The 60,948-nt window shown below is 48.4% G+C and overlaps 1 protein-coding gene and 2 long non-coding RNA genes across 4 annotated transcripts in view; 2 read left to right on the top strand and 1 right to left on the bottom strand.

Moving 5' to 3' along the window:
• Positions 1-2,731: 2,731 nt before the first annotated feature.
• LOC133342670 (17-beta-hydroxysteroid dehydrogenase 14-like) lies at positions 2,732-26,004 on the top strand. Of its 2 annotated transcripts, none has more exons than XM_061551989.1 (10): positions 2,732-2,834; positions 4,652-4,772; positions 7,834-7,872; positions 9,637-9,734; positions 13,036-13,102; positions 15,066-15,157; positions 16,273-16,377; positions 21,984-22,051; positions 23,870-23,966; positions 24,639-26,004. In XM_061551989.1, the coding sequence occupies exons 2-10, from the start codon at positions 4,673-4,675 to the stop codon at positions 24,801-24,803; spliced, it is 831 nt and encodes a 276-aa protein (XP_061407973.1). In that variant the 5' UTR covers positions 2,732-2,834; positions 4,652-4,672; the 3' UTR covers positions 24,804-26,004. The 2 variants fall into 2 exon arrangements, with proteins under 2 accessions (XP_061407973.1, XP_061407981.1); XM_061551997.1 differs by having other exon boundaries at positions 2,739-2,842.
• Positions 26,005-51,772: 25,768 nt separating this feature from the next.
• The window catches only part of LOC133342994 (uncharacterized), a 28,512-nt gene continuing 19,336 nt past the window's right edge, over positions 51,773-60,948 (bottom strand). The window contains exon 3 of the long non-coding RNA XR_009755211.1: positions 51,773-53,874. This is a non-coding gene — a long non-coding RNA (uncharacterized LOC133342994). The remainder of the gene's footprint in view (positions 53,875-60,948) is intronic.
• The window catches only part of LOC133342967 (uncharacterized), a 23,180-nt gene continuing 22,942 nt past the window's right edge, over positions 60,711-60,948 (top strand). Inside the window, exon 1 of the long non-coding RNA XR_009755204.1 lies at positions 60,711-60,948. This exon is cut by the window's right edge and continues 53 nt beyond it. This is a non-coding gene — a long non-coding RNA (uncharacterized LOC133342967).

The raw sequence follows: 60,948 nt of genomic DNA, 5'->3' as shown, positions 1-60,948 counted from the left end.
ATGTCCTGTACGCTGAACTTCTTTCGCACCGTACGTAGCCGACCGTGGTAATTGGAGGTGCGATGCTGCCAGTGGGCTAGTGGCACCTCGCCTGGCACATTCAACTGTAGATGCAGAGCAGCGACTACAATTTCACGTTAAAGTGGTCAAGCACAGATAACGGTGTGAGGAGCAGCGGAGTAGTAGTGTATCATCATCGCTGTGATGTCTCCTTCGTATGTGTGGATCAGGAAATATTGCGTCGTTATTCGTTGTATGGCCAGTGGTGAGTCTATTAGCGGTGCTGAGTCTATGGGCAGTGCTGAGTCTAAGGGCAGTGCTGAGTCTAAGGGCAGTGCTGAGTCTATGGGCAGTGCTGAGTCTAAGGGCAGTGCTGAGTCTAAGGGCAGTGCTGAGTCTATGGGCAGTGCTGAGTCTATGGGTAGTGTTGAGTCTATGGGAAGTGTTGAGTCTATGGGCAGTGCTGAGTCTATGGGTAGTGTTGAGTCTATGGGAAGTGGTGAGTCTATGGGCAGTGTTGAGTCTATGGACTTCAGTGCTGAGTCTATGGGCAGTGTTGAGTCTATGGACTTCAGTGCTGAGTCTATGGGCGGTGCTGAGTCTATGGGCAGTGTTGAGTCTATGGGCAGTGCTGAGTCTATGGGCAGTGTTTAGTCTATTGGCAGTGCTGAGTCTATGGGTAGTGTTGAGTCTATGGACTTCAGTGCTGAGTCTATGGGCAGTGTTGAGTCTATGGACTTCAGTGCTGAGTCTATGGGCGGTGCTGAGTCTATGGGCAGTGTTGAGTCTATGGGAAGTGTTGAGTCTATGGGCGGTGTTGAGTCTATGGGAAGTGTTGAGTCTATGGGCAGTGTTGAGTCTATGGACTTCAGTGCTGAGTCTATGGGCAGTGTTGAGTCTATGGACTTCAGTGCTGAGTCTATGGGCGGTGCTGAGTCTATGGGCAGTGTTGAGTCTATGGGCAGTGTTGAGTCTATGGGCAGTGTTGAGTCTATGATGCAGTGCTGAGTCTATGGGCGGTGCTGAGTCTATGGGCGGTGCTGAGTCTATGGGCAGTGCTGAGTCTATGATGCAGTGCTGAGTCTATGATGCAGTGCTGAGTCTATGGGCAGTGCTGAGTCTATGGGCAGTGTTGAGTCTATGATACAGTGCTGAGTCTATGGGCGGTGCTGAGTCTATGGGCGGTGCTGAGTCTATGGGCAGTGCTGAGTCTATGGGCAGTGCTGAGTCTATGGGCAGTGTTGAGTCTATGGGCGGTGCTGAGTCTATGGGCGGTGCTGAGTCTATGGGCAGTGTTGAGTCTATGGGCAGTGCTGAGTCTATGGGCAGTGCTGAGTCTATGGACTTCAGTGCTGAGTCTATGGGCAGTGCTGAGTCTATGGACTTCAGTGCTGAGTCATGGGCAGTGTTGAGTCTATGGGCGGGGCGGTGCTGAGTCATGGGCGGTGCTGAGTCTATGGGCAGTGTTGAGTCTATGATGCAGTGCTGAGTCTATGGGCAGTGTTGAGTCTATGATGCAGTGCTGAGTCTATGGGCAGTGTTGAGTCTATGGGCGGTGCTGAGTCTATGGGCGGTGCTGAGTCTATGAGCAGTGCTGAGTCTATGGGCAGTGCTGCGTCTATGGGCTTCAGTGCTGAGTCTATGGTGCAGTGCCGAGTCCATGTTCTTCTTCCATGCGGCTGATGTAGATGCAGAGCAGCAACTACAATTTCACATTCAGGTGGACAAGCCCAGATAACCAGCGGAGTGCATCGTCATCATCATCGCTGTGATGTTTCCTTCATATTTGTGGATCGGGGCATTATAGCGTCGTTAAACGTTGCACTGTCACGGTCTGTTCTGGATGACCACAGTCGCACCACCACTACGACTGGAGAGTTGTTTTAGTGTTCCATTCGTGCAGCATGAGGTTACCCGCATCTACTGCCATGGTCAGGGGTCGGAAACTGCTTCGTGACGGTTATTTATTGAAGACAATCACCGTCTCGTATTCGCATTGCATGTGTTGGGCTATGGAGACCGGGCGGATTTATTTTCTCTGTGATGATTTTTTTTCTTGTTAGGCGTAATTTTTTTTCTATCTCTCATAATTTTTTTTTTATATTTAAATCCTTTATTAAATCCTTTATATTAAGTTCGCTTGCTTGCTTGCTTGCGTGCTTGCTTGCTTGCTTACGACCGTGCAAATCTTTCGGTCGTTTTTTAACCCACTTCCCGTGATCCAATCGAGCTGACATTTTGCACACAGACTCGTTGTGCGTGACAATAAATTTTCGTGAAATTTTTTTCCCAAAATTTTACACTGTTTAGGGAAAATTTTAATATTTAATTACCAATTGCTTAATGCTGGCAGACAATCATCTGACCCATAGATTGCAGCCATCTCAAGCCAGAGGACGAGAGGACTATAGCCGCCACGCATAAGGGACTGGCTTCTTGATGGGCAGCGTTGTGGGATGCAGTTTCACGAACGAAGCTCTATAAAATGAAATAATCATTATTGGTCGGCTCTTGAATTTTTTTTAAATATCCGAAAAGGAAAAAAAAAGTGACTCTTTCTTGTAATCTTTGTTTGTCGAGCCGTGGCCATCACCATCGTCCCGTACGAATGATGGAGAAGAAGAAGAAAGAGAGAAGGAGGGAGGAAGCCTATTAAATGCCAAAAAATAAAACACGAAATATTTTATTGAACGAGTTCGAGGAAGAAGGGGGAGGAGCCAGCGAGCGAGTCGGGCGCGGACCAATCAGCGGCCACGAGGAAGCGCGGCCCAACGGACGCGGCTCGGCGCACCGCGACAGCGCGCGCGGGGGTCGTGAAGAGGCGGTGTGAAGAGGTGGGGGGGTGAGGAGGGAGAGGGGGGGAGTGAGGGAGGGTGAGGGGGGAGTGAGGGAGGGTGAGGGGGGGGTGAGGGGGGTGAGGGGGGGTGAGGGGGTGAGGGGGGGTGAGGGGGGAGTGGGGGGGGTGAGGGGGGGGGAGGGGGGGTGGTGAGGGGGGGGTGAGGGGGGTGTGAGGGGGGGGTGAGGAGTGTGAGGGGGAGTGTGAGGGGGGGTGTGAGGGAGGGGTGTGAGGGGGGGGGGTGTGAGGGGGGGGGTGTGAGGGGGTTGTGAGGGGGGGGGTGTGGGGGGGGGTGTGGGGGGGGGTGTGAGGGGGGGGTGTGAGGGGGGAGTTGTGAGGGGGGGGGGCGTGAGGGGGGGGGTGAGGAGGGGGGGTGCGTGAGGGGGGGTGAGTGAGGGGGGGTGGGTGGTGAGGGGGGTGCGTGAGGGGGGGTGCGTGAGGGGGGGCGCTGAGGGGGGGCGCGTGAGGGGGGGGGCGTGAGGGGGGGGGGCGTGAGGGGGGGGGCGTGAGGGGGGGGGCGTGAGGGGGGGGTGGTGAGGGGGCGTGTGAGGGGGGGTGTGAGGGGGGGTGTGAGGGGGGGGTGTGTGAGGGGGGTGTTGATGGGGGGGGGGATCAGGGGGGGTGTGAGTGGGGGGGCGTGAGGGGGGGGGCGTGAGGAGGGGGGTGTGAGGGGGGCGGTAGAGGGGGGGCAGTGGTGAGGGGGGTGCGTGAGGGTGGGGGGCGGTTGAGGGGGGGCTGGATGGGGGGGGGCGTCAGGGTGGGGGCGTGATGGGGGTGCGTGAGGGGGGGGGCGTTGAGGGGGGAGGTGCTGTGAGAGGGGTTGGTGAGGGGGGGGCTGTGAGGGGCGTTTGAGGGGGGGGCGTGAGGGGGGTGCGTGAGGGGGGGCGTTGCGGGGATTTGCGTGAGGGTGGGTGCCGTGAGGGGGTGGTGGCGTGAGGGGGGGTGCGTGAGGGGGGGGCTGTGAGGGGGTGACGTGTGAGGGGGCGTGCGTGAGGGGGGGTGCGTGAGGGGGGGGCCGTGAGGGGGGTGCGTGAGGGGGGAGGTGGTCGCTGAGGGTGGGGGTCCGTGAAGGGGGAGGGGAGCTGTGAGGGGGGTCGGTTAGAGGGTGGGATGTGAGGGGGGAGCTGTGAGGGGAGTGCGTTGATGGGGGGGGGCCGTGAGGGGGGGGCGTGAGGGGGGGTGCGTGAGGGGGGGTGCGTGAGGGGGGGTGCGTGAGGGGGGGTGTGTGAGGGGGGGTGCGTGAGGGGGGGGGGGAGTGTGAGGGAGGGGGGGAGTGGGGGGGGGGTCTGGGAGCGGTGAGCGCACTGCACTACGAACCCGACTACCCGAGTTCGATTCCCGCCCACGACCACAGGACACCAGTGACAGCGATAAATACCTCAACCGGTCCGGGACCTCCCTCGGTCTGCTCAGCCTCAAATGAGTACTGCACCTAGTGGTGTATTGGGGAGACAAAGGCGGCCGGGAATGGTGTTGGCCACCGACCCACTCCGTGCGTCGTGACATCTTTAAATAGATCACTTTGATTGTAACGAACATCTGTACCGTATAACATCTGTTCCGTCGCCAGATGCCCATAAAAATAGAGCAGAACAGCTCATTCGGAGGCCCCTTGCTGCTGAAGTAATATAATAAATTGGCCCCAACAGTCTGTCTAAGGCTCGTTTACCTCTGATGAGCACGGCACGAAAGAAGTTCCACGTCCACACAACGGCGGCGAGGCGTGGGCTAAAGTCAGAGGCGCGGGCTCAAAGCGTGAAGTCAACGCAATGATTTTAGTAGCCCCCCTGAAACTAACATTTGTGTGCCCCTCAGACATTTCGACGCCCAGTTGCCATGGAGCCCGGTGCTCAGAGCTCGCTGCGGTACCGAGACAAGGTGGCGATCATCACAGGAGGCACCACTGGCATCGGTCAGGGTACGGTCCGCGTGTTTGGTAAGTCCGGTTCCCTCCGTGCCCATCGAGGGTGGAACACTATACAGCCCTTTGCTTCTTGGTTTTTTAAAGGATGGATTTTATTTTTTTTGCCCTAAATGCCACGGCATATCAAGCTTGCGTTAAAAATTAGTAATTTATATTTTTTTACAAAATACAGGGACTCCTCTACTTATGAACATTCGACCTACAAACTTTCAGAGATACGAACAAACCTGTCCCATATGTCCAGTTGCCCGTTCGGACCGAGAGTCGTAAGTTCAACCGCCACGCAATAGATGGCGGTGGTGGCATCTACATCTGCAGAACGGGAAGAACCAGTGGCATCCACATCTGCAGATTGTGAAGAACCAGTGGCATCTACATCTGCAGAACGGGAAGAACCAGTGGCATCCACATCTGCAGATTGTGAAGAACCAGTGCCATCTACATCTGCCGAACGTGAAGAACCAGTGGCATCTACAGAACGTGAAGAACCAGTGGCATCCACATCTGCAGATTGTGAAGAACCAGTGGCATCTACATCTGCAGAACGGGAAGAACCAGTGGCATCCACATCTGCAGATTGTGAAGAACCAGTGCCATCTACATCTGCCGAACGTGAAGAACCAGTGGCATCTACAGAACGTGAAGAACCAGTGGCATCAACATCTCCAGAATGTGAAGAACCAGTGGCATCTACATCTGCAGAACGTGAAGAACCAGTGGCATCTACATCTGCAGAACGCGAAGAACCAGTGGCATCAACATCTGCAGAACGTGAAGAACCAGTGGCATCTATATCTGCAGAACGTGAAGAACCAGTGGCATCTATATCTGCAGAACGTGAAGAACCAGTGGCATCTACATCTGCAGAACGCGAAGAACCAGTGGTATCAATATCTGCAGAACGTGAAAAACCAGTGGCATCTATATCTGCAGAACGTGAAGAACGAGTGGCATCTACATCTCCAGGAGATTATACAACTTTTAAAGCCATTCCCCGTGTTTACTGTACACGCCGTACAACGTGTTTGGAAACGACGGGAGTAAAGTTGGACTTACGAACAAATCGACTTACGAACAGACCTCTGGAACCTAACTCGTTCGTTAACAGAGGAGAGACCCTGTAGAGTTCTTCACTGGGCCCGTCCTCCCCAACGCTGCCGAGAGTTGGCAGTTGCAAAATACTCTGCGATTGCGTGGAACGAGGATCTGGGAGGCCAGCTACAGGGGAAATGAACAACAACGTGAAATCCATACTCTTTGGTTCTTTCGGTAAAGTCACGTTGGTATAAAATCAAATCAAATAAATCACGACGTTTCGATCGCAACACAAGCGGTCGTCCTCAGGCGGAAAAAATATAATCCAGCAGTTCCACTGCAGTTGCACTGCTGGATTGTACAATAATCAGAAAATGCTATTTAAATAATAATAATAATCATGAGAAAGTAATGGAGGATGTCTGGGGTATTTTGAGGTTCGGCAACGGCGCAGCATTCACAGGTCGGCTGCCTTGCACCTCTGCGTCTGTCTCACCATCGTGTCCCCAATGTTCTTCTGCCAAGCGGTTACCACGGTGAGTTCCATTTTCCGGCACGGTTTAACATCTGGTCCGGGGTGCCCCATTCGCCACCCATCACTGACCAGCGTGGTGAGGTATAGGCAAACTACCCCCCACGAATGATACCGTGTAAAGAGGCTCTGCGTGCAGCAGTAGATTGGTTAAGAGCTGTCAATTATTGCCATTTTCATCATTTTAGAATCATCTGCATCTGAACTCTACAGGATTTTGACATTTCTGCACACCCGTCAATTGCTTCTATCTCTTGTCACAACCAAACTGCAGTCGCCGCACGCACAGAAGATAACATTTTCACCGTTCTCTTTCTCGTGCATTTGTAATTCAGAGTACTGGCGTTGCACATTAACTTGTTTCCGTGACATGGATTCAAAGTTAGCCTAAAGGCAAGGTAAAACTTCAAGCGTTGACCTTTGAACATGTTTGAAAAAATAACGAATTTTCCAACAATGGTTAAACAACCACGGCTATATTACCTTTTATGTCTGCGTTGGAGCCCACATACCCTTGTCCTGATCATGTGACTGATTTTGTTTCGAATTTTCCCATTTTCACATACGTCGGGTTGCAAAGTCTACCTGGATGAGGTGTTTTCTGGTCTCAATTAATTTTGTCTGCTCTTTTAGTTGAAATATAGTTGGGCAAATGTTGAACTGTCACAATTACTCCAGAGCGTGTGGAATGGCCTTCATTACATGTAGGGCGCCACGGTCGTGAGATGTTAATGATCTCGCCGGTATACAGGAGGTCGTGGGTTCAATCCCGACCCTGACGCCTGCTGTATATTTAGAGTTTGCATGTTCTTTCCGTTGTCCCATGGATTTTTTCTCGGGTCCTCCGGTTTTTCCCTCCACATTTAGAATCGACATCACGTGTTTCAGAGTATTTGGCTGCTATCAATTTTCACATGATAAACCAATTAGTTGAGTTATCATTTGTGGCCAGGTCGCTTCTGAAAAAGAGTTATATATACTCCAAATAGCTCAGTGGGCCTTACCCTGGTAAAATAAATAATAGTAGTGGTTAAATTTCGATTTAAAGCTTTCGTGACTGCAGGGATTCATCTTTTTGGTTCTTTCGGTAAAGTCACGTAGAATGGAAATAATAAAAATAGAACATAATAAAATAATTCTCACGACGTTTCGGCCACAACGCAAGCAGCCGTCCTCAGGTGGAGACCAGGTCTGTCGGGGAGACAGCGCGTTGTAGCAATGATCGGCAACGGCGTCTCCCCGACAGACCTGGTCTTCACCTGAGGACGGCTGCTTGCGTTGTGGCCGAAACGTCGTGAGAATTATTTTATTATGTTTTATTTTTATTATTTTATTATTTCCATTCTACGTGACTTTACCGAAAGAACCAAGAAGATAAATAATAGTAGTTATGTAGACATTCTCGCATCGACAAAAACCTCTTTCACAAGTATGGCTATTTTAAAAGTATTTGAATAATAACGGTCTCATTTTGTTGTTAATTATTTTCTTTTTTCTTTTTTACAGTTTCGCAAGGTGCCAAGGTTGTATTCTGTGCAAAGGACGGTCAGTACATCATCACCATCACACTACTCCTACCACGACGGTAATATAGGGCTAATGGTTAGCACACTGGCCTTGCAATCCAGAGATCACCGATTCAATTCATGAAAACTATTTTTCTACTATAATGAGCCAAGAATGTCCGTGTGTCCCGCGCGTGACGTCACTCCATGTCGACCAGCCCCCCTCATTAATAATCATGAACAGGTTACGTCCTCCACATGGACCCCCCCCCTCATTAATAATCATGAGCGGGTGACGCCACTCCGCATGGAGAACCCCCCCTTCATTAATAATCATGAACAGGTGACGTCCACCAAATGGACACTCCCCTCCATTAATAATAACGGTTGACGTCACTCCACATGGGGGGGGGCGAGGCGCCTCCTCCCCCCTCCTCAACGTCAACTTACAACCCTCACTACACGTCACGCGATCTCCGTAACGCTATCGAGACATCAAAGTAAAAAGGAGGTCATGATGAACAAGGGATTATAACCTTCAAATGAAACAAGTCTGTGTCACCGCGGCCTTACAAATTGCACACGAATGGATGCAATGAATATCACGTGGCGGTCTGCTTTTTGCTTGCAAGTTTCAGATTTACTGCAATACACCCGTCCATGGACGGGCAAAAGGCGAGTTGAAAATAATAGCATAGACACAGTAATTTAGGCAGGCGACATATCAAGTTTGAAATCGTTTAAAACGGAAAACATTCTAGCCTCATTTGTGAAGCTATTTTGGCCCCCATGCCACTTTTTGGAGGAATCATGTGTGTATGGCGTGGTGTTGGCCACCCACCCCCTTCGCGTGCCGTGCCGGCCTTCATAGGTGCTGCTAGCTAACAGCACTTGCCCCAACAGTCTGTTCAGGCTACACTGGAGATCATTGTAAAGTGTGAGTTAAGGCATGTCGTCCCTATGCTTACAAAACATAGACCCCTTGCAAGGCTTGATATATTCTGCCCGAAAATACATCGTAGGTTTAAGCAGACTGGATTGTGTGCGAGAAGATCACAGATCATTTAAATATCTGACCACAATCCCTGTGTTGACTGGATTCATCTAGCGCAGTTGTCCAGCTCTCACATGCCCAAACAGCTTGTTTTTGTTTCGATTTTGGCCAATAGCTGCTAACAGTAGTGTCAAAATCTACCTCTATGGTAGAGGAGGCTCATGAAGGACACTACTGGGCATTTGAAGGCAGTCGCCCTCCAGCAACAACGGAGGGCAGAGGAGTGACACTCACAACGGCTGGGCTTGGTGCTTAACACGCTACCTCCCATGACCACTGTTTCATTGCTTGTATGGCTTTATTTTGGTGATTTCGAAAAGTTTTTTGGTTTGGCCATGTTTGTTTGTTGTAGTACGGAGTTAGACTGATGGCCTTAATCTAAGTTTTATTGTGGTTGTTGTTGTTTGACTTGCATCCCACTGAGATTTTTGCACACAGCGTTGGTGTAAGGTGCTTTCTCTGCAATATTTTGCTGTCTTTTCTTGGATTTTCTGTTTGCACATATTCACTTTAAGATGTTTTCTTGTTCATGTTTTTGTTTTTTATTTGTTGCGGTTGCACCCGATTCAAGAGCCGAATGGCTCACAGGGCTATACCTAATAAATGAACTTAAACTTGAACCTCCTTGCCATGCAGGCCTTAATAAATGCTTACTCACGACACTGTCACCCAACAGTCTATGCACGCAACACGAGGGATCTTTGTTTTCCAGTCCAGGTATGTGTGCGTGCGTGTGTGTATGTGTTCCAGTCGGGGCAGGCAATGATTTGGAGGCCGAACTCAACAGTATGGGCCCAGGCGAAGCCTTCTACGTGGCGTGTGACGTCACAAAAGAGGAGCAAATAAAGGTGCGTCTTAAGATGCTGCGGGTTTCACTCGTAGGCTTACCGCGTATTGCACGATGTTTTTTTGCCGCCTGTTGGTGATGCGGACTTTTGCGGCAGTGACCATTGGTCAATGTGCTACGCTGATGAGTCCGAATGATGACGAAACCAATCCACACAGCTGCGTCTATCATTTCTCCACTGTTGCTGTCGGTCGGCCAAATTTTGCTCAAATTCGTTTTGATGGTGTCCGAAGCCAAGAGGACCACAATGCACTTCTTCAGGAAATGCTGATGGATTTATGCATAATGCGGCTGTGTGCTTTGCTCACGCATGTTTGCATCTTGTTCGGAACTCGTGGCGACACACGGATTATCTTGTCAATTTGGGGATTTGTTTGGAAATTGGCTGTGCAGGAGAGAGATTTCACCAGATTAAAGGCTTGAGTGTATTTATTTCCTGGCACGCAGTGATTTACCCCTCTCCCCGGGGCTGTTTGTTATCGGTCGCACTGATTCTTTATTATCCAACATCAGGGACTGAACGACAAGATATGGATAAGTATAGTTCCCCCCTTCACACCGCTGTTTTCTTAAGAGCTGTTGTCACAGGTGTACCCTGTGCCATTTGTCTCTGTCGCTGCTGCTGCTGCAGTGACCTCACGAGTTGTCGTGACAGGCTGTGCACCTGTGCCGTCTCGTTTCTGTTTCCCGTGTACTCTGGTGCATGTTGGGTCAACAGCTGCTCATTTTAACGTACAGTCCCTTCTCCGATAACGCGGTCGTAGTTGCGATCCTGCAGAACAAAAAACATCGCGTTATAATGAATAGTATGCAATATGGGGTACAGCGCAGGCCGCGATAACGCGTGAGATGCGTACGCGGGCTGAACGAGGACTTGAGGCGCGTGGGTAGCATCTAGAAGCATCCAGCAGCATCCCAGTGCCTCGTGCGATGCTACGCCGAGGCAGCCGTACGACCGCTTATTCAAACCTCGCGCGGCGTAGCTCTGTTCACTCGATCGGGTTATATCCAATTTTTTCGTTATATCCAATTCGCGTTTCGAAAAAAACCACACGTTACAGGAGAACACACCGTACAAACACTTACCGAGCGTAATGCAAATGCGACGATGGACGACGATAGGGAACGCGTCCCGAAAGCACGTCCACTGAGGAGATGGAGCGATGAAATCGGCTCGTGCGGAGGTGCCTGGTGGATTGTTTCATCGCGAGATCGTGATGGGTGGCGTCAGCTTTCGGGAGTGGGGAGGCGGGGGGGAATCCATCCAGCAGTGGATTGATTATAGCTGACATAATGATATAATTCTCATCAGGCATGATCGTAATTATAATGCACTTATACTGGTAGGAACCTCCTGGTTCCACCAGCCCACAGGGGATTATTGTGTCCGTCCGCCGTGCATCCAAAAATGGGAGGGGTGGGGAGGGGCTGGGTGGGGAGGGAGGGGCTGGGTGGGGAGGGTGGGGAGGGGCTGGGTGGGGAGGGTGGGGAGGGGCTGGGTGGGGAGGGGCTGGGTGGGGAGGGAGGGTGGGGGGAGGGGCTGGGTGGGGAGGGTGGGGAGGGGCTGGGTGGCGAGGGTGGGGCTGGGTGGGGAGGGGCTGGTCACCCCGTGGTGCCCTTATAAAACTCAACGTTTAACCTACTCACGCCGGCTTGTGCCCGCCCTCACAGTCGGCCATATTTGCGGAATACACCACGCCGCCATTGACCCTGGCCATTGACCGAGCAACCCAACGTTCCTACTAGCTCCCTCGCAGGAATGTGTTTTCTCCAGGAAAGCCACAATGTGTTGTATTTAGGAGGGTCCTGCTACTGCTGCATTGGGGTTTTTATTTAAGATGTTTTCAGTCAATTAATAATGAGTTGTGTGGAGAAAACCCACGCCTTTGCGCGAGGGGGCAACGCTCTATCTCCCGCACGGATGGACTAAACAGATGGCGATTAGTCCACTCGCTGGACCGCCTTCTCCTGGCGAACCAATGTTTGAAACTGAAATAAACGCATGATTAATTGTGAAATCCATAAACCTCTCTGATTAGGAGCAGTTTGTTCGAGTTTATAAAATGTTGGCTGGGTCGTCATTAACCCTCCGTTCCCATGGGGGCTGTTGCTGTAAAATGACCGGCGCACACCACCAGAGGGCATGATAACCATGATCACACTGAGCGGGCTTATTGTATGAGTGTTTTACTTATATAAAAAAAATTTACCTATTGTTTTTATCATCATTTGTAGCATCTAGATGATCATTGATGCATTATCATGCAGTAAAATAGTAATTACACTTAACAATCTCCATTCTTGCATATTTTCTAATGTCCGTGCTACTTGCCTTCAACAGTCCCCACTTTGACCAGCGTGGTGAAGTATGGTCAAAATAACACCCCTCACAGCTGCATCCGGAAGTTTGACAAAGGGTTGTTTCAGGTCAACAGTTGTAACGTTTTGAATTTAAATTCTGCTCAAGGGTTAACTTGGTCCATCATCATTGGAACCTCATTTGCCAGTAACAAAATATGATAATTGGTTTTTTACCCTTTTATCTGGCAACAAAACTGACACCTTTTTTACAAGCAGTCATGTTTGCATTGACCACAATACCTGCAGTCGGAATGCAAACAAAAAAACACAACTCTGATAATGTATGCACTGTCCTTGAAATTGATTGGTCCACACCCGAGACAGCTTCCTTTAGAGCCTAGTCTCACTTGGTGTTGGACCAGATGACGCCAAAAGGCGCACAACTCAAGGACATCATGCCGATGACCTCAATAAAATAAATTCCACTGGATAGGAAGTTAACCAGTGGCTGTCCTATGAACATAATGGGCTCTGCCATAGTAACGTGGAACTTCCATTCCACCACTGGCTTCACCACCGGTTTGGGAAGCTAATGGCAAAAGCACCGGTGAGTTATCATTTAAGAGTTTGTGGGTGCCCACACTGTATGTTGAACTTCTTTCACACCGTACGCAGCCATCCACGCTAATTGTATGTGCGGGTGCTCATCTTGAACCTTCAGTAATGGTTCTAGATTTGAAGCTTTCGTGACTGCAAGGATTCATATTCTTAGGTTTTTTCGGTAAAGTCACGTAGGTAAAACATCAAAATTAATAAAAATAAAAATAAAATAAAATAAAGATCACGACGTTTCGGAGGCAACACAAGTCTCCGTCATCAGGTGGGACCGTCACAGCCAGATTAGCTGCATCAAGTGAGGCCTCACTAAGAATATTCAGTAATGGTGACGGTGGTGATGCTTACGTACGTACGCATGCATGCGTGTGTGCCTGCCTCTTTAGAACCTCATCGATGTGACGGTTCAGAAATACGGCCGCATCGACTGCCTTGTGAACAACGCTGGCGTGCGTGAGTACGGCACGGTGCACTGTCGGGATATGCAGTCACTCTTTAAACACGGTAGATGCGTTCCTGAAAAGTTCCGCTTGAAGCGAAAAAACGCGTTAAGCGAAAACTATTTCCCCCATAAATAACGATAACATTTGTCGAGATACGATGGACTATGCACACGCAGTGCGATGGCGGGACAAGTAACTGAGGCAATATACCCTTGTTGAACGTGGTGGTGAATGTAGTGGCCCCTAGTGGATGCAGCAGTCAATTATTTCCCCTACAATGTGGACCCAAAATCATCGATTCTGATACCGTAGTTCGTCGGTCAACGTTTTTAATCCGTTCCACGAAAACTACCGTTAACCCAAATAATTGCTAATCGAATTCACTCGTGAGTTGAAAAACAAGTAAAAATCACTGATGAGTTAATGAGTTAATGATGACGTCACCCTGCTGCTGCTAGATGCAATTACCAGCGAAACGTCGTACTCAAATTGTAAATGTTGTGGTTTCACGCTTCAACACACCGGTGGGCTAAAGCAGTGAACTATTTGTCTTTTGTCAACGTGACACTTTTTTACTGATTGGCCGTGTCGGGTGGTGGAGGGTTACGACACATTTATAAATAACGCGATCTAAACCTAAAAACGTTGATTATGAATAATATTGGTCGCGAAAGCCTACGTGTTAAAAAATCACTGAGTCTCCACAAGAGAGACAAGCGGCTTCCACTGCCAAAACACAACGCAATGGGAACAAAGCCAGTCGAGGTCTAAACGCTCATAAATGGGCTTCGCTGATTGGCTGAGGGCGTGGCTCAGCCCCGCTTACGAGCCCTCGGATTGGCCGAAATTGGGGTCCGCGTGCATATGACGTAAACGTACCGTTAGTCAAAATGTTAATGTTCGGCGAAACCATGGGGTCCTGTGGGAGGTGAATTGTTAACCGAAAAGCCGTTAACCGATGTTACTGTTAACCGAGGGACCACTGTACATGCGTAGTTTGATACATGTGTCGTGAGCTTAGCAATCGATATTAAACGAATCATTGCACTCATACTGAATGCAACCTAAATAAATAAGCAGATGTAATTCCACCTTGACAACTATGTCTCCGAACATAAAAACAGTAGATTTTTATACATCCCGTCGGCCACACTTCCTTCTGGGAGTGCATCTTATCTCAGCAGCATTGGTTCAATACAAGCAAACTCTGGACCGGTTTCAACATTCAATCTCTTATCAGCAGAGTCAGGCTTCATCTTCTTGGTTCTTTCGGTAAAGTCACGTAGAAGGGAAATAATAAAATAATAAAAAATAAAACATAATAAAATAATTCTCACGACGTTTCGGCCACAACGCAAGCAGCCGTCCTCAGGTGAAGAACAGGGCTGTCGGACGCTGTCTTTCTGACAGACCTGTTCTTCACCTGAGGACGGCTGCTTGCGTTGTGGCCGAAACGTCGTGAGAATTATTTTATTATTTCCCTTCTACGTGACTTTACCGAAAGAACCAAGAAGATGAATCCCTGCAGTCACGAAAGCTTCAAATCTGGAATGAATGCAGCAGGCATCATGGTCTGGATCGAACCCCCGACCTCCTGTATACTAGGCGAGGTAGTAAACATCTCTCTAGTACGGCGCCCAATATGTTTTTTATATATGTATATGTTTTCCACACTCATTGCTCACCCGATGCTACTAATAATTTAATTGCAAGTGAATAAAGCGCCCAAAGTCCAATGACCATTTACGTCACTTGCAGCGAGTTCAACACAGGAGCAGTGTTTTACACGCATAGTTTCAAAGTTGTCGAAAGCTATTGACTCGAGAAAAAAGATCCGTTCTTGATAGGTGTGGATACCTTTAAAGTGGGTAAAAATCTGAACTTTAGCAATATTTGCGCACGTGCGACATAAAGCTGCGTGATGTAAATCAATTTTTGTTCAAGGTTTACAAAAAGCGACATCCGCGTTTCAGACCCACCTCCTCAGAAGACGGACGACGTCACAGCGGAGGATTTTACTTCGCTTCTCAACTTGAACCTCGTCAGCTACTTCCTCGCTTCCAAGGTGACTGTGCAAACCTCACAGAGCCACGTTGGCTTCTGATACAACGAACGCGTACAGAGTGGGGGGGGGATGCAGTTTTTGTGAATCGTTGTAATGGAGGGTTGTTTTGCCAGGACGGAATGTACAGCGCTGAATCGCATCAGAGCGTGGCTAACGGAGAAACAAAATTAATCGATAAATGCCGACTGGGTAAAACAATTACACGGCCGTGTCAAATACAAAAGATATGTAATCACTTATTAACGCAATAACCTGATTAACATAATGACCTTCTTTTCTAAAATATCTGCGGTGTAATTATGAACAGAGATGTGTGAAAGTGTATTCATTTGAAGTGAAATCACGAGGAAGACCCGGGTAATGCATTTTTTTTTATAGTTCAAAAATAATAGTTAATTATAATAAAAATGAACTAATTATTATTATTTAATTGGACAGAACAATGCCGTTGCCGTACGTCGCAACCAAGGCGATAATACTAATTTATGAATACAAACAATATTTATCTACCCAGCAAAGCCGCACTGAGTTTCGAAGACTCTTTCCTTCTGGTGGGTCCCTGTGTTGGGAGGTTTGGCCAACAGCCACAAGCGCGCCGTGTGTTTTCGCGCAAAACTACCGTCATTCTATTCGCCGCTAAGTGGCGGTGACGTCACCACGGCGCTTGTGCCAGGCTATGTGCACGTTAAGGCTGCGTGAACACCCACGCGTGCGTGTCTTGCGCCGCCGCCGGCATTGCTATCGCGCAACGGCGCGTTTGCACATTATTAGCGCGTTGTTCAAGTGTTGTTCATGCGTTGTTCATGTATTGTTCACGCATTGTTCATGCGTTTTTCAGTGTTGTTCATGCGTTGTCCACGCGTAGTTCACGCATTGTTTACGCGTTGTTCACGCGTTGTTCACGCGTAGTTCAAGAGTTGTTCATGCGTTGTTCAAGCATTGTTCAAGCGTTGTTCGTGCGTTGTTCAAGCGTTGTTCGTGCGTTGTTCGTGCGTTGTTCGTACGTTGTTCGTGCGTTGTTCATGCGTTGTTCACGCGTTGTTCACGTGTTGTTCATGCGTTGTCCACGCGTTGTCCGCGCGTTGTTTGCTCGCTCGTGTCACGCCCGTCCGCAGTACGCGCTGCCGCACCTGCGCAAGACGGAAGGGAACATCGTCAACGTGGCGAGCCTGGTGGCCGTGATCGGGCAGAACGACGCCGTGCCGTACGTCGCAACCAAGGTGGGGGGGCTGTTGAGGTTCCGGAGTCGGAATGTTTATTTATCCTGCAGGAAGAGGAATCCGGTGATCTGTAAAGCTCTACTTCACAGACGTCCGGCAGAGGTCGCAACCGGGTACCCGATACCCGTACCCTACCCGATACCCGTACCCTACCCGATACCCGTACCCTACCCGATACCCGGCTACCCGTACCCGTACCCTACCCGAACCGGGTACCCGATACCGTACCTACCCGATACCCGTACCCCACCCGATACCCGTACCCTACCCGATACCCGTACCCTACCCGATACCCGTACCCTACCCGATACCCGTACCCTACCCGATACCCCGATACCCGTACCCTACCCGATACCCGTACCCTACCCGATACCCGTACCCTACCCGATACCCATACCCTACCGATACCCGTAACCGGGTACCCGATACCCGTACCCTACCCGATACCCGTACCCTACCCGATACCCGTACCCTACCCGATACCCGTACCCTACCCGATACCCGTACCCTACCCTACCCGATACCCGTACCCTACCCGATACCCGTACCCTACCCGATACCCGTACCCTACCCGATACCCGTACCCTACCCGATACCCGGCTACCCGTACCCGGTCGGGTACAGGTAGCCGTTTGCGACCCTGGTGCGGTCGGGTACGGGTACGGGTAGGTCGTGAGTCACTGGTGAGTAACCGTTTGTCACTCATTTCGGGTAGGGTACGGGTACGGAACGAGTACCCGTACCCGACCGGGTACGGGAACGGGTACGGGTAAGGAATCAAAACCCGTTTGCGACCCCTGACGTCCGGTAGGGGGCAGGTCAGAACGTGACCACAGCAAATGATACGACAACAACGCAATAGGAGTGCAAATTGTAGGCAAGGTAAACGAATCGCTTTAAAAATATATCTACAAATAAAAGAAAACTATGATTTTACCTTACTCGGTATAGCCCACTGAGCCATTTGCTTCTTTTTCAGAAGCGACCTGGCCACAAACGATAGCATGAACGCCGCTGCATTTCCCGACCATGAACAGCCAAAACGTCTCCCCCCGCGTTCGACTGGAATGCAAGCATGTGCTTGCAAACCCGAGGCCTACATGACATAACGTCTATAGTAAACGTTTTTTTCGGGGGGGCAGGGGGTTAGATTGCGTGAATATAAATGTGTCTTCTTGGTTCTTTCGGTAAAGTCACGTAGAAGGGAAAAAGTAAAATAATAAAAATAAAACAATACAATTATTTTATTATAAAAGTATTTTATTATAAAATTATAAAAATAAAACATAATAAAATAATTTTATAATAATATATTTTATAATGTTTTATTTTTATTATTTTATTATTTCCCTTCTACGTGACTTTACCGAAAGAACCAAGAAGATGAATCCCTGCAGTCACGAAAGCTTTAAATCGAGGCAACCAATCAGTGAGGTTTGTCACGTTAAACAAAACGTGCCGATTGGTTACTACTTGAGCACACCGGTGTGTGTTGGGGAGGAAACTCTGTTGGTATTCACAGTTCGAGTGCGACGTTCATCTGATGTGATCAAAACCTGCTTAGCTTCCCTCGAGATCTGAGATGATAACGTCTTACACCAGATCTTCCTTGTATGTATCTTGAACTTCTTTCGCACCCTACGTAGCCAACCATGCTAATCAGAGGTGAGGCTGTTTCGTCCCCACCTGAACGCGCAGTGTCACTTGCTGTTGCAACTTGAAAGTGCTGCCGATGACTGCTTTGGATGGCACGCGCCTCTGGTTAAAAGTCGCATTGTCAGACAATGCTGCCAGGTCTTCTTGGTTCTTTCGGTAAAGTCACGTAGAAGGGAAATAATAAAATAATAAAAATAAAACATCATAAAATAATTCTCACGACGTTTCGGCCACAACGCAAGCAGCCGTCCTCAGGTGGAGAACAGGTCTGTCGAGAAGACAGCGTCTGAGTGACTCTGTCTGTGTGTATTTTATTATTTCCATTCTACGTGACTTTACCGAAAGAACGAAGAAGATGAATCCCTGCAGTCACGAAAGCTTTAAATCGAAATTTAACGCTGCGAGGCTTTTCGCTGCGCCGGTGGCTGCCGTAATTGCAATTCAGTCACTCATGGACATCTCAGGTACCCTTGAATGACAGTGTTGGCATTTGTAAATTGTCATGCCGTGGCAATGTGTAAATTCCAGACGAGTCTTAACTGGCATGTCTTGGCATGCTTCTTCCTGTCCCTTGTCACCTGTGCTCATCGCAGGTGGGGCTGAATGAAGTCTCCCACCACTCGTGTCTCGCAAATTGCGTCGTTCATTCATAAACCTTTCCCGTACCCCATGTCCTAAACACAACAACAAGCTATTGGGAATGTGTGCAAAGAGCATTACAAAGCGACTCGTGTTTCAGAGTAAAACAATGTCAAGCCTCCTGGTACAAGCAGGAATTTAATTAAGTCCACTTTTACAAATAATAACGTGTTCAGTTTTAGCAAAGTACCTACATGTGGTTACTTGGCACATTGACATCCGTGGATTTTGTCTCGTGTGTCTCTTGGACACACAGAGAGTGACGTAGAAGTAAGGGAAAGGTTGCACATCGAAGCACACCTGATGATGGAGCTAGTGATGAGAAGGAAACTGGCACGAAATGTAGAATGGACAACAGTAGGAACTATGATAATTGTTTTTTTACCCTTCTATCTGGCAACAAAACTGACACCTTTTTACAAGGAGTAATGTTTGCATAGACCGCAATACCTGCAGTCATAATGCAAACAAAAAACATAACTCTGATAATGTGCACTGTCCTTGAAGTTGATTGGTCCACACCCGAGACAGCTTTCCTTAGAGCCTAGTCTCACATGGATTGAACCAGATGACGCCAAAAGGCGCACAACTCAAAGACAATGCACAATGCGTGGCATCGGTTTTATTTTATTATTCATTTCTGTTTTTCTTGAGTAAGAGTTTCATTTTTATCACATTGGTATTTTAAATTAAAAAGTGGAAAATTTAGAATTCTTTTTTTCACGAAAATAAATTGTCACGCACAACGAATCTGTGTGCAAAATGTCAGCTCGATTGGATCACGGGAAGTGGGTTTAAAAACGACCGAAAGATTTGCACGGTCGTAAGCGCGCAAGCAAGCAAGCAAGTGAACTTAATATAAAGGATTTAAAAAGGACTGTTGCTCCATATTCCAGCCTATGGTCACCTTCGATTTAAAGCTTTCGTGACTGCAGGAATTCATATTCTTGGTTCTTTCGGTAAAGTCACGTAGAAGGGAAATAATAAAATAATAAAAATTAAACAAAATTCTCACGACGTTTCGATTGCAACACAAGCAATCGTCATCAGGTGTGAAACCCACAGCAAGAAAATTTTGCTGTGGTTTTCATCCCTTGTGCCGTCAGGTCGAGCTCGACCTTGACCTCTGGTGACATCCACGATCAGACTTTGCCATCCAAACTTGTCTCTCGCTGCCACTCGTAGCTGGGTTAGTGTGTAAGGCAAGCGGTGTTATTGATGTCTTCCACCCACGTCCTCTGAGGTCGACCTATACCCCTGCCAACTTCTCCATTCCCATTATGTAATTTTTCGTTAAAAGTGGAAGTGTTGGTGCTGAATGTGGCGATTTAAAAATGTAACAAAAATGTAAGTAATGCAAGCCGCTTAATTTTTAATTAGAAAAGCACACATATTTAAAAGCACCTCGTTACTACGAGACTGAAAAATTGCCACTGTAGAACTTGTTGTACCAGAGGCTTACTTACCGGGCGCATTTATAAGCGCTTTAGCTTCACAGACACGGTGGAACAGAAGCATGTGTGGGCCCAGTAATTAATTCGCATCTTCTGAAAACATCCGCAAACTCCCCGCTTTCCCCGAACAAATCTCGATAATAATAATAATTCGGGCTTGTATTAGCGCCCTTCGTCCAGTGAGCAAGCGACGATCATGAAGTAACACAGTGAGCATAAAACAAACCTGACATTACGAACAAGATGATGAAAATGAAAGGCAAGACCCTCATGATAAAATCAGGCAAAAAGCCTTCCTGAACAGGAAGCTTCGAGACTTGAAGATTCCACAATTGAAGGAGATTTCCTGAAGTCTCAGGGGCAGAGCGTTCCATAGTCTAGGAGCTATGCAGGGCCAGAACCCGGTTCCTCCATGGAGGAAGCCCAGCCGAGCCCCTGGAGAAAAAAATAAGTCATATTTAAAACTACTTAAAAAAAACACGCTTTAATGAAATGTACCGTACGAGTAATGGCAGAACTCCACGACTCCAGGAAGTGGCCCCGAGGCTTGCCACAACGTCAGTGGCCGTTGTGATTTACAGCCAACGTCAGTTGAGCGTGGACAATTAGACCCAAGCCGAAACATAACATGTAAAAAAGATTGTTTAAAAATACGTTTTTTATTTTAATGATAGAATATGGTATTGTCATCGGTATGACATGCGTTTACCAAGTTTGCAGTCGATACGACATTGGGAAGTGGGTTAAAATTGAGTTACAAGATTTGAGGATATGACAATAGACAGAATTGAGGATACGGCAACAGAGTGAGTTTATCAAAAGCGTGTAAAAAATGTTTTAAAACATATGTTTTAGATTTTTTATGATAGAATATAGTCTCGTCATCAGTGTGACATAAGTATACCAAGTTTGCACTCGATAGCACATTGGGAAGTGGGTAAAAATTGAGTTACAATATTTTTTGAGGATACGACAACAGACAGAGTGAGTTAAATAAAAGCGTGCAAAAAAGTAGCATGAGATCCGCAGACCCCACAGAGACCTCTCGATGGAACGTTGGGGCTAAGAAATTCACGTCGGCAGGCGAAGAAATTCGCGAATGTGAATGGCTTCGGTGTCGGTATATGTAGTCAAACGAAAAGCATTAGGGACGGAATGGTAAATCGATTCATCGAATGATTACGATTTTTTTTATCGCGCAATACACGCATTGAATCATATTTACACCGTACAGTCCAATTCAATGCGTATATGAATATTAATGAAATTGCCCATGGGGAGATATGTGGGCTTGGGGAAGGGATGGGAGGAGCGGGGTAATGAGGGGGTTAATTGGGGTGGGAGAGGGGGGTTGCCAGACAATACATCTCTACACAATTTTAATTGACTAAAATTAAACTTGACTCTACCCTGCGTGTTTTTTATTTTATTTGTGTGTATATATTTCACAGATTCTTACGTGGCATGGTAAACATTGCGAGCGTTCCCCTACGCCCTCTGCCTTATCGGAAACGTGACGTGTGTGTGTGTGTGCAGGGCAGTAGTGTAGCGGTTAGCACGGCGCTGTGCTATGACCCCCGAGACCTGAGTTCGATTCTCGCTCACCGCCACCGATACCAGTGACGATTATCTGAATGGGTCCCGGGACTCCCCCAGGTGGATTCACCCTCAAATGAGCATCTGGTGCAGTGGTGTTTAAACATCGCCGCCGGGGAGACAAAGGCGGCCGGGCGTGGTGCTGGCCACCCAACCCCCTCGTGTGCCGTGCCGGTTTTCATAGGTGCTGCTCGCTGACAGCACTTGCCCAAAACAGTCTGTTAAGGCTTCACGGGGGATCTTTGTCTTTGCCTCCGTCAGGGCGCGATCACGGCCATGACCAAGGCGATGGCGGTGGACGAGAGTCGCTACAACGTGCGCGTCAACAGGTACGGCCGCACCTCCCCGCGCGCGTCACTCACACCTGGCCGGCTGGCCAGGTGTGGCCAGCCGGCCAGGTGTGGCCAGCCGGCCAGGTGTGGCCAGCCGGCCCGCCCGCCCTGTCGCTCTCCTCCTCCTCCTCCTCCCGTGAACCGTAAGGAGGGTCGGCGGGTCGGCTAAATGGACGACGACAAAAATAATCAAGTTCTGAGATGACGATGAGTGAGTAGGTAACTCCGCGTTGTTGTTGTTGTCGTTGTCATCGTTCCGTCCCTCCGGGGAAATCGGAGTGACTCCGCAACGGATGAGCGTCGGAGGTTTTGCGGAGGGCAACGGCGCTTCATGACAAAGTGTTATTTCGAGGAGGAGCGTTTGCGTGCCTGCAATAATAACCAGACACACCGCTCCTATCGCCCTCCACGTCACACAACACCTCAGCTCAGTCCCTCAGCACGGAATCCACCACAAACATGGGGGCGCCGCGGTGGTGAGATGTGAGCTCCCTTGTCTGGTATGCAGGAGGTCGTGGGTTCGATGCTGGCCCTGACTCGTGCTGCATATTTGGAGTTTGCGTGTCGTTCTCTCTCTTTCTCCCCATGGTTGCATGGATTTTTCTCCAGCTCGTCCGGGTTTTTCCCTCCACATTTAGAATCAACACGCGCTTAGAGTATTTGGCTGCTATAAAAATGTCCACACGATAAGCCACTTCGTGGGGATATCATTTGTGATAGGCAGTTCGCTTCTGAAAAAGAGCTCTACAGTTCAGTGGGCCTTACCTCGTAAAATACAAAATTGTTTATAGTTTCACAGTTTATACCAGAAAAATCTGTGTAGGCCGAGTTAAGCCTTAAGTTTCAAACAGACACACAGACACTTGCACCAAAGTCATTCGTCCTGAGTACATTATGCACAAAAACACTGAAGCCTCTCTGTTTATTTGACGGTGACTCTCAGGCGAGAGGACCGACACGCATGCAGTTCTTCAGGAACTATTGATGGGTGTCTGGCCATGCAAATGTTCATCTTTCGGCTAACAACGTGCCGCTGCTTGTACGTATGCTGAACTTCTGTCCCAACGTATGTAGCCAAACGTGCCAATGGGAGTTGCGTGGAGGTGCGCTCCGCCGCATACCTGGCCTCGGGCTGCGGTCCGTGCCAGACGGACAGACCCAGCGGAGCTCATTGACAGCCAGTGGCGGTGCAAGTTGCAGCCTGTCGTCTGCAAACTTCGCACGTGGAAGCTGATGAGAAACACGTAGGCTTTCGCGACCAATATTATTCATAATCAACGTTTTTGGGTTTAGATCGCGTTATTTATAAATGTGTCGTAACCCTCCACCACCCGACACGACCAATAAGTAAAAAAGTGTCACGTTGACAAAAGACAAATAGTTCACTGCTTTAGCCCACCGGTGTGTTGAAGCGTGAAACCACAACATTTACAATTTGAGTACGACGTTTTGCTGGTAATTGCATCCAGCATCATCGGGCAATTACCAGCAAAACGTCGTACTCAAATTGTAAATGTTGTGGTTTCACGCTTCAACATACCGGTGGGCTAAAGCAGTGAACTATTTTGTCTTTCGTCAACGTGACACTTTTTTGCTGATTGGCCGTGTCGGATGGTGGAGGGTTACGACACATTTATAAATAACGCGATCTAAACCCAAAAACGTTGATTATGAACTGATGAGAAACGTCGGCGCTCGGAGACGCAGACTGCGCGCGTTGACCCCCCGCGTTGACCCCCCATTCTCAACGGCGTTGACCCCCCCCGTTCTCAACGGCGTTGACCCCCCCCGTTCTCAACGTCGTTACCGTTGCAGCATTTCGCCAGGAAATATCTGGACCCCGATGTGGCAGGAGTTCGCCAATGGAACCGACAACCCAGAGGCGACCGTTAAAGGTGGAGAGAATGCGCAGGTGAGAGATCGCACGCGACTCGACGACAATTTGGATTCGTCCGTGAAGAAGGAGGCCCGAATTTCGCTTGCTCGTGCCACTGCTGATGGAAGAGATTCTTCTAGGAGGTGCTCTCTCTCTCTCTCGAGAGAGAGTATTTGGCCTTCTCTTCCACGCTGGCCAGACGTCTTGAACGAAGATGGAGTATCTACAATGGACACGACCACCACACGTGACTTGCCAATTGGACTAATCCTGCTGTGTACCCAGTTGTGCACGGGAATCGAATTCGGCGACCCGAGTTCGATTCCCGCTCACGGCCAACACCAGTGACGATTATATGAACCGGTTGTAGGCCTCCCCTAGGGCCACTCAGTCTCAAATGAGTACCCGGTGCGGTGTGTAAACACATCGCCACTGTGGAGACAAATGCGGCCAGGCATGGTGCTGGCCACCCACCCCCTCGTGTGTCGTTCCGGCCTTCATAGGTGCTACTCGCTAACGGCACTTGCCCCAACAGTCTGTTAAGGCTTCAAGAGGGATCGTTGTCGTTGGTGTGTGTGCGTGCCCCGTGTGTGTGTGTGTCCGTGCACGCATTTTCGATTACTCATTGGCGCCCTTCCGACAAGCAAACCAGCATCAGAGGGGGGATCTGTGATGTCTGTTTGCCCACCTGGACCCTTCTCATCTCAGCTGCTGGGACGCATGGGCACCACGGAGGAGAGTGGCAAGGTGGCGCTGTTCCTGGCGGCGGACGCCACCTTCTGCACGGGCATCGACCTACTGCTGACGGCCGGCGCCGAGCTCAACTACGCGCGCAAGAACCAACGGGAGCCCCGCTCCAGTAACTACGACTGATGGGTCTTCAATTGTGGCGCCACGGTGGCTAGGAGATGTTAACTACCTCGCCTGGTATACAGGAGGTCGCGGGTTCCACCACCATCATCACCACGGTGGCTAGGAGATGTTAACTACCTCGCCTGGTGTACAGGAGGTCGCGGGTTCCACCACCATCATCACCACGGTGGCTAGGAGATGTTAACTTCCTCGTCTGGTGTACAGGAGGTCGCGGGTTCCACCACCATCATCACCACGGTGGCTAGGATATGTTAACTTCCTCGTCTGGTGTACAGAAGGTCGCGGGTTCCACCACCATCATCACCACGGTGGCTAGGATATGTTAACTTCCTCGCCTGGTATACAGGAGGTCGTGGGTTTCGATCCCGACCCTGACGCCTGCTGAATATTTGGAGTTTTCGTGTCTTTCTCTCTCACTCTCCCCGTGGTCGCATGGATGTTTCTCCGGGTCCTCCGGTTTTTCCCTCCACATTTAGACTCGACGTCACCACGCGTTTAGAATATTTGGCTGCTGTAAATTTCCACGTGATGATTGGCCACTTCGTTGAGCAAGAACTATGTAGCTCAATGTGGCCTTAGCTGGTAAAATAAAATAGTTTAGTTTAAATTGGACTGGCCGAATGGGAACCAGGATAGCGACTCACCCTGTCGTCACCTCGGCTTGGCAAAAATTGTCACGGTTTCGGGATGATGATTTTATTCAGTAACTCGATTCTGCGCCCCGGTTCGAGCTGTCTTGATTATGTCACTGGTGTTGTTCTGTCTGATTCGTCACACGAGCAACATTTGCACGTGATTTGCATGAATCGTAAATGATTGATTCTCACTTGCTTGAGATGGTGGATGTATTGTGATCCTAATAATGCACACATTTGAACACAAAAAAAAACATTTCGTCTTAACCTAACTGTTGAACATTCTAACGCAGGTAGCGTTTTCCTGCTGAGTTGGCACGGACAATACATTCGGCGATGTTGGAGTCTGATCTTTGTGCAGTGTTGTGGTGAGTCACGAGGGAGGCATGTGTGGTGTGTGCACGTGACAATGCAGAACTTTGTAACCACGATTCACAAGGTTAAGCCACAAAGGCCTTGCACGCGCCAGTGCCATTGGCAACGTTTTCCATGTTTTGGAAAATTTACCTCGATTCTTCACTCTTAATAAAAAAAATTTACCCCGCTGCGTTTTTTGTCAAAGTATTTTCCACGAAGTAACCGGAGTGCCGAGCCGAGCGAGGGGAATTCTCCCTTTGACATAACTGGCACGGTCGTCCAAAGCAGGGGTTGGCAAACTCAAATAACACATCAACAACAACAACAACACCAACACAAACCCCCTGCTTAATATATCAAAGAGCCGCAGCAATGCACGCGTTGAATACACGACGGCGGTCCTTAATAAACATCGTGGAGAAGCAGTCCTTGGAAAGGGCCCCGTCGCTTGCGGCTTCGGAGCCGCGGGTTTTTGCCGGCTTCCCTTGGGCCAGATCCGCTCGGCTCGACAAGAGCCGTTCGGGCTGGCAGCTGAGCCCGTGAGAGCCGTTCCGCGCTGTTGTTGTGTACGGGTCAAATAACGAACGGCAGACCGAGGCACGTTTCCCGACGACGTCTACACTCGATGGCCGATGGAATTTAAATTAAGCGTGTTTTTTTGTTCCATGATGGAGAGGAGCCGGCTAATTGACTCTGCTGTTTGACATATAAATACGTGTCTTGTCGACCCAGGAAAATCAACAACGCCGAGTCCAAAGACAGGGAGGTCACGCGTTGGGGACGTTTGGTCCATCAGCAATACCACTGTTATTTTTAGCTCTGGGGTGAAAGCGGATAACACCCGCCGTCAGCACAGATTGAGAACGTACGATTGGCTCCACTTGTACTCCAGACAAGAAAGCACTGTCACGTGCAACAACAACAACGACACCCGAGAGCCAGTGTTCGTATGTCACACGTGATCGTGATGAGACGGGTAATCCTGGATAGCGCACACTGGGTCCAAATACTTTATTTTTTAGCAAGGCTCCCGCGACAACGGAATGTGTCGGCTTTTGTAGGAAGCTGGTGACCACGAAGGGAACTCAGTCCAGACGATGGGGGCGGCACTGGGGTCGTTGGAGAACATCGAAACTCCACGCAGAAAAGTGCCCGAGTCGGAATTGCAACTCGGACGCTTCTAACCGCGAGGCACGAGTGTTGCCACTGTAATGCGTGTCTTCTTGACTGAATACTGGTGGTTTAATTCAATAAAAAAAGTATTTTATTTTACCAGGTAAGGCGGGCTGAGCTATGTAGCTCTTTTTTTTAGAAGCGACCTGGCCATCGAAAATGATAGCCCAACGAAGTGGGCTATCATCACGTGGGAATGTATAGCAGCCAAATACTCTGAAACGCACGTTGATTCTAAATGTGGAGGGAAACGCCGGAGGACCCGGAGAAAAATCCACTCGACCACGGGGAGAGACACGCAAACTCCAAATATACAGCAGCAGGCGTTAGGGTCGGGATCGAACCCACTACCTCCTGTATAGCAGGCGAGGTAGTTAACATCTAGCCACCGTGATGATGAGAGAGAGACGCAAACTCTAAATATACAGCAGCAGGCGTTAGGGTCGGGATCGAACCCACTACCTCCTGTATAGCAGGCGAGGTAGTTAACATCTAGCCACCGTGATGATGAGAGAGAGACGCAAACTCTAAATATACAGCAGCAGGCGTCAGGGTCGGGATCGAACCCACAACCTCCTGTACAGCAGGCGAGGTAGTTAACATCTCCTAGCCACCGTGATGATGAGAGAGAGACGCAAACTCCAAATATACAGCAGCAGGCGTCAGGGTCGGGATCGAACCCACAACCTCCTGTATACCAGGCGAGGTAGTTAACATCTCCTAGCCACCGTCATGATGAGAAAGAGAGAGACGGAAACACAACAGTCTCATTCTTTTTCCTCCTCCGTCTGGCTGCTGATGTAGATGCGGAGCAACGAACTACAATGTCACATTTAGGTGGTGGTCAAGCACGGTAGCAGCGGAGTAGTAGTGCATCATCATCGTCGTCGTCGTCATCGCTGTGATGTCTCCTTTGTGGATGGGGACATTATTGCGTCGATACACGTTGCACTGCCACGGTCTGTCCCAAGGGTGGCACAGTCGGGTTTTTTACAATCGGGTTTAATTGTCTTTATATTAACCCGATCATCTGAGATTGGGAGAAATCCGGTTTAATTGGTTCTAATTGCAGAACCGCACTTATCAACGATGGGCTTCATCCATTCCAAGCTCAGGAACTCACTGGCGGTGCCCACGATTGTGGAGGAGAAGCTCGTGTTCATCACGACCAACCTGCCCACCCGCATTCTACGACTACCCCGTGCCCGACGCCCCCCCCCCCCCGAGTACGATAGCAGCACCGACGAGGAAGCAGCCTAAGCCTTGGGTCAGAGTTTCGTATTCATTAACGCAGGTTTAAATTCCACGAAATCGGGTTAAATTGTATTAAATAAAACACCCGATGCCTGCCGCTGGAAACATCGGGTTTTTAAAATCCTTTATATTAAGTTCGCATGCTTGCTTGCTTGCGTGCTTGCTTGCTTGCGTGCTTGCTTGCTTGCTTACGACCGTGCAAATCTTTCGGTCGTTTTTTAACCCACTTCCCGTGATCCAATCGAGCTGACATTTTCCACACAGACTCGTTGTGCCAGACAATGTTCGTGAAAAAAATTTCCAAAATGTTACACTTTTTAGGCAAATTTTTTTTATTTTACATATATTCAAATAGAACTCATTCATCGCTTTGGCTGAACGTCAGAGTGTAAGAGCCCAGAGCGTAACGCCTCCACAGGCCGTGGCGGAGTAGCGCAGTTGGTAGCGCCCTCGCTTCCCATGCCAAAGGTCGCGGGATCGATCCCCGTGTTCTCCACAGGCGAATATATTTTAAATCCTTTATATTAAGTTCGCTGCCACGCATATAAAGGATTTATAGTAAAAACTTTGTTGTTACGGGTTTACTTGTTCCACCCATGGTCTGTCCTGGATGACCACAGTCGCGCACATTGGATGACCGCGTCGATGACGAATGCCCTGAACGCGGCGAGCGAACCTCGATCCATCGATCTTTCGGTCTCCAGAGCAACAGCACAACGCAAATCTAATAATATACTGCAATGTTTTCTAACCCCCCCCACCCCCCGGTTGGAATGCCTTCTCACAACACCAAAGGGGCCGTCCATAAATGACGTCACGCGATTTTGAACGATTTTGGACCCCCCCCCCCTCGTTACACGGCGTCACAAAAAGTCAGACACCCCCCCCCTCAAATATGACGTCACAAAGCTCTGCCCCCCCCCCCCCAAAATTAAAACATGCTTTAAATCACTTTAAACTATTGTCATCGTAGTGCGTATTTAATGTGCCGCTGCACTCTGATGTTGTAAGAGAAAACATTCATCAAAAAGTCTATTTAATTAAGAAGAACGTGTTGTCTATATTTATTTAAAGTTGCGCATTTTGATGTGACGTCACATTTCTCAACCCCCCCCCCCCCCCCTCGTTGCCCATCGTCACAAATGTATGACCCCCTCCCCCCCTAGGTGCGTGATGTCATTTATGGACGGCCCCAAAGGCCACAAGATTCCCTCCCCCCTGTAGCATCAACAGACTCTTGTGGCAAGTGCTGTTAGCGAGCAGCACCTATGGAGGCCAACACGGCACCCGAGGGGGCTAGGTGGCCACCACCACGCCCGGGCCACCTTCATCACCCCAGTGCTGATGTTTACACACCACACTAAGGTACGGTAACTCATCTCAGGCTGAGCCGATCTAGGGGATGCCCAGGACCTGTTCAGATATTCGTCACCGATGTCGGAATCGAGCTCGTGAGCGCAGTGCGCTGACCGACCCCACCACGCTCTCACGTACCCGGGAACACACTCCAACACCCCCCCCCGTCCCACCAATCGATTCTTGCACACGTGATGTGATCCGTGCGTCGTAATCATCAATATTGGCTGAGTGCCGCGGGCGTTTAGCGCGCTGCTCTCTAAACCCCGGTGACCCGAGTTTGATTTTCCGTCCGCGGCTGGCATCAGTGGCTAGCGAAACATTTGCAATCTTTGTCGAACTTCTTTCGCACCCTACGTGGCCAACAACCGTGCCAATCGGAGGTGGTACTGCACCACCACGCAGCCCGAAATGTCACCAAGTACTTTCTTTGTTGGTAAAAAAAATAACAAAAACACTCGAGCCATCACAACAAGATGGGCAGGATTTCGATTTAAAGCTTTCGTGACTGCAGGGATTAATCTTCTTGGTTCTTTCGGTAAAGTCACGTAGAAGGGAAGTAATAAAATAATAAAAATAAAACATAATAAAATAATTATCACGACGTTTCGGCCACAACGCAAGCAGCCGTCTTGTGTTGTAGCCGAAACGTCGTGAGAATTATTTTATTATGTTTTATTTTTATTATTTTTATTATTCTATTACTTCCCTTCTACGTGACTTTACCGACAGAACCAAGAAGAAGGATGGGCAGGCTTTCATCCAGCAGTGGAGTGAGATGGCTATCCCGTCTGTAACGTGGAGGAGGGAAGGGGGGGTCACAATAACTCTTGTAAAGATAATCTGATGAAAATTAGATATTAATTCATATTCCTGTTGCTTTGTGGAGGGGGGGGGGGGTGAACCTGGCCGTATGCATCAAAGGGGTTGCCCAAAGCTTGCAGATAACAAACCCCCCGCGGACTTTATACAAACGTAGCGGCATCCACGGAGACACACGCTAGAACTTTGAGGCGCACGTTTATTACAACACCCCGACAGGGTAACTACATAAACGTACGGGATAACGACATCGGTGGTAGCTGACTTCCACTAGCGACTAAACCACGACGGGCAACTACATAACCGGGTCAGGTCAGTAACGTGCTGCCTGACCCGCGATGCCGAACGTGATGACCGAAGATCGAGGAGACTTAGCACGGCGGGTTGATTCCAGAAGACAGCCCGGATCGGGGCTCGGGACCTCCCTTTTATGCCCCTGAGCGTGGCCTGGCCCCGCCCTAGGTCACGCCGCCTTCTAGATTCTGAAGACGGAAGCTTGTGTTGCCTCCGAAACGTCGTGATTTTTGATTTAACTTTTTTTATTTTTTACCTACGTGACTTTACCGAAAAACCCTAAGAGTATGAATCCTTGCAGTCACGAAAGCTTCAAATCTAGAACTTTTAGATCCTCCCAGAAGGTTCTAGGCCTTATGTCACGTGTCCCTCTCGCCGCCCATTGGCCCCCCTCGCTACCCTATCCTGGTCACGTGCCCTCTCTCTGGCCGTCACCAGAAGCATGCCCTCTAGGGCCCGTTTCTATGCCATACACCCACTGGTGCCAGAGAGAGAGAGAGACCCTAACATGCACAGTACCACTAGTCTTCCCATAGCTGGCGCTAGACGCATTAGTGACTCAATATACATGACGACACAAACATGCAATTGCGTTTTGCCCCAACAACTACCCCATTAATTGACCTCCGTCCTGCTAACAACGGATATTGGATGGATATGTAATGCGGTTGTAAACGGCCCTTCTGAGGCGCCGTCAGGGGGGGAGGAGTTAGGTCACGTGGGGGGCAGAGGGGTTGAGTATAGAAGGAGGGGAACCGGAAGAGCAAGGGAAGTGACGGGGAACCAGGAACAGAGGAAGGCCACGAAGGGCGAAGCGGGGTGTGGCGAGATCGCCACGAACACGGGGGGAGCGAGGATCGGCACCGTTGGCCAGCGGTGACCGACCCGAAGCAGCGAGGAGGCTGCAGTCAGCAGCGGGGCTGCACAGAGTGGGTGGGCAGCGGGTCTGCATACAGTGACAGCCAGAGGGTCTGCACATAGGGGTAGCAGCGGGAGTCTGCATAGGGGTAGCAGCGAGTCTGCAGGGAGGAGGTTACAGTAGATGAAGCAGAGAGTCAGAGGGGAGAGGAAGCTATAATAGCAGTGAATAGCCGGGGGCTACAAATACAGGAGTTATAACAGAGTGCCGTGTGGGTAAAGACGTGAACCTGAATAAAGACACGAAGACAGAGAGAAGTGTTCGAGTCCTTTTATTACAGATAGATAGATGTGTGTATGTCGGAAGTTGTCGCAGATTCCATGCGTATGTATGATTGTTTTCTTCCCTAACGCCTGCCTGTGTATTTGGAGCTTGCGTGTCTCTCTCTCCGTGGTCGCGTGGGTTTTTCTGCAGGTCCCATTTTTTCCCCTCCAAATTTAGAATCAACATGTATTTCTTTTGCTGTACGTGTGCATATTTAACACTGATTTGTGTCTTATGTTCTACATTTCTCACGTGAAGATGCAGCTTTTTGCTCCGACTGCTATCTCCCGCGTGGATGTTTTTCTCCGGGTTTTCCCTCCCCATTTAGAAACATGCCTTTTTAAGAGTATGTGGCTACCGTAAATGTCCACGTGACGTTGATCCATTTTGTTGAGCTATCATTTATGATAGCCAGTTCGCTCCTGAAAAATAGTTAATGTAGCTCAGTGGCCAGATGTTAACTACCTCGCCTGGTGTACAGGAGGTCTTGGGTCCGATCCCGACCCTGAAGCCTGCTGTATATTTGGAGTTTGCGTGTCTCTCTCTCTCTCTCATCATCATCACGGTGGCTATGAGATGTTAACTACCTCGCCCGGTATACAGGAGGTCGTGGGTTCGATCACGACCCTGAAGCCTGCTGTATATTTGGAGTCTGCGTGTCTCTCTCTCATCATCATCACGGTGGCTAGGAGATGTTAACTACGTCGCCTGGTGTACAGGAGGCCGTGGGTTTGATCGCGACCCTGACGCCTGCTGTAGATTTGGAATTTGCGTGTCTCTCTCTCATCGTCATCACGGTGGCTAGGAGATGTTAACTCTCTCGCCTGGTGTACAGGATGCCGTGGGTTTGATCGTCACCCTGTAGCCTGCTGCTGTATATTTGAAGTTTGCGTGTCTCTCTCCCCTTGGTCGCGTGGATTTTTCTCCAGGGCCCTCCGATTTTTTAAATCCTTTATATTTAGTTCGCTTGCTTGCTTAGGACCGTGCAAATCTTTCGGTCGTTTTTTAACCCACTTCCCGTGATCCAATCGAGCTGACATTTTCCACACAGACTCGTTGTGCGTGACAATTAATGTTCGTGAAAAAAAATTCCAAAATTTTACATTTTTTAATGACAAAAATATTATATTTAATTACCAATTGCTTAATGGTGCCATGCAATCATCTGACCCATAGGTGGCAGCCATCTCAAGCCAGAGGATGAGATGACTCTAGCCGCCACGCATATAAAGGATTTATAGTGAAAAACTTTGTTTTTACGGGTTATACTTGTTTCCCCCTCCGCGTTGAGAATTAACGTCACGCCTTTCAGAGTATTTCGCTGCTGTAAATTTCCACGTGATGATGATGATGAGCCAACTTCGTCGAACTCTCATTTGTGATAGCCAGGTCTTGATACAGTAAATCTGGCTGTGACGGTCCCACCTGATGACGGAGACTTGTGTTGCCTCCGAAACGTCGTGATTTATAATTGTATTTCTATTATTATTTCTATTATTTTAATTTTGATTATTTATTTTACCTACGTGACTTTACCGAAAAAACCTAAGAGTATAGCCAGGTCGCTTATAAAAATAGCGAATTATAGCTCGGTGGGCCTTATCTGCTAAAATAAAAAATAGTTTTAGTTTCAAACTGGCTGGCCGAGTGCCAAGTAGCAAAGCGACTCACCCCGTCGTAAGCGTTCATATAAGCCACTCAATTATATAATATATGCACATATTAAATTATGCACATTTTTCGACTCCCATTCAAAGCTTTAAGTCTTGGCTAAAACGGTATTCACTTCACATTGAGTCGTCTTCACATTGAATCTTCTACACGGCCAGGCGATCTCTTTTCTGGACATCTGTGAATACTGGACACGTGTGAACAGAAGAGGGCTTTACAGCTCAACCGATTCCTCCGGGGTAAATGAAGATTCGGATTCTTACCGGGTGAGGAGTGTGCTCGCCTGGCAGTGGCACTTTCTGCCACCGCCTTCACCCAGCATCACTCACATTTGCCGATCTGCACACAAACTTACTGCGCCGTTGACTTCGACCGCATAGGTACTGCACCCTATAGCCGATGCACCACGCGCACGCGACTTAATCAAGCCTGCTCTCGCCGCATATCGCACGCAAGTAACGGCCCGTTAATACTCTTTTTGAATATGCATGAGCTAGGAGCCTGCCAAAATATTTCATCGGTACCTCTGCCAGCTCCGTCGAAGGCGAACTACGCCCCCCGTTTATGCGAAGTGGGTGTTCCACGTGGCACATTCGATTCATTCAACAGTTGCCACACCGGTTCTTCATCCTCTCGCCGACAAAAGCCTTCGGCTGTTACAGGGGGGGAGTCGGCACCAACGATATAGCCACAACCAGCAGGAGCCATGAGCAACGCAGAGCTGGAAGAAGGCTCCAAGTCATCGCCATCGTGCACGGTAACTTGTGGTGTCATACTCAGCCTGCAGGCAACCGATTTAAATTCAATTGTAACTTGAAAAATGTATTATTCCTCTCCGGTCGATAGATTCTCTTTTTTCTCGCTCTCTCTCTCTTTAATGCCATCTCATTTGTATCGTTGCCTCGTTCGTACAGGGGTGTTTCGGCTCTGCCCGCTTACATTTTCAGCGTAGCCGTGGGCGCATGTGTCTCCAATGTGATTTCCTTTGGCTCGAATGATAAATAATCCACGCGTTAAGTCAGCTGCTAATTTTCGAGCAACTCGCCGAACTGATGACACTGGCTGCATGGAACTGCCAGCGACCAATTTGATCAAATGTGTTGTGGATTCCCCTACCGGCACACAGGTGTACTGAAGCTAATATTAATAATGACATTGCACGTGTATGTCCTGTGACAATGATATGTATTTTATATACGTGTTGGGTGGACGAGGGTGTACGACACATAAAGATAAAGATCCCCCGTATAGCCTGAACAGACTGTTGGGGCAAGTGCTGTTAGCGAGCACCTATGAAGGCCGGCACGGCACACGAGGGGGTGGGTGGCCAGCACCACACTCGGGCCGCCTTTGTCTCCCCAGTGGCGATGTTTACACACCACACCCGGTACTCATTTGAGGCTGAGTCGACCTAGTGGAGGGGCCCAGGACCGGTTCAATTAATCCTCACTGTGGTGTTGGCCGTGAGCGGGAATCGAACCCGGGTGGCCAGGTTCGTCGCGCAGCGCGCTAACCGCTACACTACCGCTCCCCACTATACGCGCACGCACACGCACGCCCACGCACATTGGTATTGTACTCACGCGATGGTATGACCCAAAACACAAACAAATCAATGAGTGGATCGAGAACAAATCTTCCTCCGAAATTCCTCAGCAAATGCCAACTGTGCAAGGTCCTCTCGCGAGTTGCATAGAAGCAAATGATGACCACCATCTTCATCATCATCATCATAGTCGTTAAGAGCAGTGCCGGATTATCCTCGTAGCAAAAGTAGCTACACATGTAGCTACATATGGAGTAGCTACGGGCCCCGCACTTTCAAGGGCCCCGCGCGAAATGCTTTCAAGCTATCAATTCCGGTTCAGTGATTCTGCACTTGCTCTATTACTATAGTTCTATACCGCCTTCAACTTTTATGAACGACTGGTTAGCGATTTGTCGTATTATCTCGCTGTATAGCAACTGAAAATATACAATTACACATACCTGCATTTCCCATATCCCCTCCCTTTGATGCTGCTAATCCTGCATAATGCACGGGCATATGTAGTACTAATCACATACCTGCATTTTCCATAAATATGCTAAATTCCTCTTGATATGCATATTCTTTTGTTAAGGCTCCCCCTTTATTCCCCCCTTCCAACCCAGCTTATATACATGCTTCAAGCACGTGTGCTGTTTCATTCAGACGCTGTCGCCTCGACAGACCTGGTTTTCACCTGAGGACGGCTACTTGCGTTGTGGCCGAAACGTCGTGAGAATTATTTTGTTATGTTTTATTTTTATTATTGTATTACTTCCCTTCTACGTGACGACTTTACCGAAAGAACCAAGAAGATGAATCACTTTACTACGCAAGAAAAAAAAATTGTGTTTAATATTTACGTGTTTTTTTTATATTTAGGGCCCCTTTATACTACAGGCTCCGCACTAGCTTAATCCGGCACTGGTTAAGAGATGCCAGGAAGTCAGGTCGTGTATTTACCCCCTTGAGGTGGTGCATTGAGAGGGTTTTTTGACTGCTGGGAATTTTCACACGCGACGCTGAGGGCCGCCTTGTCGTTTGTGGCCAGGTCGCTTCTGAAAAATAAGTTAACACCTCGGTGGGCTTTATCCTGGTAAGCTGAAACAAACACACAGTTTCCTTGTGTTTGTATATTGTTGTAAGTGCTTTGTTTAGCTTCCCTGTACTTGTGCACTCCTATCGTGGTCTTGTATACTGTTTGTTGTCGTAACGTTCAGAGCCCGTGTCCCTACCGGACATCTGTGGGGGGAAAAGCGCTTTACAGCTCATCGGATTCCTCTTGCAGTTGAAATAAACATTCTGACACGAACACCATCACCACCATCGTCGTCGTCACACACAACCTACGTGGCCGTATCGTGAACCAGCATTCGCTTGCGATTTTTTTTTGTCCAACGATGGAGCGGTAAGGACAACTCCACAAATTCTCCGCCTCTCTGTCTCTCTCTTGAAGCGTTGTGGCGAGCAGTCCATCGGCATTGCCATCTGTGTAACTCACTGCACGTGTGGCTTATAGCGCTCAAGCACAGGATGTAACCCGTATAATCGCCTTAATCGGAACGGGGGATTTATCCGCTATTGCCAAACGATTGCAAAGCCTTTTTTTTGGCAACCCTCTGTATCGATGTTGCCCCCGTTGTCCATAGGATACAGTTTCTAATTAGTAACAGCAATTGCCGACCATAAATACACTATGTACTTAATTGCTATTGAAAATCAACGCATTCGTTAATGACGCACTGTGGGCTGAAAGGAGAATACATAAACGTGAAGACAAAACATTCCGACGTTTTTGGATCATGGCCCTTCCTCGGAGCACAAATGGAGAAGGAGCATTGCCCGAAACGTCGCATGTTATGAATCGTGTCTAATTAAGGCTACGGGCGTGATTGACTAGCGCGTTGACTCGTTGTTGATTGTTCACCACAGTCACACGCAGTAGCATCAGCAGCAGCAGCGGCGGCAGCAGCAGTATCGCTAAAGTGATGAGAGATGTAATTTATCACTCGGTTGTATCGGCGGTTCTCCATACTGCCACAGTCTGGCTCAGGCGAAAGCGTTGGACCACGTTCAGATTTTTGTTAAAATTTCCCACTGATTCGCACGGTGACCCATAGACTGGCACAGAGACCCATAGACTGACATAGAGACCCATAGACTGGCACAGAGACCCATAGACTGGCATAGAGACCCATAGACTGGCACAGAGACCCATAGACTGGCATAGAGACCCATAGACTGGCACAGAGACCCATAGACTGACATAGAGACCCATAGACTGGCATAGAGACCCATAGACTGACATAGAGACCCATAGACTGACATAGAGACCCATAGACTGGCACAGAGACCCATAGACTGGCACAGAGACCCATAGACTGGCATAGAGACCCATAGACTGGCACAGAGACCCATAGACTGGCATAGAGACCCATAGACTGGCACAGAGACCCATAGACTGGCATGGAGACCCATAGACTGACATAGAGACCCATAGACTGGCACAGAGACCCATAGACTGGCACAGAGACCCATAGACTCGCACAGAGACCCGTAGACTGGCATAGAGACCCATAGACTGGCATAGAGACCCATAGACTGGCATAGAGACCCATAGACTGGCACAGAGACCCATAGACTGGCATAGAGACCCATAGACTGGCACAGAGACCCGTAGACTGGCATAGAGACCCGTAGACTGGCACAGAGACCCATAGACTGGCATAGAGACCCATAGACTGGCACAGAGACCCATAGACTGGCATAGAGACCCGTAGACTGGCACAGAGACCCATAGACTGGCACAGAGACCCGTAGACTGGCACAGAGACCCATAGACTGGCATAGAGACCCATAGACTGGCACAGAGACCCGTAGACTGGCACAGAGACCCATAGACTGGCATAGAGACCCATAGACTGGCATAGAGACCCATAGACTGGCACAGAGACCCATAGACTCGCACAGAGACCCATAGACTGGCATAGAGACCCATAGACTGACATAGAGACCCATAGACTGGCACAGAGACCCATAGACTCGCACAGAGACCCATAGACTGGCATAGAGACCTATAGACTGACATAGAGACCCATAGACTGGCATAGAGACCCATAGACTGGCATAGAGACCCATAGACTGGCATAGAGACCCATAGACTCGCACAGAGACCCATAGACTGGCACAGAGACCCATAGACTGGCATAGAGACCCATAGACTGGCATAGAGACCCATAGATTGGCATAGAGACCCATAGACTGGCATAGAGACCCATAGACTCGCACAGAGACCCATAGACTGGCATAGAGACCCATAGACTGGCATAGAGACCCATAGACTGGCATAGAGACCCATAGACTGGCATAGAGACCCATAGACTCGCACAGAGACCCATAGACTGACATAGAGACCCATAGACTGGCATAGAGACCCATAGACTGGCATAGAGACCCATAGACTGGCATAGAGACCCATAGACTGACATAGAGACCCATAGACTGGCATAGAGACCCATAGACTGGCATAGAGACCCATAGACTGGCATAGAGACCCATAGACTGACATAGAGACCCATAGACTGGCATAGAGACCCGTAGACTGGCATAGAGACCCATAGACTGGCATAGAGACCCATAGACTGGCATAGAGACCCATAGACTGGCATAGAGACCCATAGACTGGCATAGAGACCCATAGACTGGCACAGAGACCCATAGACTGACATAGAGACCCATAGACTGGCATAGAGACCCATAGACTGACATAGAGACCCATAGACTGGCATAGAGACCCATAGACTGGCACAGAGACCCATAGACTGACATAGAGACCCATAGACTGACATAGAGACCCATAGACTGGCATAGAGACCCATAGACTGGCACAGAGACCCATAGACTGACATAGAGACCCATAGACTGGCATAGAGACCCATAGACTGGCACAGAGACCCATAGACTGGCACAGAGACCCATAGACTGACATAGAGACCCATAGACTGGCATAGAGACCCATAGACTGGCATAGAGACCCATAGACTGGCACAGAGACCCATAGACTGACATAGAGACCCATAGACTGGCACAGAGACCCATAGACTGACATAGAGACCCATAGACTGGCATAGAGACCCATAGACTGGCATAGAGACCCATAGACTGACATAGAGACCCATAGACTGGCATAGAGACCCATAGACTGGCATAGAGACCCATAGACTGGCACAGAGACCCATAGACTGGCACAGAGACCCATAGACTGACAGAGACCCATAGACTGACATAGAGACCCATAGACCGGCATAGAGACCCATAGACTGGCATAGAGACCCATAGACTGGCACAGAGACCCATAGACTGGCACAGAGACTCATAGACTGGCATAGAGACCCATAGACTGACACAGAGACCCATAGACTGACACAGAGACCCATAGACTGGCACAGAGACCCATAGACTGACACAGAGACCCATAGACTGGCATAGAGACCCGTAGACTGACATAGAGACCCATAGACTGGCATAGAGACCCATAGACTGGCACAGAGACCCATAGACTGGCATAGAGACCCATAGACTGACATAGAGACCCATAGACTGACATAGAGACCCATAGACCGGCATAGAGACCCATAGACTGACATAGAGACCCATAGACTGGCACAGAGACCCATAGACTGGCACAGAGACCCATAGACTGGCACAGAGACCCATAGACCGGCATAGAGACCCATAGACTGGCATAGAGACCCACAGACTGACATAGAGACCCATAGACTGGCACAGAGACCCATAGACTCGCATAGAGACCCATAGACTGACATAGAGACCCATAGACTGGCATAGAGACCCATAGACTGGCATAGAGACCCATAGACTGACATAGAGACCCATAGACTGACACAGAGACCCATAGACTGACATAGAGACCCATAGACTGACATAGAGACCCATAGACTGGCATAGAGACCCACAGACTGACATAGAGACCCATAGACTGACATAGAGACCCATAGACTGGCATAGAGACCCATAGACCGGCATAGAGACCCATAGACTGGCATAGAGACCCATAGACTGGCATAGAGACCCACAGACTGGCACAGAGACCCACAGACTGGCACAGAGACCCATAGACTGGCATAGAGACCCATAGACTGGCATAGAGACCCATAGACTGGCACAGAGACCCACAGACTGGCACAGAGACCCACAGACTGGCATAGAGACCCATAGACTGGCATAGAGACCCATAGACTGGCACAGAGACCCATAGACTGGCACAGAGACCCATAGACTGGCACAGAGACCCATAGACTGGCACAGAGACCCATAGACTGGCATAGAGACCCATAGACTGACATAGAGACCCATAGACTGGCATAGAGACCCATAGACTGGCATAGAGACCCATAGACCGGCATAGAGACCCATAGACTGGCATAGAGACCCATAGACTGGCATAGAGACCCATAGACTGGCATAGAGACCCATAGACCGGCATAGAGACCCACAGACTGGCATAGAGACCCATAGACTGGCATAGAGACCCATAGACTGACATAGAGACCCATAGACTGACATAGAGACCCATAGACTGACATAGAGACCCATAGACCGGCATAGAGACCCATAGACTGGCATAGAGACCCACAGACTGACATAGAGACCCATAGACTGGCACAGAGACCCATAGACTCGCATAGAGACCCATAGACTGACATAGAGACCCATAGACTGGCATAGAGACCCATAGACTGGCATAGAGACCCATAGACTGACATAGAGACCCATAGACTGACACAGAGACCCATAGACTGACACAGAGACCCATAGACTGACATAGAGACCCATAGACTGGCATAGAGACCCACAGACTGACATAGAGACCCATAGACTGGCATAGAGACCCACAGACTGACATAGAGACCCATAGACTGACATAGAGACCCATAGACTGGCATAGAGACCCATAGACCGGCATAGAGACCCATAGACTGGCATAGAGACCCATAGACTGGCATAGAGACCCACAGACTGGCACAGAGACCCACAGACTGGCACAGAGACCCATAGACTGGCACAGAGACCATACTGGCACAGAGACCCATAGACTGGCACAGAGACCCACAGACTGGCACAGAGACCCATAGACTGGCATAGAGACCCATAGACTGGCATAGAGACCCATAGACTGGCATAGAGACCCATAGACTGGCACAGAGACCCACAGACTGGCACAGAGACCCACAGACTGGCATAGAGACCCATAGACTGGCATAGAGACCCATAGACTGGCACAGAGACCCATAGACTGGCACAGAGACCCATAGACTGGCATAGAGACCCATAGACTGGCATAGAGACCCATAGACTGGCACAGAGACCCATAGACTGGCACAGAGACCCATAGACTGACATAGAGACCCATAGACTGGCATAGAGACCCATAGACTGGCATAGAGACCCATAGACCGGCATAGAGACCCATAGACTGGCATAGAGACCCATAGACTGGCATAGAGACCCATAGACTGGCATAGAGACCCATAGACCGGCATAGAGACCCACAGACTGGCATAGAGACCCATAGACTGGCATAGAGACCCATAGACTGGTACAGAGACCCACAGACTGGCACAGAGACCCACAGACTGGCATAGAGACCCATAGACTGGCATAGAGACCCATAGACTGGCACAGAGACCCATAGACTGGCACAGAGACCCATAGACTGGCATAGAGACCCATAGACTGGCACAGAGACCCATAGACTGACATAGAGACCCATAGACTGGCATAGAGACCCATAGACTGGCATAGAGACCCATAGACTGACATAGAGACCCATAGACTGGCACAGAGACCCATAGACTGGCACAGAGACCCATAGACTGGCATAGAGACCCGTAGACTGGCACAGAGACCCATAGACTGGCACAGAGACCCGTAGACTGGCACAGAGACCCATAGACTGACATAGAGACCCATAGACTGACATAGAGACCCATAGACTGACATAGAGACCCATAGACTGACATAGAGACCCATAGACTGACATAGAGACCCATAGACTGACATAGAGACCCATAGACTGACATAGAGACCCATAGACTGGCACAGAGACCCATAGACTGACACAGAGACCCATAGACTGACATAGAGACCCATAGACTGACATAGAGACCCATAGACTGACATAGAGACCCATAGACTGACATAGAGACCCATAGACTGGCACAGAGACCCATAGACTGACATAGAGACCCATAGACTGACATAGAGACCCATAGACTGACATAGAGACCCATAGACTGACATAGAGACCCATAGACTGACATAGAGACCCATAGACTGACATAGAGACCCATTATTGCCAGGGTCGTGTTTGTTTGTACATTGTGCGGCGAACTGGTAACCGAATATATTTTTTAAACATTTGGAGGGGGGGGGGGGGGTGTACAATACAGTTATTGCAAAACAAACCCCAGATGTGAAAAACTCCGGATTTAGGGGATAGGTTCGTGTGGGTGGTGGGGAATTTGTTGTTGTTTCAGCTCCACCACGTGTCTGTCTTTTTTTTTTATAAACGAGCTCTATGCGGCACGAGCGTGGAAACCCGATAGAATTGGTGGTGATGGGGGGCGAGAGACAGGAAGTGTGTGGGGATGGGATGGAAAGATAGAGGGGGGGGCGGGTGTTTATTCGTTTGAATCTGGGTCGCGGTGCCCTTGGCTCTCATGTGGTGCTGCAATGCAATCGGCTCGGCCTGTTTGGGATCCGCGTGTTGTACACTCGAAATGAAGGACGGCTGGGTAGGTGCTCGCCATTAACCACGTGACTGGTTTCCCAGTGCGGTTATTCAATAAGCCTCCCAGCCACCTACAGGTCGAACTCGGTCATCGCATGCTGCTGGACACACGTGCATTGATGCACTGCACAGCACATCAATGTTTCATTTATTAGGTATAGCCCTGTGAGCCATTCGGCTCTTGAATCGGGTGCAACCGCAACAAACAAAAAAACAAAAACATGAACAAGAAAACATCTTAAAGTGAATATGTGACTGAGTGCAAACAGAAAATCCAAGAAAAGACAGTAAAATATTGCAGAAAAAACACTGTACACCAACACTGTGTGCAACAATCCCAGTGGGATGCAAGTCAAACAACAACCACAAGACAACTTAGATTAAGGCCATCAGTCTAACTCTGTACTATAACAAACATGGCCAAACCGAAAAACTTTTCAAAAATCACCAAAATAAAGCCATGAAAGCAGCAAGGACTTTCACAGAACCACACTTTACTCCCCCCTTGCTGCTGCACAAGGACATCATTAAACGAGTGGTCCCTTCCTAATGTGTCACACGTGGGACGCACGATGGCATCTGCGGTTGCACGCGGCGACTCAACAGACGCGTGGCTTTGTGCCCAACGTGACGGCGGCTTACTGGACGTCGGTCACGTGCGTTTGTGAACACACCCGGTGTGGGGCCGTCCATAAATGACGTCACGCGATTTTGGACGATTTTTGATCACCCCCCCCCCCCCAACTCCTCGTCACACGGCGTCACAAAAAGTCAGACCCCCCCCCCCGCTCAAATATGACGTCACAAAGCTCTTCCCCCCCCCCCAAAAAAACCATGTTTTCATTATGAAAATAAAACATGCTTTAAATCGCTTTAAACTATTGTCATTGTAGTGCGCATTTAATGTGGCACTGATATTGTAGGAGAAAACATTTATTAAAACGTCTATTTAATTAAGTAGAACGTCTTCCTTGGTTCTTTCGGTAAAGTCACGTAGAAGGGAAAAAATAAAATAATAAAACATAATAAAATAACTCTCACGACGTTTCGATCACAACGCAAGCAGCCGTCCTCAGGTGAAGAACAGGGCTGTCGGAAAGACAGCGTCTGAATGAACACCACCAAGCTTGGCAGCGTATATTTAAGCTGGGTTGGAGGGGGAAGAGCGCCTTGACAACGGAATTTGCATATCAAGAGGAATTTAGCATATTTATGGGAAATGCAGATATGGGATTAGTCATTACTTGTGGAATGCATAGGAGGTGGGCGGGGGGTTTTCAAAGTCATATTATGCCCGTGTGACTTTTCCCATAAATATGCAAAATTCCTCTTGATATGCAAATTCCTTTGTCAAGGCGCTCTTCCCCTTCCAACCCAGCTTAAATATACGCTGCCAAGCTTGGTGGTGTTCATTCAAACGCTGTCTTTCCGACAGACCTGTTCTTTACCTGAGGACGGCTGCTTGCGTTGTGGTCGAAACGTCGTGAGAATAATTTTATTTAGTTTTATTATTTTATTATTTCCCTTCTACGTGACTTTACCGAAAGAACCAAGAAGATAGAGTGAGTTAAAAGAAAGCGTGTAAAAAAAACCCAAAATATTCTTTACACAACCCATTGGGTTTCCCCAAGGTCCGCTGAGGAGGTGTAAAACTTCCACCAGCAGCGATTTCCAGAGGTGGGACAAAGTCATTGTTATGCAAGTCCAAGTCGAGTCTGAAGTCATCAAATTCATGACTCGAGTCTGACTCGAGTCCAAGTCACATGACTCGAGTCCACACCTCAGAGGTGGGACAAAGTCATTGTTATGCAAGTCCAAGTCGAGTCTGAAGTCATCAAATTCATGACTCGAGTCTGACTCGAGTCCAAGTCACATGACTCGAGTCCACATCTCAGAGGTGGGACAAAGTCATTGTTATGCAAGTCCAAGTCGAGTCTGAAGTCATCAAATTCATGACTCGAGTCTGACTCGAGTCCAAGTCACATGACTCGAGTCCACATCTCAGAGGTGGGACAAAGTCATTGTTATGCAAGTCCAAGTCGAGTCTGAAGTCATCAAATTCATGACTCGAGTCTGACTCGAGTCCAAGTCACATGACTCGAGTCCACACCTCAGAGGTGGGACAAAGTCATTGTTATGCAAGTCCAAGTCGAGTCTGAAGTCATCAAATTCATGACTCGAGTTTGACTCGAGTCCAAGTCACATGACTCGAGTCCACACCTCTGCCGATTTCGAAACGGCACAAGCAAAAGTGTGGACGCGCCTCGACACGTCGCGTCATCGGCAGAGTCGCCGCGTCCGCTTTGAAACGATGTTGGAGAACCGCCAGATGCTACGGGCAGGGAAGCCTCTCGCGAAAGAAACGAGTCCTAGCTCGACGCAGCGTTACGTAATATAGGACGTAACAAAAATCAAGCACAAGCGTCGTTGTACGTAGGCGTGCGTGTTAATCGAAAGTTGCGGAGAATGTAAGCGGTAAAGGAAATAAGCGGACGGTGTTTCTCCTACCTTCGGGAGAGGTTTGCAATGTTGCTTATGTGTAATGTTGTGGATTCTGGAGACGTCGGACGCGGGTCTTGGAGGCACCACTATTTATTTAACACAACGTTTGGCAGTACAACCCGGCACACTCAAGTTTCAAGTTTCATTTATTAGGTATAGCCCTGTGAGCCATTCGGCTCTTGAATCGGGTGCAACCGCAACAAACAAAACAAACAAAAACATGAACAAGAAAACATCTTCAAGTGACTATGTGCAAACAGAAAATCCAAGAAAAGACAGCAAAATATTGCAGAAAAAGCACCGTACACCAACCCTGTGTGCAAAAATCCCAGTGGGATACAAGTCAAACAACAACAACAACCACAAGACAACTTAGATTAAGGCCATCAGTCTAACTCTGTACTACAACAAACATGGCCAAACCTAAAAACTTTAAAAAAAGTCAACAAAATAAAGCCATAAAAGCAATGAAACAGTGATCATAGGAACTGTGACGGAATTTTCACAATTAACGATGTAAACAACATGTATTACTAAACTCTGCAGCAATAGCTGGCTGCATGAGTCACTCCACAACAGCAGGAGCATCAGCCGGAGTGTCAACATTTTTCAATGCACCTTTAAGATCAGCACACTAAATCAAAACACAAGATCATACTTTGCAGCGATCATCCGGAGCGAAACACTGTATTTTAGGCCACTGAATTACAGTGGCAGCTAGGGGTGTACAACTCTTCTAAAGCAGTTTTGAGTGAAGATCTCATAGGTAGTGACTCAAGTTTCAGTTTATTGGCAATAGCATCCAGACCCTGGGGGCATCAATAGCAAAGGCCCTTCCTCCAGTATTTGTACGGCAATAGGGAATGTGAAGCTGGTAAATGAGCAAATACCTTAGGTCGAATTTGTTCTTTGAAACAGAGAGGAGATCCAGCAGGTAATCTGCGGATTTTTTTGTAAGTACATCATGAATAAATAAGATCTGATGCACAAGCCGTCGAACATTGAGAGATGTTAAGTTTGACCCAATGTAGAGATCACAGTGGTGAGTCCTATATGGACAGTTCAATGCAAATCTTAAGGCCGAGTGATACATTGAGTCAAGCTTCTTCAGTACAGTACTTGGGGCTGATTTATACACGATGTCACAGTAATCAAGTAGAGGCAGTATGGTAGCTTTTATCAATTCCAAACGGAACATACGGGGGAAGCAGTGCTTGTGTCGATACAGAAAAGCAATTTTTATTTTTGTCTTTTTACCAATGTAATCAATGTGATCTTCAAAATTCAGTTTTGAATCAAGAATGACCCCAATATACTTATAGATCTTGACTTGCTCTATTTGATAATTATTTAAGGAATGTAATTGGGGAAAAAATAACTTCCTGCTTTAGCCCTGGTGAGAAGCATAGCACCTTGGTTTTGGAGATATTCAGGACTAGTTTAAGAGCAACTAGCTGATGTTGTAGTTTGTTGAAATCACTCTGCAGCTTAGCAATAACAACGGCCCTTCTATAGGTACTGCCTCCGGGCTAGCGTGCCTAATACGGGACTGCTACTCTGGGTCCTCCGGCTATGGCTGCTATAAAAATGGCCACATGATAAGCCACTTCATTGAGCTATCATTTGTGGCCAAAGACGCCAGGTCGCTTCTGAAAAGAGCTATATATAGGCCTCGGCAAGGTAAAAGGTAGGGTAGAGTGATTGTATTGTGGTAAGGTAAAAGGTAAGGTAACGGTAGGCGTGTTTTTTTTTACATTTTAACTTTTATCTTACCTTGCCGAGGCCTAGCTATCTAGCTCGCTGGGCCTTACCCGGGAGCACTGCACGTCCAACGTGGGAGACGGAGCAATGAAATCTGCTCATGTGCAGTTGCCGGATGGATTGTTGCATTGTAACAGGTTCGTTTAAGGTTCACCGGGTTACAGAGATGGACATTGGAGTGGGCCCCGGGGGGGTCAGGAACCAAGGGGAAGACCCAGAGCAGTGGGGGACCACTTTCACCGATAAGATCTAATACAGTACATTTGTAATGATAATAGAGCCTGCGTGCGGTGTGAGGGGACTAGTGGCCACGGGAGGTAATGACAGGGGAGTCGGCCTACAGTGTGAATGGACTGGTGGCCACGGGAGGTAATGACAGGGGTGTCAGCTGTGAGTGCGAAGGGACTAGTGGCCACGGGAGGTAATGACTGGGGTATCAGTTGTGAGTGTGAAGGGACTGGTGGCCACGGGAGGTAATGACGGGGGAGTCAGTTGTGAGTGCGAAGGGACTGGTGGTTACGGGAGGTAATGACAGGGGTATCAGTTGTGAGTGTGAAGGGACTGGTGGCCACGGGAGGTAATGACAGGGGTATCAGTTGTGAGTACGAAGGGACTGGTGGTTACGGGAGGTAATGACAGGAGTATCATATTCTTAGGTTCTTTCGGTAAAGTCACGTAGGTAAAAAATAAAAATTAATTAAAGTAAAATAAAAATTAAATAAAAAAATCACGACGTTTCGGAGGCAACACAAGCTTTCGTCTTCAGGTGGAACCGTCACAGCACGATAGCTGTATCAAGTAAATGAGAGATTCTAAGAGATACTACCCCGTATATATACTGGTTGATGGGGGGGGGGGGGGGGATGGGCCAGGAACGGCCCACTTTTTATTATTATGGTAAGGTGCGGCTTGAGACTACGGCTAGTCTACGTAACAAAGGACTGAGCCTGAGAGGGGGGGGGGGGGGGGTGCCAGAGTTGTTCAAAGTGCAACTGCTGCTAATGAGACCGAGCCTCTGCCGTGTAGATGGTAAAAGCACAAAAGCAGGTCAGGAAGAAACAGCCTCCTGCTGTGTTGTTTGGTGGGTAAAACTTATAGCAGGAAACCAGTGTGTGAAAAAAGAAGCTAAACATGGTAAAACAAAACTGGCTGTCTATCGGTAACCTGTACAGTAACTCAAGAATAGTTGTCTGTCAAATAAGATGGTCCAAATATGTGTAGTTAAATCTTTTTTGCATGGTTAATCACATCTTTCCAATGATTACTCAGTTTGTACCCATCATCACGGTTGAAATTATGTCTGTGTTTGTATATTTGCATGGCTTCGTGTACAAACCTTTTGATAGTAGCCAGGAGGTTTGCAGAGTACCTTGGTCTCGGAAAAGACAATTTCATGAGAGCCCACAGAGTTGTAGCAATGATCGGCAACGGCCGAAGAATCAGTTCTGCCGTGTTTCAGATCTGACTTGTGCTCGCGGACACGATCAGAGACATGACGTTTCGTTTCTCCAATGTAGCAATCACCACAAATGCAACTCAGTTTGTAGACTCCAGGATACTGTAAGTCAGGAACGACATCCTTCACAGATGGAATCAGATCACGGATTTTATGCACTGTACTGAATTGGACTTGGATCTTATGCTTGTTTAGAATTTTGGAGATCTTTTTGGTCACGCCTGCTATGTATGGCAACGTGATAGTTTAGATCGGAGTTTCATGTGGCTGTTTCTGTATGGTGGGAGAGACAGCTTGGCGGATGGTGCGGTCAGAGTATCTGTTCATCCTGAGGGCCCGATGTACGTGTCTTAATTCACTGGCCAGGTGGTGTTGGTCAGAAATGCCATGAGCTCTGTGGTATAGCGTTTTAATGAGATAATTATTTTGAGATGGGTGGTGGTGGGAATCCAGTTTCAAGTAGGAATCTGTGTGGGTGGCTTTCCTGTGTGGGTGGCTTTCCTGTAGACAGAATGTCTACAGGAAAGCCACCCACACAGATTCCGGGAGGTAATGATTGGGGTATCAGTTGTAAGTGCGAAGGGACTGGTGGCCACGGGAGGTAATGACGGGGGAGTCAGTTGTGAGTGCAAAGGGACTGGTGGCCACGGGAGGTAATGACAGGGGTATCAGTTGTAAGTACGAAGAGACTGGTGGCCACGGGAGGTAATGACTGGGGTATCAGTTGTGAGTGTGAAGGGACTGGTGGCCACGGGAGGTAATGACGGGGGAGTCAGTTGTGAGTGCGAAGGGACTGGTGACCACGGGAGGTAATGACGGGGGTATCAGCTGTGAGGTATGAAGCAACTGGTGGCCACAGGAGGTAATGACAGGGGTATCAGCTGTGAGTGCGATGGGACTAGTGGCCGCGGGAGGTAATGACAGGGGTATCAGTTGTCAGTGCGAAGGGACTGGTGGCCACGGGAGGTAATGACTGGGGTATCAGTTGTGAGTGTGAAGGGACTGGTGGCCACGGGAGGTAATGACTGGGGTATCAGTTGTGAGTGTGAAGGGACTGGTGGCCACGGGAGGTAATGACGGGGGAGTCAGTTGTGAGTGCGAAGGGACTGGTGGTTACGGGAGGTAATGACAGGGGTATCAGTTGTGAGTGTGAAGGGACTGGTGGCCACGGGAGGTAATGACGGGGGAGTCAGCTGTGAGTGCGAAGGGACTGGTGGTCACGGGAGGTAATGACAGGGGTATCAGCTGTGAGTGCGAAGGGACTGGTGGTCACGGGAGGTAATGACAGGGGTATCAGCTGTGAGTGTGAAGGGACTGGTGGTCACGGGAGGTAATGACAGGGGTATCAGCTGTGAGTGTGAAGGGACTGGTGGCCACGGGAGGTAATGACGGGGGTATCAGCTGTGAGGTGTGAAGGGACTGGTGGCCACGGGAGGTAATGACGGGGGTATCAGCTGTGAGTGCGAAGGGACTGGTGGCCACGGGAGGTAATGACTGGGGTATCAGTTGTGAGTGTGAAGAGACTGGTGGCCACTGGAGGTAATGACAGGGGTATCAGCTGTGAGTGTGAAGGGACTGGTGGCCACGGGAGGTAATGACGGGGGTATCAGCTGTGAGGGGTGAAGGGACTGGTGGCCACGGGAGGTTAATGACGGGGGTATCAGCTGTGAGTGCGAAGGGACTAGTGGCCGCGGGAGGTAATGACAGGGGAGTCAGCTGTGAGTGCGAAGGGACTGGTGGCCACGGGAGGTAATGACAGGGGTATCAGCTGTGAGTGCGAAGGGACTGGTGGTCACGGGAGGTAATGACAGGGGTATCAGCTGTGAGTGCGAAGGGACTGGTGGTTACGGGAGGTAATGACAGGGGTATCAGCTGTGAGTGCGAAGGGACTGGTGGTTACGAGAGGTAATGACGGGGGTATCAGCTGTGAGTGCGAAGGGACTGGTGCCTATGGGAATGATCGAGAAGGGAGCGTGGTCAGGTGACGGAAGCGGACGGTGGAGTCTGCCGGTGGAGCGAGCGTCCAGAGTCAGCGAGAATGATCGAGAAGGGGGGCGTGTCCTAATGTCGGTATATAAGGGGGAGATGCGCGGGGACTGGTGGCCACCAGTCCCTTCCCTGAACCGGTCCTGGGCCTCCCCTAGGTCGACTCAGCCTCAAATGAGTACCTGGTGCGTGTGTGTAAACATCGTCGCTAGGGAGACAAAGGCGGTCGGGCGTGGTGCTGGCCACCCACCCCCTCGTGTACCGTTCTGGCCTTCATAGGTGCTCGCTAACAGCACTTGGCCCTACAGTCTGTTAAGGCTACACGGGGGATCTTTGATCTTTGATGCGCGGGAGACCCGGGGCTGTTGCGGTGGGGGTCTCCGCCTGATGTCAAGTGAACGCGTCTTCAATGAAGTGCCATCTCAAGAGAAGTGTGTCAAGTCGTCATTACACATCTAAAAACATTCTATACAGCATATACATTTGGCATTCTAGGTGAGATTTGAGAACCAACATACAGCAGCGTTCTTCACTACGTTTAAGATGGGGAGAGGGGCACTTTCACTGACGATAAGACATCAGTGTGAGTGAACTTGCCGCCACACATTTGAAACCATTGTTGTTGGGTTTGACAGCAGCACGATAATGATGATGGGGGGGAGGGGGGTGTTGTCACTTTTGCATCGTGTCGGGGTGGGCCCCCCCCTCCCCCACCAGGGGGTCCTGTCATGAAGAGCACTGGCCTCGAGCCCGATGGGTGTGGGAGTTTGTAAGAGCGGTAATTCAGAAGCTGCCATTGCCAACTTTGCAACATTCCGGCGTTAGGTGTGTCTGCACCAGACACACCGGTTGGCATGTCCGGCGGTGGTAACGCGTTCAGTGTTGTACACGGTACCTTTTTAAATACGAGAAAAAATGCAAAGTGAATCGGTTATCGCATCGTATTCTATTTTCATCGGGCGGTATAACCAGATGATTGCTACGAATGTTTGTCTAATTAGCACTCCTCGCACATGGCATGTACTCAAAACTGGATCGATGCCTATGCGACTTTATTTTTGCGACCAGATGAGAATGAGATAATCTCTTCTTCTCCAAGAAGGGGGAGACCTGGGATAAAGCACACAACAAAAAACACAACGATGTACCGCACAAAAAAGCATTTAAATGCGCTTAAGCAATATTTAACAAGGTGGCCCAAAAGTTAGGTAGGGCACACACCTGTATATTTATTTTAGCAAATCACAAAGGGTTGTGTGTACGTATGTTGAACTTATTTCACACCATAACTAGGCAACCTTGCTAATCGTAGGTGTGGGTTATCTAATTAATTTGAGCAAATGTTCAAATTGACGACCATTGACATTAATGCATGCATGAATTATCTTTTGAAACGAATGTAGGATTGTTTCTGTTAATGACAGCTGCCTTCTTTAGCATGCGTTTGTGAAATGAATTCAACTCATTGGTCTTTGGGTATATTTTTATTTTTTAAAGAGTCATCTGAAAAGGAACAACAAAAATAGATATTAATGACGATCTATAAAACATTAACTCAAAGAATAAACATTAAAAATATGTGAAAGCTGGTGCTGCAAGAAACAAATGTAATAACTGTATGTGGTCCTGACTTTTGGGCTATTCTGTACATTGGCCAGCCGATGTCGCAGAGCTGAGCCAATCGCCTGCTCACTTGAATTCCCCGACACAACCTCGTGAGCACGTGGGGCGACGCATGGTGCAACACAAGAACACAAACATACAACAACAAAAAATTAACCCGTAAAAACAAAGTTTTTCCCTATAAATCCTTTATATGCGTGGCATCGGGGCGGCTAGAGTCCTCTCGTCCTCTGGCTTGAGATGGCTGCCACCTATGGGTCAGATGATTGTCTGGCAGCATTAAACAATTGGTAATTAAATATTTTAAAAAAATTCCCTAAACAGTGTAAAATTTTGGAAAACATTTTTCACGAAAATTAATTGTCACGCACAACGAGTCTGTGTGCAAAATGTCAGCTCGATTGGATCACGGGAAGTGGGTTAAAAAACGACCGAAATATTTGCACGGTCCTAAGCAAGCAAGCGAACTTAATATAAAGGATTTAATAACGATGTCATAACCTGGCAAAATGTGTAGACAATTGAACAACTCAAGAGGTGCGGGGTCAAACTCGAAAGTCTGACCCAGACAGAGAGAGAAACCTTCGGATGTTTCTTAGAAGTCACAGTGCATTTCCTGTCGCAGATGTGCCACGGGATTAGAGAGTTTCCACACCGAGGGGACCGACAGCAAAGAACCGACATGAGGCTTTAACAATGTAGTGTAAATTAGTGTAGTGTGTAGTATAGTGTGTAGTGGTGTGGTGTATAGTGTAGTCTATAGTGTTGTGTATAGTGTAGTTTGTGCTGTGGTGTAGTGTATTGTGTAGCGTGGTGTATATACAAATATGCTCAAAATGTCCCCCCCAATATATTGCTATAAAATATATTTCTATTTCTATGATTGTGGTTATGGTTGTACTTTATAAATCCTTAATCTCTGCCATTACACGCAACGAAACAAGAAAAGGTAAAAAAAGAAAAAACAGCAATGTAATACAATACACTATTAGACATTATTGTTAAAAATAAATAAAAAGTCCATCCCATGTGTTGGTGAATTTTTTTAAATATTTTAGGCAGGAAATGAGTTTTCAAATTTAGATTTTTTTTTCTGGGGGGGGGGGGTCCCCAGACCTCCTGGAACATTTGGGTCCCCCCCCCAATGTTGACTCCATGGCTACAGCTTGGGATGAACGTTGATATTTATACGGGGCACGGGGTGACCAATAAGGTCTGAAACGGTCTGTACTAAGCCAGGGCACTGATAAGGGGTTGATAGCTTTGTAGATTTGAGGATGTTGTTTGATGATGACTCGCAGAGAATGGAATTACAGGGGTCGAGTTCAAGTTCATGTATTAGGTATAGCCCTGTGAGCCATTCGGTTCTTGAATCGGGTGCAACCGCAACAAACAAAAAACTAAAACATGAACAAAAAACATCTTAAAGTGAATATGTTACTAAGTGCAAACAGAAAATCCAAGAAAAGACAGCAAAATATTGCAGAAAAAAGCACCGTACACCAACGCTGTGTGCAAAAATCCCAGTGGGATGCAAGTCAAACAACAACAACCACAAGACAACTTAGATTAGAGGCGAGACTGCACTGCAGGCGAGGCTGGTAGACACCCTCTGATTCAGAATGAATGCTGGGTGCACCCCCATCCATTTCGGCTCCTGTGAATAAAAAAAAACAAAATTAAATTATTATTTCACGTAAAAAAAGTGTAACGCAATAATGCGGTGCAGTTGCATCATTGGAACACTCGTCGTCGGTGACGTCTTGATGACATGATGTGACGACGTGCACTGACGGAGCCAGTGGGGTGGGGGTGGTGGCACGTGTCCACCCAATGATCCGATCGAAATCCTTAATTTCGGATCATTGGGGTTTATTAGTAATAAATCGGCATTTTGCGACCCCCACTGCCACTGTGTTGCATATTATTACGTCCCAGGGACTCTATGAGATGATAGGACAATAGTCTGAGTCCATAATTGGCAATAAGTAACGGCAAAGCGGTTGTAAGCGACTCACAGAATTGTGCGCAGTTGCGTCTACAGGACACGACTTCCCTGAAGGCATTCACCTTCAGCGAGCGCGATGCCGATCACACAACGCGGTTCGAATTCGACCCTCGATTGACGTCTGCGCCATCGCCGCACACGCCTCGAATAAAAAGCAAGGGACAAGTCCTCACTTCTAGATTTGAAGCTTTCGTGACTGCAAGGATTCATACTCTTTGTTTTTTTCGGTAAAGTCACGTAGGTAAAAAATTAATTAAATATGTATTTTATTTTGACTCCATGGCTACGTGAATTTACCGAAAAAAACAAATAATATTAAGTCATTACTTACTAACAACTCCTCTATCCCATTGGAACCTCATTTGCCAGTAAAAATATGATAATTGTTTTTTACCCTTCTATCTGGCAACAAAACTGACACCTTTTTAAAATCCTTTATATTAAGTTCGTGTGCTTGCGTGCTTGCTTGCTTGCTTAGGACCGTGCAAATCTTTCGGTCGTTTTTTAACCCACTTCCCGTGATCCAATCGAGCTGACATTTTCCACACAGACTCGTTGTGTGAGACAATTAATTTTCGTGACTTTTTTTTTCCAAAATCTTACACTGTTTAGGGAAAACAAATTAAATATTTAATTACCAGTTGCTTAATACTGGCAGACAATCATCTGACCCATAGATTGCAGCCATCTCAAGCCAGAGGACGAGAGAACTCTAGCCGCCACGCATATAAAGGATTTAGAGTGAAAAACTTTGTTTTTACGGGTTTACTTGTTACGAGGAGTCATGTTTGCATAGACCACAATACCTGCTGTCATAATTCAAACAAAAAACATAACTTTGATAAAAGGACAGTGCATACATTATCAGAGTTATGTTTTTTGTTTGCATTACGACTGCAGGTATTGTGGTCTATGCAAACATGACTCCTTGTAAAAAAAGTGTCAGTTTTGTTGCCAGATAGAAGGGTAAAAAACCAATTATCAACTCCTCTATCATATCTCATTGTTGGAGGGGTTGCCCCCCCTCCACTACCTGAAAATCATGGTTCAGCCATCGACGACGTCTGCACAGCTGGTGGTAGCCAAGGGTGGCACAGTCGGGTTTTTTACAATCGGGTTTAATTGTCTTTCTATATTAAACCCGATCATCTGAGATTGGGAGAAATCCGGTTTAATTGGTTCTAATTGCAGCACCGCACTTCTCAACGATGGGCTTCATCCATTTCCAAGCTAAGGAACTCACTGGCGGCGCCCACGATTGTGGAGGAGAAGCTCGTGTTCATCAAGACCAACCTGCCCGCCGCATTCTACGACTACCCCGTGCCCGACGGCCCCCCCCGAGTACGATAGCAGCACCGACGAGGAAGCAGCCTAAGCCTTGGGTCAGATCTTCTTGGTTCTTTCGGTAAAGTCACATAGAATGGAAATAATAAAATAATAAAAATAAAACATAATAAAATAATTCTCACGACGTTTCGGCCACAACGCAAGCAGCCGTCCTCCGGTGAAGAACAGGTCTGTCGAGAAGACAGCGTCTGAATGACACACCCCAGGCTTGGAGCGTCTATTTAAGCTGGGAGGGAGGAGGAAGAGCGCCTTGACAAAATAATGTGCATATCAAGAGGAATTTTAGCATATTTATGGGAAATACAGATATGCGATTAGTACTACTTGTGAAATGCGTAGGTTTTGCGCAGGGTTTAAAGTCAGAGTTTCGTATTCATTAAACCAGGTTTTAATTCCCCGAAATCGGGTTTAATTGTATTAAAGAAAAAACGCGATGCCTACCGCTGGAAAAATCGGGTTTTTTAAATCCTTTATATTAAGTTCGCTTGCTTGCTTAGGACCGTGCAAATTTTCGGTCGTTTTTTAACCCACTTCCCGTGATCCAATCGAGCTGACATTTTGCACACAGACTCGTTGTGCGTGACAATGCATTTTAGTGAAAATTTTTCCAAAATTTTACACTGTTTAGGGAATAATAAATAAATATTTAATTCCATATTTTTAATGCTGCCAGACAATCATCTGACCCATAGGTGGCAGCCATCTCAAGCCAGAGGACGAGAGGACTCTAGCCGCCACGATGCCACGCATATAAAGGATTTATAGTGAAAAACTTTGTTTTTACGGGTTTACTTGTTCCACCCATGGTAGTGGATGATGTGGGGGGGGGGCGGTCATTCTTGTGCACCGCCCTCCCCATCACATCCACAAAGCGCGCACGACGCAACCTCGCTCTTGAGCGTCACCTGCAGGCGAAACAATTAATTTAAAACAAACAAAATATCATATTCAGTACAGGTATCACGCCACGGTTTTCTTGTTGAAAGGCTGGTGGGTTTACTCTCCAACACGCCGGTGTGTTGGAGAGTAACGAATTGGCACGTTTTGTGGGTGGTGGTGGGTTCATGACACTTTCTAGATTTGAAGTTTCCGTGACTGCAGGGATCCAAACTCTTTGGTTCTTTCGGTAAAGTCACCTGGGCAGAAAATAACATAAATTAAATCACGACGTTTCGGGCACAACACAAGCGTCCTTCATCAGGTGGGACAACCACAGCAAGAAATAATTGATCTTCTTGGTTCTTTCGTTAAAGTCACGTAAAAGGGAAATAATAAAATAATAAAAATCAAACATAACCAAATAAAATATATTTTTTATTTTAATAAAATAAAATATATCTTTTATTTTATTATGTTTGATTTTTAAAACATAATAAAATATTTTATTATAATAAAATATATATTTTATTTTATTATGTTTCATTAATTAAATAAAATATATATTTTATATCTTTCATTTTATATATTATATAAAATATATATTTTATTTTATCATGTTTTATTTTTATAATTTTATTATTTCCCTTCTACGTGACTTTACCGAAAGAACCAAGAAGATGAATCCCTGCAGTCACGAAAGCTTTAAATCGAAAATAAACCATTGCTGAAGCAATTGTTTCTTGCTGTGGTTGTCCCACCTGATGACGGACGCTTGTGTTGCGCCCGAAACGTCGTGATTTAATTTATTTTATTTTATACCTACGGGACTTTACCGAAAGAACCAAAGAGTATGGGTTAATGACACGTTTATATTTACGCGATCTAACCCGTGTCGCCTTTATAGCTGGACTTTTGCCCATAACAGTCTGCTAAATGCCATACGGGGGGGCGTCTTTGTCATTGGTAACATCATCCAGCAGCGAATTAAGCATGGCTGCCGCACTGATGGTGGGTTGGTGACATCATCCAGCAGTGAATTGAGCATGGCTGCTGTACTGATGGTGGGTTGGTGCCATCATCCAGCAGTGAATTGAGCATGGCTTCTGCACTGATGGTGGGGTGGTGACATCATCCAGCAGTGAATTGAGCATGGCTGCTGTACTGATGGTGGAGTGGTGCCATCATCCAGCAGTGAATTGAGCATGGCTTCTGCACTGATGGTGGGGTGGTGCCATCATCCAGCAGTGAATTGAGCATGGCTGCTGCACTGATGGTGGGGTGGTGACATCATCCAGCAATGAATTGAGCATGGCTTCTGCACTGATGGTGGGTTGGTGACATCATCCAGCAGTGAATTAAGCATGGCTGCCGCACTGATGGTGGGTTGGTGACATCATCCAGCAGTGAATTGAGCATGGCTGCTGTACTGATGGTGGGGTGGTGACATCATAAAGCAGTGAATTGAGCATGGCTGCTGTACTGATGGTGGAGTTGTGACATCATCCAGCAGTGAATTGAGCATGGCTGCTGCACTGATGGTGGGGTGGTGACATCATAAAGCAGTGAATTGAGCATGGCTGCTGTACTGATGGTGGAGTGGTGACATCATCCAGCAGTGAATTGAGCATGGCTGCTGCACTGATGGTGGGGTGGTGCCATCATCCAGCAATGAATTGAGCATGGCTGCTGTGCTGATGGTGGGTTGGTGACATCATCCAGCAGTGAATTAAGCATGGCTGCTGTACTGATGGTGGAGTGGTGCCATCATCCAGCAGTGAATTGAGCATGGCTTCTGCACTGATGGTGGAGTGGTGCCATCATCCAGCAGTGAATTGAGCATGGCTGCTGCACTGATGGTGGGGTGGTGACATCATCCAGCAGTGAATTGAGCATGGCTGCTGTACTGATGGTGGGTTGGTGACATCATCCAGCAGTGAATTAAGCATGGCTGCTGCACTGATGGTGGGGTGGTGACATCATCCAGCAGTGAATTGAGCATGGCTTCTGCACTGATGGTGGGTTGGTGACATCATCCAGCAGTGAATTAAGCATGGCTGCCGCACTGATGGTGGGTTGGTGACATCATCCAGCAGTGAATTGAGCATGGCTGCTGTACTGATGGTGGAGTGGTGCCATCATCCAGCAGTGAATTGAGCATGGCTGCTGCACTGATGGTGGGGTGGTGACATCATCCAGCAGTGAATTGAGCATGGCTTCTGTACTGATGGTGGAGTGGTGCCATCATCCAGCAGTGAATTGAGCATGGCTGCTGCACTGATGGTGGGGTGGTGACATCATCCAGCAGTGAATTGAGCATGGCTGCTGTACTGATGGTGGAGTGGTGCCATCATCCAGCAGTGAATTGAGCATGGCTGCTGCACTGATAGTGGGTTGATGCCATCACCCAGCAGTGGAGTGAGCATGGCTGTTGCACTGATGGTGGGGTGGTGACATCATCCAGCAGTGAATTGAGCATGGCTGCTGCACTGATGGTGGGGTGGTGACATCATCCAGCAGTGAATTGAGCATGGCTGCTGCACTGATGGTGGGGTGGTGACATCATCCAGCAGTGAATTAAGCATGGCTGTTGCACTGATGGTGGGGTGGTGACATCATCCAGCAATGAATTGAGCATGGCTGCTGCACTGATGGTGGGGTGGTGACATCATCCAGCAGTGAATTGAGCATGGCTGCTGTACTGATGGTGGGTTGGTGACATCATCCAGCAGTGAATTAAGCATGGCTGCTGCACTGATGGTGGGGTGGTGACATCATCCAGCAGTGAATTGAGCATGGCTGCTGTATTGATGGTGGGGTGGTGACATCATCCAGCAGTGAATTGAGCATGGCTGCTGCACTGATGGTGGGGTGGTGACATCATCCAGCAGTGAATTGAGCATGGCTGCTGTATTGATGGTGGGGTGGTGACATCATCCAGCAGTGAATTAAGCATGGCTGCTGTACTGATGGTGGAGTGGTGCCATCATCCAGCAGTGAATTGAGCATGGCTGCTGTACTGATGGTGGAGTGGTGCCATCATCCAGCAGTGAATTAAGCATGGCTGCTGTACTGATGGTGGGGTGGTGCCATCATCCAGCAGTGAATTAAGCATGGCTGCTGTACTGATGGTGGGGTGGTGCCATCATTCAGCAGTGAATTAAGCATGGCTGCTGCACTGATGGTGGGTTGGTGACATCATCCAGCAGTGAATTGAGCATGGCTGCTGTACTGATGGTGGAGTGGTGCCATCATCCAGCAGTGAATTGAGCATGGCTGCTGCACTGATGGTGGGGTGGTGACATCATCCAGCAGTGAATTGAGCATGGCTGCTGTACTGATGGTGGAGTGGTGCCATCATCCAGCAGTGAATTGAGCATGGCTGCTGCACTGATGGTGGGGTGGTGACATCATCCAGCAGTGAATTGAGCATGGCTGCTGTACTGATGGTGGGGTGGTGACATCATCCAGCAGTGAATTAAGCATGGCTGCTGCGCTGATGGTGGGTTGGTGACATCATCCAGCAGTGAATTAAGCATGGCTGCTGCGCTGATGGTGGGTTGGTGCCATCATCCAGCAGTGAATTAAGCATGGCTGCTGCACTGATGGTGGGTTGGTGCCATCATCCAGCAGTGAATTAAGCATGGCTGCCGCACTGATGGTGGGTTGGTGACATCATCCAGCAGTGAATTAAGCATGGCTGCTGCACTGATGGTGGGGTGGTGACATCATCCAGCAGTGAATTAAGCATGGCTGCCGCACTGATGGTGGGTTGGTGCCATCATCCAGCAGTGAATTAAGCATGGCTGCTGCACTGATGGTGGGTTGGTGACATCATCCAGCAGTGAATTAAGCATGGCTGCTGTACTGATGGTGGGGTGGTGACATCATCCAGCAGTGAATTGAGCATGGCTTCTGCACTGATGGTGGGGTGGTGACATCATCCAGCAGTGAATTAAGCATGGCTGCTGCACTGATGGTGGGTTGGTGACATCATCCAGCAGTGAATTAAGCATGGCTGCTGCACTGATGGTGGGGTGGTGCCATCATCCAGCAGTGAATTGAGCATGGCTGCTGCACTGATGGTGGTTTGATGCCCTCACCCAGCAGTGGAGTGAGCATAGCTGCTGCACTGATGGTGGTTTAGTGCCATCACCCAGCAGTGGAGTGAGCATGGCTGCTGCACTGGTGGTGGCAGGCATCCTGCACGCCACCTCGTGTTGTATTTGTGCCGTCTGACGCATGCGCAACACCGGGGAGCCCCGGGGGGGTGAGAGTCACTGGTCGTGGATTCGATCCTCAGCCATTCATTGCCAAGTCAACTCCGGCGGTGCAACGCGGAGGGAAAGGAGCGAGAGAGAGAGTAGCAAGTAGCAGCAGGAGATAGAGAGAGGAGAGGACAAGGGGTAGTGATAGAGACAGCGAGAGAGAGAGACGGAGAGAGGCAGAGAAGAAAGAGAAGGCGGAGGAGGAGAATAATGGCAGGCGGCGTGGTTCTGT

This window comes from Lethenteron reissneri, chromosome 2 (assembly GCF_015708825.2).
Source record: "Lethenteron reissneri isolate LAM-NWPU_2019-01 chromosome 2, ASM1570882v1, whole genome shotgun sequence".
Lineage (NCBI taxonomy): Eukaryota > Metazoa > Chordata > Hyperoartia > Petromyzontiformes > Petromyzontidae > Lethenteron > Lethenteron reissneri.
This window is presented reverse-complemented; position numbering and strand designations above follow the sequence as displayed.

Bases quoted from the DNA above. Each gene is read 5' to 3' on its own strand.
- LOC133342670 (XM_061551989.1), top strand. From the start codon at position 4,673: ATGGAGCCCGGTGCTCAGAGCTCGCTGCGGTACCGAGACAAGGTGGCG. The intron at 4,773-7,833 runs GTAAGTCCGGTT...TCTTTTTTACAG, and splicing joins GGGTACGGTCCGCGTGTTTG to TTTCGCAAGGTGCCAAGGTT. The intron at 23,967-24,638 runs GTGAGAGATCGC...TTCTCATCTCAG, and splicing joins AAGGTGGAGAGAATGCGCAG to CTGCTGGGACGCATGGGCAC.